The sequence below is a fragment of the Ylistrum balloti genome, unplaced genomic scaffold (genome assembly GCF_031769215.1).
Source record: "Ylistrum balloti isolate Yb309-2 unplaced genomic scaffold, AGI_CSIRO_Ybal_v1 Utg370260, whole genome shotgun sequence".
NCBI lineage: Eukaryota > Metazoa > Mollusca > Bivalvia > Pectinida > Pectinidae > Ylistrum > Ylistrum balloti.
In genome coordinates, this window is record NW_026782205.1 from 931,771 (window position 1) to 1,003,859 (window position 72,089).

The window sequence follows — 72,089 nt, forward strand, 5'->3', positions numbered from 1 at the left end:
CCATTTTCAATCAATACTTATCATTTCAATTTCATGGGAAAGCAATATCAATTTAATAATGGTTGATTTGCAGGAAGAGGTTGATTTGTATCTTCCATTTATCTTTTTACACAGCAATACATACTTAAAACTGCGATAAAGTAGATATCTGAAATTGTTCATTTCTGAAGCAGGACTTTGATGAAAGTTCGAAATCCGTTGCTTTATGTCACGACTCAACGAGGTGTAGTATTATAAAAATGATACTCTGTAAGGAACGAAATTTGATACTTAAAAAAGTGTCAATCATACGAGGTGTATGTTGTTTGATTAAAACTAAATGGCATTGTCCCGAAGTGTATTATTTTCTCGAATGAATGTGTTTTACTCAAAACTTTAGTTTTCGGAAATCGCAGAAACGCATAAGCGGTCTTTTGGAAGGAATCCAGAGTACCCGTTGATAACAGACGTGGCGGTCTTTTGGCTCCGTAAACTTTTCACCTCCGATCAGGGAATCGAACCCCTGCCGCCACGGCGGAAGGCGAGTTTGTTACCACTGCGCTACCAAATATGTTGTAACTATATCGTCTATATAGTTTACACTGACTATTGTCTTCCCGTGTACACGTAAACTGTGTATAACGTTATAGTTATTTATCAATAATAAGACTGTCCATGTTGGCATACTGAATCATCATTATGTCGTATTACAACAAGATCTGCGGCCAAGAATTTGAGGATCTTTTTCCGAAATTCTAAATGAGTTGTGTCAAAACAGTTTACAAAGCCGTAGACTGATGCAAGGAACCATGCTGGCATTTAACCTCAAAACAATTGTTCTAAGACAATTACAAGAGGGATGTGTCTGACATTTAAGCGCAAGTCTCCATCATTTTGACAATAGAAACATGCTGTCTTTGACATTTAAGTTTAAGACCGATTGATGAACTCAAAGATACATAAGAGAACCTCGCAATCTTTGTAAACAATAATGCAATCGACAGCGATGACGAATACGCTGAACTTTGACATTTACAACACTGCTACGTTTTCAAGTCTCTTCTCGATGTGGCCAGTACAGTGCGACACACAGCACCAGGAACGTTTGATACCGAGGTGATTTCATGGAATTTTGAGATGAAGAACCCCTGAACTATGGATTAACAGCGAGACAACACATTTTCAGAAAATGTATATGACGATGTTTGAAGTCAGGAGAAAACCATATTTCTATGTAGAGTTGTCGTTCCTTACACATGTAACTTAATATTATGAACGCCTCTGCGTTCATGTTCTTTCTCCTAATACCTTTATTGGGAAATCTTGTCGATAAAGGCAAATGAATTATTTAGGAAAATGTGAACCTTTGCATCACAATTGAAAGGTTGATTTTTTATTTGCTGTAATTGTATCGACGTGTAGTTATGTTGGGTTAACTACAACTGAACATAAGTAAAATACGTAGTTATCCCAGTATGAATATACTTCTGTGCAGTTCCATCCATAAAGCGTTTAAAAGCTAATAACCTTATATATATCGTTATTACAGAGTCAAGTTCTATTGAACAGCCATATTATACAGAGAACAGTAGGTGGCGCCATTTAGGCGTCATTGACACTGCGACAGCAACAAAGTAGTCTGGGGGTTGACTGCGTAAACATCGATAGATATAAATATTAGTGTTAATATTCAACTATTTAGGATAAAATCTATCAATAATGTTCGAAATCACGCTACATCAGTCCATGAAATAACATTTAATAAATTAACTCTTATAGGATTTAGAGCTACTAAGCGATCCTGTTTTCTATGGACCTAATTACTTTCATAAACAAATGAATAGATCCATCCACACTTTGTGGAAACCTGACAAAATTCGCTAGGATCTACCACACCACATCGGCACTATTAATACTGAATCTAGGGGTGTCTCGCGAGGTCAATGGCACGCCACCTGGGAAAGTGTATATTCTATACATATATGAGAATGAATTGTCTTAATTTCCTTGTCAATTGACCTTAAGCCTACCTATTTAAAATCTTTGAAAAATGGTAACTGCACTCTTATAAATCAACAGCAAATTATCTGCCATGATTATTCTTGATATAAGCCAAATGAAATTCTCGATGGGAATTATCATCTTCCTGGTAATGATAAATTGATTTTACTTGTTATACACAGTACGTAGATCCATTTTCGCACAAAACTGGAGATAAGAAATGGACGACTGCACCTGGGTAGTCCGCTAATTACCCCTTCTGTTGCTATTTAGTGGTACAGGGCTATCTGACGACAGTAAACATCCCAGTAACGGTCTGGAACATTAACCACACCTACAAGGAAAGATTGGAAAAGACTGCCCAGTCTAAGTCGGTCCAGTCAACGAAAGTAATTATGAAGGTCCAGTCAATACAGCTGATTATGATAGTCCGGTCAACACAACTTATTATGATGGTCCGGTCAACACAACTAATATGATGGTCCGGTCAACACAACTAATTATGATGGTCCGGTCAACACAACTAATTTTGATGGTCCGGTCAACATAACTAATTATGATGGTCCGGTCAACACAACTAATTTTGATGGTCCGGTCAACACAAGTAATTATGATGGTCCAGTCAACACAGCTGATTATGATGGTCCGGTCAACACAACTAATTATGATGGTCCGGTCAACACAATTAATTATGATGGTCCGGTCAACACACCTGATTGTGATGGTCCGGTCAACACAACTGATTATGCTGGTCCGGTCAACACAACTAATTATGATGGTCCGGTCAACACACCTGATTATGATGGTCCGGTCAACACAGCTGATTATGATGGTCCAGTCAACACAGCATATTATGATGGTCCGGTCAACACAAGTGATTATGATGGTCATAAAGTCATGTCTGACGAAAACCCCTTGAGGAATTTGATACCCAACAAAAGAAGTACACAACATATTTTACTGAAACAATAAGAATTACTAGATTAACGTTGATAAAATTTATGTGAGTTTCTTAACGATTTCTTCGTGTTTTTAAGGATTTCGCCAAAAGATAGTGAAACTTACGCAACATGTTTCAGTTACAAGTGTGGGTTAGCTCTAGTGTCCTAAAGTGTGATGTAACTGTGCGGATTGCAAATTAAAGGAAGAAGTAAAGTATTCTATCAAACTGTAATCCAAACATTGTTGACATGTGTCTTTTCTGAAAAAAGAAAGCGGACTACAAAATATCGTGTCATTCCGGATATTGTGCACCTACCGTCTACAGACCGGTTTTGAACATTACCGCAATATTTACGTAGATATTCAATCACTAGGATGTCTTTACTTTTGTTTTCAGAACATGTAGTTGTTTTTAAGAACATTTGAGATGCTTTCCAGTTTACTTAAGCCAAAATACATCGATTGTAATTATTTCCAGAGCTTTAAAGAGTCCAGTCCAGATTTTCTATACTTGGTACCCCGCTATATCTGTCCACGGCCATTACAAGGTCGTAATGATTGGTGCATATCTGACCAATTAACGTGAACATGACAGCATGGTTATCCCAGTGAGGTCTGGAGCCAATCACTGTAGGGCTATTATGATGTCAATATGTACATGAATTACTTCTTGTGTGTGTAGTTTATTTTTCCAGTAAAACTTATTTCAAAATTCACTCAAACAATGTTAAGTAAAACCAATTAAAATACCATTTATTTCTTTATTTTTTCTAAAACATATTGTGCAATTTGTGAGTCTGTCATTGTCAGTTCCTTGAAATTGTTTTGATTAAAAAAACATATGATGCATAGAATAGTATAAATTATCTTTCAGAAAACAATTTTCAGAGTTTCGTGTAAAACAAGTTTAAATTGAAGATTTATATTTTTGCCAAGTAATTAAAATTTATCTAAAAAAAACCTGATAAAATTGTGCGATTTGGTTGTGCACGCAACCAGTAAGTAAATTCATTTCACTGCAATCGTGAATACAGAAAGTAACGGAGTAAAGAGGGCAGTGAGATGGTTGTTGGTCAAAAGTAAACAATGTTGAAAAAACAAATCGACTGTCCCAAGACATACAGGTACAAAATACTGAGAGATCTGTTATCACGTTGATGGAGCTCGGGGTATTTTCTCTCTCTTATCTGTTTTGCCTATGAAACCCAAACAATGTGTGGACGACTGAGTTATTGATAAGAGGCTGATAACAACTCGTCTTGTAATGTGAAGTTAAATGACCGTTGTATGAATTTCCATCTTGTATCGACATCAGTGTGGCGAAAATGAACAAGTATTAATAAAACATCCACTTGAAATCAAGGGATTGAAATTTCCTTACTGTTGATCACTCTCATCTTAAGTATATTTAACGTGGTGAGTGTCAAGCGAATACAATACACGCAAGTCCATACATTACAACATATGTTTATTTTCACGTTTTACAGTATGACATTTTAAAATCAGTGTTAAATATGTACTGTTATCACAGGGTTGTAAAACATGACAATGATATGACGTCATGTCGGCAGCATTACATAACCTCTAAAATAACACGTACTACAGTTTTACATTAATCATATTACATAAATATGGGTTTTTTTAAGTAAACAAAGATAAATAAAAAATGGTAAACTTTATGAAAAAGACATATCTGAAACTATATGATTTATGCAAACACACATCTAACTATTGGACGGTTGTGAGATTTTCAATATAAAGCAATCTCGATGGCGACATTAATAACCATGATGTCCGTTATACGTCATTGTATCTATCTGTCACTCGGACTGCTCTTCAAATTAACAATAAATATAATCTGTTAACTGCTGAAACTCCATTGTAATGTCATCACTTGTCTTGTCATTACCATCTGAAGACAATATATCTTAATGTAAGCTTAAACCATTCCTAAATACCGCGAGAATAAATCACATTAAAATTTATCTACAACTAGCACGGATATAGATATCAGGTACAATACACTATATAGATAAGATGTATAACACCTAACTTATAAACAACATGTCAGGTTTATTTATATATATAACAGACATTCGTTAATAGAGAAATCGAATTATTTTCCGAATACACTTTCATTAATACAATACAGTATATAGATAAGATGTATAACACCTAACTTATAAACAACATGTCAGGTTTATTTATATATATAACAGACATTCGTTAATAGAGAAATCGAATTATTTTCCGAATACACTTTCATTAATACAATACAGTATATAGATAAGATGTATAACACCTAACTTATAAACAACATGTCAGGTTTATTTATATATATAACAGACATTCGTTAATAGAGAAATCGAATTATTTTCCGAATACACTTTCATTAATACAATACAGTATATAGTACTATAGTACAGCACTGTATAACATTATAGGTACAGTTCTAAAGTATAGGTACGTTACAGGTACAGGTGTAATACATTACAGGTACAGGTACAGTTCTAAAGTATAGGAACATTACAGGTACAGGTATAGTACAGTACAGGTACAGGTCTAAGATATAGGTACATTACAGGTACGTGTATAGTACAGTACCGTACAGGTATAGTACAGTACAGGTACATGTATAGTACAGTACAGTACAGGTACAGCTCTAAGATATAGGTACATTACAGGTACATGTATAGTACAGTACCGTACAGGTATAGTACAGTACAGGTACATGTATAGTACAGTACAGTACAGGTACAGCTCTAAGATATAGGTACATTACAGGTACATGTACAGTACCGTACAGGTATAGTACAGTACAGGTACAGGTCTAAGATATAGGTACATTACAGGTACATGTATAGTACAGTACCGTACAGGTATAGTACAGTACAGGTACATGTATAGTACAGTACAGGTACATGTATAGTACAGTACAGTACAGGTACAGCTCTAAGATATAGGTTCATTACAGGTACAGGTAAAGTACAGTACAGTACAGGTACGGCTCTAAAATATAGGTACATTACAGGTAAAGGTATAGTACAGTACAGGTAAAGTACAGGTACAGTTCTAAAGTATAGGTACATTACAAGTACAGGTATAGTACAGTACAGTACAGGTATAGTACAATACAGGTACAGTTCTAAAGTATAGGTACATTACAGGTACAGGTATAGTACAGTACAGTACAGGTACAGGTCTAAAGTATAGGAACATTACAGGTTCATGTATAGTACAGTACAGGTAAAGTACAGGTACAGGTACAGTTCTAAAGTATAGGTACATAACAGGTACAGGTATAGTACAGTACATGTAAAGTACAGTACAGGTAGAGGAATAGTACAGTTGAGGTACAGTTCTAAAGTATAGGTACATTACAGGTACAGGTATAGTACAGTACAGGTAAAGTACATTACAGGTACATGTATAGTACAGTACAGGTTCAGTTCTAAACTATAGGTACATTACAGGTACATGTATAGTACAGTACAGGTACAGTTCTAAAGCATAGGTACATTACAGGTACAGGTATAGTACAGTACAGGTACAGTTCTGAAGTTTAGGTACATTACAGGTACAGGTATATTATAGTACAGGTACAGTACAGGTACAGTTCTAAAGTAAAGGTACATTACAGGTACATGTATAGTACACCACAGATACAGTTCCAAAGTATAGGTACATTACAGGTACATGTATAGTACAATACAGGTACAGTTCTAAAGCATAGGTACATTACAAGTACAGGTATAGTACAGTACAGGTACAGTTCTAAAGTTTAGGTACATTACAGGTACAGGTATAATACAGTTCATGTACAGTTCTCAAGTATAGGTACATTACAGGTACAGGTATAGTATAGTACAGGTACAGTACAGGTACAGTTCTAAAGTAAAGGTACATTACAGGTACAGGTATAGTACAGTACAGGTACCGGTATAGTACAGTACAGGTACAGGTATAGTACAGCACAGGTACAGTTCTAAAGTATAGGTACATTACAGGTACAGGTAAAGTACAGTACAGGTACAGCTCTAAAGTATAGGTACATTACAGGTACAGGTATAGTACAGTACAGTACAGGTATAGTACAGTACAGGTACAGTTCTAAAGTATAGGTACATTACAGGTACAGGTATAGTACAGTACCGTGCAGGTACAGCTCTAAAATATAGGTACATTACAGGTACAGGTAAAGTACAGTACAGTACAGTACAGGTACAGGTACAGCTCTAAAATATAGGTACATTACAGGTACAGATATAGTACGGTACAGGTACAGTTCTTATGTATAGGTTCATTACAGGTACAGGTATAGTACAGTACAGGTACAGTACAGGTACAGTTCTAAAGTATAGGTACATTACAGGTACAGGTATAGTACAGTACAGGTACAGGTATAGTATAGTACAGGTACAGTACAGGTACAGTTCTAAAGTAAAGGTACATTACAGGTTCAGCTACCGGTATAGTACAGTACAGGAACAGGTATAGTACAGTACAGGTACAGTTCTAAAGTATAGGTACATTACAGGTACAGGTAAAGTACAGTACAGGTACAGCTCTAAAGTATAGCTACATTACAGGTTCAGGTATAGTACAGTACAGTACAGATATAGTACAGTACAGGTACAGGTATAGTACGGTACAGGTACAGTTCTAAAGTGTAGGTACATTACAGGTACAGGTATAGTACATTACAGGAATAGTTCTTAAGTAAAGGTACATTACAGGTACATGTATAGTACATTACAGGTACATGTATAGTACATTACAGGTATAGTTCTTAAGTATAGGTACATTACAGGTACATGTATAATACAGTACAGGTACAGGTATAGTACAGTACAGGTACAGTTCTAAAGTATTGGTACATTACAGGTACAGATATAGTACAGTACAGGCACAGTTACAGTACAGTACATGTACAGTTCTAAAGTATAGGTACATTACAGGTACATGTATAGTACAGTACATGTACAGCTCTAAAGTATAGGTATATTACAGGTACGGGTACAGTACAGGTGCAGCTCTAAAGTATAAGTACATTACAGGTACAGGTACAGTACAGTACAGGTGCAGCTCTAAAGTATAGGTACATTACAGGTGCGGGTACAGTACAGTACAGGTGCAGCTCTAAAGTATAGGTACATTACAGGTGCGGGTACAGTACAGTACAGGTGCAGCTCTAAAGTATAGGTACATTACATGTATAGTACAGTACAGGTACAGTTCTAAAGTATAGGTACATTACAGGTATAGTACAGTACAGGCACAGTTCTAAAGTAAAGGTATATTAAAGGTACAGTACAGTACAGGTACAGTTCTAAAGTATAGGTACAATACAGGTACAGGTATAGTACAGTACAGGTACAGGTATAGTACGGTACAGGTACAGTTCTTAAGTATAGGTTCATTACAGGTACATGTTTAGTACAGTACAGGTACGGTTCTTAAGTATAGGTACATTACAGGTACAGGTATAGTACAGTACAGGCACAATTCTAAAGTAAAGGTACATTAAAGGTACAGTACAGGTACAGTTCTTAAGTATAGGTACATTACAGGTACAGGTATAGTACAGTACAGGTACAGGTATAGTACAGTACAGGTACAGTTCTAAAGTATTGGTACATTACAGGTATAGTACAGTACAGGCACAGTACTAAAGTAAAGGTATATTACAGGTACAGTACAGTTCAGGTACAGTTCTAAAGTATAGGTACATTACAGGTACAGGTATAGTACAGTACAGGTACAGGTATAGTACGGTACAGGTACAGTTCTTAAGTATAGGTTCATTACAGGTACATGTATAGTACAGTACAGGTACAGGTATAGTACGGTACAGGTACAGTTCTTAAGTATAGGTACATTACAGGTACATGTATAGGTACATTACAGGTACATGTATAGTACAGTACAGGTACAGTTCTTAAGTATAGGTACATTACAAGTACCTGTATAGCAGAGTACATATACAGTTCTTAAGTATAGGTACATTACAGTTACAGGTAAAGTATAGTACTTGTACAGTTCTAAAGTAAAGGTACATTAAAGGTACAGGTATAGTACAGTACAGGCACAGTTCTTACGTATAGGTACATTAAAGGTACAGGTATAGTACAGTACAGGCACAGTTCTTACGTATAGGTACATTAAAGGTACAGGTATAGTACGGTACAGGTACAGTTCTTACGTATAGGTACCTTAAAGGTACAGGTATAGTACGGTACAGGTACAGTTCTTACGTATAGGTACATTACAGGTACAGGTATAGCAGAGTACAGGTACAGTTCTAATTGATAGGTACATTACAGGTACAGGTATAATAGAGTACAGGTACAGTTCTAATGTATAGGTACATTACAGGTACAGTTCTAAAGTATAGGTACATTACAGGTACAGGTATAGTACGGTACAGGTACAGTTCTTACGTATAGGTACATTACAGGTACAGGTATAGTAGAGTACAGGTAGAGTTCTAATGTATAGGTACATTACAGGTACAGTTCTAAAGTATAGGTACATTACAGGTACAGGTATAGTAGAGTACAGGTACAGTTCTAATGTATAGGTACATTACAGGTACAGTTCTAAAGTATATGTACATTACAGTTACAGGTATAGTACGGTACAGGTACAGTTCTTAAGTATAGGTACATTACAGGTACAGGTATAGTACATTACAGGTATAGTAGAGTACAGGTACAGTGTAGTACATGTAAAGTATATAACATAACACATGTAGTACAGTGCAAATATCGCACATTACAGTACATGTATTATAGTACAGTAATTTTTTACTTTTGTTGATACAGAGTTGGAAGCTGATTTCCGTATTTGCATGATTTATTGGAAATTTCTCCACAAATATAACAAAAATGAATAATGCTTTTAAACTATTGAACAGATTCAGTTTTTAGGATTTTCTTCATAGAAATTCGTTAAATGTCTAATACTATTGTTGTTGTTAATGATATTTATCTTTACTCTGGAATGAAACTGACTCATCCCAAGGGAGGTAACTGTTACTGTGATTAAGTAGAGATCATGGCAGCATGTTATGGATAAGTGATACACAAAGTTTTTATAAGACACTAGGTTTTTCATAAGGCACTGATAACTCAGAAATGGCTTCTGTTCTTCTGATACAATATTAGAACTGTAGAGAAGAAAAACGGAGAGAGAGAGAAAAAACCCATGTTTTTGTGAGTGACCTTACGCAGATATGGAATTCATGATTGCCATGCAGAGAGAAAGAGTTTGAACATGACTCACCGACAGGATTTAACTGAAATGACTACGACCAGGAATCCAAACAATATCCTGATAAAATATATACTTCAGTCAAGCTTTAGAATCGCCTTCCTTTAAAGACTGACCCGCCTCAGAAATCGCTCCTGGCAACAGAAAGAATGACAAGGAAAACGCTGAGTCCAAATTACTTTAGCAATGTCTCCTATCCTTCAGAGCCATCATCATCACGTCAGGGTAAAGTCACCAAGTATTGACGATATTCTGGTACAATCTTTTAAAATATACACCTGTTTATTGGTAGCTAAAGAAAAAAATTGGCATTTAATATATATTCATGGTGTATGCGATCAAAGGGACACAACTCTACCTTCTTTCGAATATTGGGACTGTCAATCGTTAATTCTGTATAAAGTTGATATGGCCGCTAGACATGTATTCTCGGCGGACGATACAATACATCAAGTCTCTCCGGATGGTGTGGGTCTTTATTGCCTCATCCAATAATTTAATTGTACCCGCTTATAATTCACTGTAATTACTGCTCCCCCGGTATTCGGAACAGCCTCGAAAACGCGCATGTAACACAGAACACGTGTAAAAACTCCATAAAACCCACATTCACTTGATTTCATGTTTTATAGTCTAATGAAAGTTTAAGTGCTGTAGGGGAGAATCAAATACCAATTTGTTAGCGATGGATAATCAAGAAACAAATCGGCTGGTCATTGTCGCTATTTTATAGCCCACGGGAATGTCGATTTGATCCCGGCCCCTATTTCAGAGAATTACCAATTACATTGATGACATGTTCAGATCCCCTCCCCCGGGGAACACGTGCGCGAAGTGGTGCGAGATTGTTAAAAGGGATTCCTTTTGGTACGTTTCTATAGTCTGTAAATATCTCCTCGGCTGTTCCTGTCAAATTATCAGTTTTAATCAATGATTATTTCCAACATTATATGTAACAAGCATCTCTTCTGTTCTGTTTATACTATAATTAATTACTAGTCTTTCAAATTCATATCTTTTTGATACTTAACTGTAATTTGTTGTCATGAATGAGATCTATGTAGATTGTTATTTCCGCCCCTAAGTTATTCACATCCAAAAAAACACGCAATGAAGGCGTAGAAAATAAATCCGAGATCCGGAATTTTTATCTAAGATAATTCATCATTATTATATCCCTTTTTGTCACATTGGTTACGTGTTCTGTGGTTAGGAAACATTATCGATATAATGAGACGGGACAGATAATGTTTTAGTCTAACTGTAACAAACAACCAACACATCAACGAAGGTGCAAACGAGAAAAATGCAAACCCGCTAACGTGTTTAACCTTGTCAAGGCACAGATGTCAACGTGACACGTGTTCAACCTTGTCAAGGTACAGATGTCAACTTGACACGTGTTTAACATTGTAAAGGTACAGATGTCATCGTGACACGTGTTTAACATTGTAAAGGTACAGATGTCAACTTGACACGTGTTTAACATTGTAAAGGTACAGATGTCAACATGACACGTGTTCAACATTGTAAAGGTACAGATGTCAACGTGACACGTGTTTAACATTGTAAAGGTACAGACATCAACGTGATACGTGTTTAACATTGTAAAGGTACAGACATCAACGTGATACGTGTTTAACATTGTAAAGGTACAGACATCAACGTGATACGTGTTTAACATTGTAAAGGTACAGACATCAACGTGATACGTGTTTAACATTGTAAAGGTACAGACATCAACGTGATACGTGTTTAACATTGTAAAGGTACAGACATCAACGTGATACCTGTTTAACATTGCAAAGGTACAAATGTCATCGTGATACGTGTTTAACACTGTAAAGGTACAGATATAAACGTGACACGTGTTTAACAGGTACAAATGTCAACGTGTGTAAAATTTCTGTCTTGAGACCTCCTGTACAATATTACACAAATAATCCAAAGAGATAACAAGGGGTACGGTGAATATGTTGAAAGTCCCCTCCCGACTGTGATTTCCTTCAGATTCGATCATTACTTTTATAATAAACAGTGTGTCCTTCTTCGTTAACGAGTATTCTTCATGGCGGTTTATCGAAATCATATTCCATATTGAAATGCTATATTTTTTTAAAATATATATTCTTCAATCATCTTATATTACAGAGCGATATTGAAGGACCTCCATTGCCTCGTTGCCATCCGGGTGTTAACATTAAAGGCGAATTTTGATATGCAGTTGAACTGACAGAGTATTTACTACTGAATAAACCAGATTGAGGTTTCAAATCAGCGAAGTTATTACATTCTCCGGAAGTTTATTACACCGATCTTGCTATGCGGCACATGGGGTTGACCAGTCGTTTTGCTACTAAATTCCGTATTTTATCTATCAGCGCACTCGTAGAGGAAAATTTGAAATATTAAAACGCTCGTTAAAACTGTATCATCCATTTTAAGATTTGAGAAGTTACGAGCTCCCCTCCCGTGGTACGACGGTCTGTAGCCACGACTAGGAAGGCAAACTGTCTCTCTACCGCTGTGATGACGTCACTCTATAAGGTACATATGCACCCATAGTGTGACGTATAGTGCAGGATGTTTCTAATGCCCCAACTCATCACATTCTGTTGTACTCAGGCACGTTAATAAAATATAAACATCGAAATCTCCGTCATCAATCACGCTAAATTATGAAATCGCACATCAACCGAAACAATTCCCAAACTAAGACTATCACAAACCCTTACCCTCATTCTCGAAAAATGGCGCCCAAACATAGAAGCGCCTTTGCGCATGCGTGAAATCATATTGCCATCAACAGATGGTCTGAGTACGGACGATACGACAGAGTTTTAAATATATCAAAACAATGACCGTTATCTTAGGGTTCTCTTAAACAGTCATGAAAAATTACAACAAACCTAATCTTCTAATACAATGGTATCGGATCCCCAGTGATAAAAGCTGAGATAATGTCACTCACTGACAAAATGTTTTCAAAACTTCACACACTAAAATACTTCTATAGATGAACAACCCCTTTAAAATAAACAATATTTGGTTGCGTTATGCAGTTAACAGTTTTCTAGTCGGTAGAGATAGCAAAGGGATGTTATAATAATGATGTTTGGAGAGAAGTGCAGTATGAACAGTCCAATGGCGGATCAATGAAGTGTGTACGTAAAATTCTTTTAGATTTTTAACATGACTAGAGGCATTTTGAGCTCATAAAAGTCTCAAAAACTAACGTTTTAGATATATTCAAAACGTATATGTTTGTTGGAAAAAAAATCGATGGTTAATTTTCAAGACCATTTATCTTTACTGCAAAATAATTTCCAAACGTTGGTGATTCCATTTAGATAAGACACTGCGTAGCCCATGAGAGACAATGCTTAACAATAAACTGATATCTACGTCCGCTGGGGATAATAATATTACTACGATAGCAAGACAGGTCCGCTCTGGGACCACATACGTAGGTAGTTAGCCTTTTCAGTACAAATATTTCTTCTTTTTCTTTTCCATAGCAATATCTCCTTTTTGTTACCACATTCATATCGGTTGTGTTCCTACACACAGCGTGCAAAGAAACCGCCATATCAGCTGAAGATCGCAGGTGTGTGGTTCGATCCCAAACTGGGGCAGGTGTGTGTTTCTCAGGAATTTGAGAGCATGATGTTATAGCTCTGTCCTGCTATTAACCCATCAACAGAGAACGCCTAATACATTCTTGTTTTATAACCAGGACAAAACTTTCATGTCAGAAATAGGTGATAATGACGTGCGACATGGATATTACAACCCGCTAAAGATAATAATACGTAGTTTGAAAAAAGTAGTTCATTGGTTGGGTAGACTTACAATAATATCTCAATGACGTGACGAGCAACTTCAGAAAACTATTAATTTATCATATAATTCAGTTGTTATTTAATGTTAGGGATGACGCCATGTATTAATTTTTATTATCATATATATGATATCCTGTGTAACAGATAATGAATACTAGTGTTGTGTCTATTCATATATAATTATTATTATTGTCAGAAAGTGACAATAGTTGTCATTTGCATCAAGTCATACTTATTGTTCTATACACGTACGGAGTCCTGTATGTGACATTTTATCATAAACAACCACCTTACCTAGAATTAAGTCTGTGGTACAGCTTAGGGAACCTATACATGTATAATATATAATGCATTCCTTGCTTAATAATGTGACGTCAGAAATCAATTTCCATACGTACAAGAAGTTAATATGAATGATGTCAGATATACATCTTATTGATTAGTACACTGCCGTCTCATTACAGACTAGAAAAGATACTAGAATTATTACTACAATGTTATCACAATTGGTGAGTAAAGTATTTCATATATTCCACATGCATTTACTGTGACCTTGTGGTTCGTGGTCTGTTACTGTGGCCTTGTGGTTCGTGGTCTGTTACTGTGGCCTTGTGGTTCGTGGTCTGATACTGTGACCTTGTGGTTCGTGGTCTGTTACTTTGACCTTGTGGTTCGTGGTTTGTTACTGTGACCTTGTGGTTCGTGGTCTGCTACTGTGACCTTGTGGTTTGTGATCTGTTACTATGACCTTGTTTGCCATGATCTGTTACCTAGACCTTGTGGTTCGTGGTCTATTACTTTGTCCTTGTGGTTCGTGGTCTGTTACTGTGACCTTGTGGTTTGTGGTCTGTTACTGTGACATTGTGGTTCGTGGTCTGTTACTGTGACCTTTTGTTTCCAGATCTGATACTGTGACCTTTTGTTTCTTGATCTGATACTGTGACCTTGTGGTTCGTGGTCTGTTACTTTGACCTTGTGGTTCGTGTTTTGTTACCGTGACCTTGTGATTCGTGGTCTGCTACTGTGACCTTGTGGTCTGTGATCTGTTACTATGACCTTGTTTGCCATGATATGTTACTGTGACCTTGTGGTTCGTGGTCTGCTACTGTGACCTTGTGGTTTGTGATTTGTTACTATGACCTTGTTTGCCATGATATGTTACTGTGACCTTGTAGTTCGTGGTCTATTACTTTGTCCTTGTGGTTCGTGGTCTGTTACTGTGACCTTGTGGTTTGTGATCTGTTACTGTGACCTTGTGGGTTTTAGTCTGTTACTGTGACCTTTTTTTTGATGTTTGATACTGTGACCTTGTGGTTCGTGGTCTGGTACTGTGACCTTTTGTTTCCAGATCTGTCACTGTGTTCCTTGTGGGACTTTTTATTTCCTGTTACTGTGACCTTTTTTTTGATGTTTGATACTGTGACCTTGTGGTTCGTGGTCTGGTACTGTGACCTTCCGTTTCCAGATCTGTCACTGTGTTCTTTTGTTTTCTGATGTGATACTGTGACTTTTTATTTCCTAATGTGATACTGTGACCTTTTGTGCCCTGATCTGATACTGTGACCTTTTGTTTCCTGTTGTGATACTGTGACCTTTTGTTTCCTGATCTGATACTGTGACCTTGTGCTTCCTGATCTGATACTGTGACCTTGTGTTTCCTGATCTGATACTGTGACTTTTATTTCCTAATGTGATACTGTGACCTTTTGTGTCCTGATCTGATACTGTGACTTTGTGTTTCCTGATCTGATACTGTGACCTTGTGTTTCCTGATCTGATACTGTGACCTTGTAGTTTGTGGTACATTACTGTGACCTTGTGGTTCGGTATTGTTTTCACTGTGGCCTTGTGGTTCGGTATTGTTTTCACCATGGCCTTGTGGTTCGGTATTGTTTTCACTGTGGCCTTGTGGTTCGGTATTGTTTTCACTGTGGCCTTGTGGTTCGGTATTGTTTTCACCGTGGCCTTGTGGTTCGGTATTGTTTTCACTGTGGCCTTGTGGTTCGGTATTGTTTTCACTGTGACCATGCGGTTCGGTATTGTTTTCACTGTGACCTTGCGATTCAGTATTGTTTTCACTGTGACCTTGCGGTTCGGTATTGTTTTCACTGTGGCCTTGTGGTTCGGTATTGTTTTCACCGTGGCCTTGTGGTTCGGTATTGTTTTCACTGTGGCCTTGTGGTTCGGTATTGTTTTCACTGTGGCCTTGTGGTTCGGTATTGTTTTCACTGTGACCTTGTAGTTCGGTATTGTTTTTACTGTGACCTTGCGGTTCGGTATTGTTTTCACTGTGGCCTTGTGGTTCGGTATTGTTTTCACTGTGGCCTTGTGGTTCGGTATTGTTTTCACTGTGGCCTTGTGGTTCGGTATTGTTTTCACTGTGGCCTTGTAGTTCGGTATTGTTTTTACTGTGACCATGCGGTTCGGTATTGTTTTCACTGTGACCTTGCGGTTCAGTATTGTTTTCACTGTGACCTTGCGGTTCGGTATTGTTTTCACTGTGACCTTGTAGTTCGGTATTGTTTTTACTGTGACCTTGCGGTTCGGTATTGTTTTCACTGTGACCTTGTAGGTCGGTATTGTTTTTACTGTGACCTTGCGGTTCGGTATTGTTTTTACTGTGACCGTGTACTACTATATACCTGAAGTTCGGACGTGTTTGTACAAGTTATTTTGAACACGAAGAGAACTTCGTCATGTCGTTACTGATATATGTAGAAAAAACAAGTATGATTGGACACATAAATTTATTGTACATAAATTATATATTTACAAAAATATGTACATAACAAAAGTCTCGGATAACAAATATATATTATCAATAACAGCATTATAATGCTCTGCAATCACGTACATACACACCTCTCATCCGACCTAACACAAATCATCCATTCATCTTTTTAAACGAATATTACTACCACACTCTGGCCTCATACTACTTAACACTTTCACTAAAACATGTAAGCCCATTGCATACTTATTGTATCTGTCATGGCTTCTTTCTTGCTATCACCATATCTGCCACGCCCACATGTTCGCACTACGCCCACCAATGCCCAATGGGCAACATGTAAAAGGCAGAAATCAGTGACGTCTATCGACAATGTGTATTTTAATCACGATGTCTCCAGAACAACCAAGGGATCCTATCTAATTTTACACAATATGGTTCACGTCACGAAACATAAGGAGAGTATCCACAGGGTCCGAACTGGTGAAATAGGCCCCATGTGAAAACTGCACAGCACGGAACAATTTTCACCTCGTCCGAACATAACACTCAGTTTATCAACTCGTTTTGAAAAATGGAAATATCCAACAGGTCCAAACGACCTTTGTGCATCCAACAAGGCCAAATAGGAGACACTCTCCACATCTCTACATGTGACAAAAGCACCATATCCATGCAATGGACAAACTGCAACTCGGACGCGCATTTGGTTAACGTCCATCTTGTTCGAATCTGACCACTGTCTTATACAACAACATACAATACGTGCAATCAGAGGGCGAGCTACAAATCGTCGGAGCAAAAGTAATACCCAGGATGTAGTTCGGGAGACGACTATGTATTTGAAAACAAAGAGAAGAGTTCTATTAATGTCAAAACGTTAGTAACATCGGGGATATAATAAATATCCAACATATAACTCCTAGCACTAATTATCACATGAATTCATCAAAACAAGATGATCTACAAGAGTGCGAATACGTATTAGGCAATCTTAGATTTCCTTTTAAAACTACTAATGCCATCGACAAGACACTCGGTGCCCCAAACAGGAACTAGAAATAATTACGTCATCTGAGCGGTGAGGAAACGACTTTGTTGTATGACTGCCCATCAAGGTCGCCAGTCCGGGTTTTTCATTTTAAATGAATATCAATAATTTGAGAAATGAAAACGAATTTATGTTTCAACTTTGCATGTGGAAGTCATTTGTTTGCAAAATGATTGTCTTGAAGTCCCACCATCTTACACCCATGAATGATAACTAATGCTGGTCACATGATTACTTTCATGGTTCATAATGTATGCTCCCTATCAGATGACTTCCTGTGTATTTATTTCAGTGTTGATGTCCTTCTTCCTGTCATAGACCGAGAAGAGCTAATGTAAACAATATTAACCAATGGGATTGGAATATACTCGCTGCTCCGTTCTCCCCAGATACGTATTGTTCAGTTTTATCACGAGGTGGCGCTCTTGTCACTTGCGCCGCCATAGTTTTACTCTGAAACAAATAAAAATCAGATTTAGTTATTTCACACTGACTTATTCGAATGTAGTGGTTCTAATGAGAGATGAAGTTTGTCTTGATACCAATATGATGTTAATTTAACACGAAACTGCACTTTAAACACAAGAAGGTTATGATGGACAAAGCGCCCTAAAGAAATAAGCTTCCGTTCGAAAACGAGTTATCGACTTCCGTGGAAGCATTAATACCAACTCTAGACAACATTTGGCGTCATTGAATGAGAATGGATTCTCGAGGGGCCAAAAGTTGTTCTTTAACCTACTGTATACTATAGGCCTGTGGCGGTCATTGCTGTAATGAGGCCACGAGAGAGACCACTTGTGCGAGTCTCTTTACGTAATTTTCTTATCTATCTATTTCATCACGACTCACTCCCTCGTGCAACAACTTTGTGAAGGCTTGGTCTGGACGGCCTGGTCACGCGCAGAATCGCGTGCTCTACACCATGCACTCCCTCTCAACACAAACATGGGTTTTAACTTACGAGTTCCAAATTACCCCACTCCACGACACATAATACTAAATGTACACAAGTGACCGTTTTTAAACAGGATCAAACGCTCTCTAATAATCGATGGATCACTGCAACTATCCGGACAATTTATCACCAGTAAAGCACTCGACTATCGGCAATCACTCATCAGGGAAGGAATAACAGAAAGCAACTCTTTACTGCCTTCAGTGTTCATCACCACTAATGACTAGGATAACGACTTAACTACATGGCGGACACTGAACGTATTGAAATGTAGTCAAGGCACGCGCCATACTGGACGTCTTTTATTGGGTTTACAGTGGTATGTACCTGTATGTATACGAAGCACACAAAATGCAATATGTCTGTATCAAACGCGATCGAGAAAGCAATAAATATGTCGTGTTAGGAGGCTTGCTGATCATGCTTTGGCAAGAAGTACTACAGGGCCTCAGAAGCTGTTGTTTATTATAGTAAGGATACTATTTATTTATCTATATCTCTATCTATTTATTTAACATCCACTATTACGGTCTTTCGACCTTTCAGTGGACGAGAAAATATAGGAAAATGAGTTGAGAGGAAATAGTGCGAAGTGATGGAGTGTGTGATACAGAGATGTGGTAGAGATGGACCGTCTTTGCTAACAGACCTATTTTTTTAAATATAAGTTTGAAGACGACACCCGAGGTCCAGTTATAGCTCTTGCCAAACTCTAAATTGGCACGTCGCAGCGAATAGACCGACACTATATGAATTTCTATATGTTTGTAAGTCCGTCAAAATTACGTAATAAATAGTACCGTGGTGGATGGTCTATAGATTAAATACATTCTTGTGTCATGGTGGAGGGTTGAATAAGGGTATTACCTACCGTGGTGAAGGGTGGAATAAGGGTATAACCTACCGTGGTGGAGGGTTGAATAATGACATTGCCGTACCGTGGTCGAGGGTTGAATAATGACATTACCGTGCCGTGGTCGATGGTTGAATAAGGATATTACTGTACCGTGGTGGGTTGAATATGGGTATACGTGGTGGAGGGTTGAATAAGGGTATAACCTACCGTGGTGGCGTGTGGAATAATGACATTACCGTACCGTGGATGAGGGTTGAATAATGACATTACCGTACCGTGGTCGAGGGTTGAATAATGACATTACCGTACCGTGGTCGAGGGTTGAATAAGAACCTTACCGTACGGTGGTGGAGGGTTGAATAAGGGTATACGTGGTGGAGGGTGGAATAAGGGTATAACCGTACCGCGGTGGAGGGTTGAATAAGGACATTACCGTACCGTGGTCGAGGGTTGAATAATGACATTATCGTACAGTGATGGAGGGATGAATAATGACATTACCGTACGGTGGTGGAGGGTTGAATAAGGACATTACCGTACCGTGGTGGAGGGTGGAATAAGGGTATAACCGTACCGCGGTGGAGGGTTGAATAAGGACATTACCGTACCGTGATGGAGGGTTGAATAAGGACATTACCGTACCGCGGTGGAGGGTTGAATAAGGATATAATTTCTACTGTGGTGAAAAATTAATTAGATTTATACTCGTTCCAAGGCGGAGAGTTAAAAAACAGATATAACCGTACCGTGACGGAGGGTATAAAATGATATAACCGTACCGTGGTGGAGGGTATAAACAGATGTAAGCGTACCGTGGTGGAGGGTATACAATGATGTAACCGTACCGTGGTGGAGGGTATAAAATGATATAACCGTACCGCGGTGGAGGGTATAAAATGATATAACCGTACCGTGGTGGAGGGTATAAAATGATATAACCGTACCGTGGTGGAGGGTATACTGTAGTCACACTGTGTAGATCGTCGCACCATGGGCTTCACTAGGATCTCCACAATTTTGGCAGCTTCCGTGGAACACTTCATCAAGACACCTGTCTTAATGCACTTTATCAATTCTTTAATGTCCCTGAAACAACATAAACAAATATCTAAACAACACATCCACTTTTCTTTATAAAAACTGGAATTTTCAAGAATATCTAAACAGCACATCCACGGTTCTAAAAGAATTAAGCCACGATAGAAAAAGATACGATTTTCAAGAATATCTAAACAGCACATCCACGGTTCTAAAAGAATTAAGCCACGATAGAAAAAGATACGATTTTCAAGAATACATCGATTTCCATTTTTTCCTTTAAAATCGATTGATGATGTTAATATAACAATATACTTTAAAATAAGTTTGCTTTCAAAGAAATAAATCAGAGTGATGTAATCCATATCTTATTGAAACAAGTGTCCCGCATAACATACTTATGACGTACAGTTGTAAATGCTAATGACGTAATTCAATATTTACACATTCTAATGAAAACAAAAGTACGTACTGACAATAAATAAATAAATGACACCGAATTATCTTTTTGACCTTTTTAAATGTAGGTTTGACAGGAAGGCGACCCCGTCACTGATGATAAGTACCGCATATTTGTGTTACCGAGCGCGCGCTATCGACAGCGCATTAGTTGTTGGGCTGACTAGATTAATAAACCATTATCTCCCTTGTTTTGTAATTAGGAGTGACATCTCACCAGGTGTGCGATGTGGGTAAACGGCCAGGACCTCGAGGTACCCGAGCAATGTTTACATTCCTTAGCCCTTGTGTACCACCCGCCTCGGTGTTTAGTACAACCGAACTTTTCCGAATTTCTAAACATGGATTAAGGAATGGATACTTAATCCTTGAATTTGACTAAACGCCCAAATGTAAATGAAGATGAACTTTATGCGAATCTAACGTGTTTGATGTTAATCGCAGAGTGAAAACCATCCGTGAGGGAAATTTCAGCATGACAAGCCTGTCGTCTGGGTGACCGGAAATGGTACTTGAGCATGACAAGGAAGTTAACCAATAGTAGTGTGGACAGAAAGCGTTTTCACAAACATGTCTGTTTACCCAGCGTATCCAGTCGTGAGCTCTAGCAAATATCGCGTCCACTCCAAACGAAGTTCGTGTATTAAGGACAGTCAATAGCGCACTTCTCTATTGTCATTCAAAATAAAGATGATAAGTCTAATTTATCAAACAAATATTCAAATATCATTTGACAACACTAATCCATTACGTTAACGAGGTTTATTTTCATTGTCACAAATTACACATCACTTAGTTGAACTAGATTTGATTTAACCAAATATTTGGAATCGTGAACGATATCAACCAACGACTATCTACACCTGATTCCAGCTTTCAGAGATTAAAATTTGAAAAAAAACAGCAACACCTTTGCCGTCATAAAAAGGCGTTTACGACCAAATGGGGGAACCATGATTTAAATTTTTGAAATGAACATGAGCTTGTAAACTAACGGTGACCTTCAGGTAATTTTATCGTGACCTAAACAACTTGTGATCTTGTACTGTTTTCGTGACCTCGTAAGATTATCGTGACCTCATCACATAATCATAACATCGTAGATTTCTTTTGACCTCGTAATGTTATCGTGACCTCGTAATGTTATCGTGACCTCGAGATGTTATCGTGACTTCGTAATGTTATCATGACCTCGTTATGTCATCTTGATCTCGTACTGTTATCGTGACCTCATAATTGTATCGTGACCTCGTAATGTTATCGTGATCTCGTAATGTTATCGTGACCTCGAGATGTTATCGTGACTTCGTAATGTTATCATGACCTCGTAAGGTTCTCAAGACCTCGAAATGTTATCGTGACCTCGTTATGTTATCGTGACCTCGTAATGTTTTCGTGGCCTCGTAATAGTATCGTGACCTCGTTATGTTATCGTGACCTCGTAATGTGATCGTGGCCTCGTTATGTCATCTTGATCTCGTACTGTTATCGTGACCTCGTAATGTTATCATGCCCTCGTTATGGTATCGTGACCTCGTTATGGTATCGTGACCTCGTTATGGTATCGTGGCCTCGTTATGTAATCTTGATCTCGTAATGTTATCGTGACCTCGTAATTTTAACGTGACCTCGTAATGTTATCGTGGCTTCGTAATGTTATCATGACCTCGTTATGGTATCGTGACCTCGTTATGTTATCGTAACCTCGTTATGTTATCGTGACCTCGTAATGTTTTCTTGGCCATATAATTTGTATGCCATGAGTTAGAATTATCACCGTATGATGTATCACTTCTAACTATTTTTCTGTGACATTCCTCTGATAAAAACTGTACAGACATCTCTAAATATCTATTATGATATTCCCATGATATACAATGCACAATATTTCATTCCTTTATTATTCAATAAAGCATCTTTGTAATGCATTTATAAAAGTGACGTTCGTGTTTAATGTGTTGTAACATAAATGTAACAAGCTTGTATTTGGTGCAATATACATGTACATTGCTATGTAATATAACTGCAATACAAATTTATGTTTTATTACCTCATCACTTAACGTTTGTGTACTACCAAAATATATCCTGTTTTATATAGGTTCACACTTTTCTGTATTACTGTACACTCCCGGAAATACTCACCCACACAACTCCTGGAGAGGGAGAGAGTCTATCCGCTGCATCAATCTAACAGTGGTGTGCATAATATTTTCAAAACATCTCTCAGAATTACCTCCTACGGCTTGTAGACAATTTTGGTTTCTTGCATAAACTGTTGAAACAAACAAACATGTCACTTGTCAACTGATAAAAAATCATAAAAAATGTTTTTATTCACAAGTATTACTTCTGAGGTTTCATATTCAATCTGGAACATATGGAATTAGCAAATGTTGTTGATGTGGTTGATAAAGTTGGTCACGTCTCACGTGAACAAACAAGATCCAGACATAGAGTCTAGTAAAACAGAAGCCATCTTGAAAATTGACAAAAAAACGGGAAGATAAACACTACATTCTGTCAATACCGATTTTATTTTCATCTAACTGTGACACCGTGACCCTTTCAATACAAGCTGATTTCTGGTATCACCGCTGGCTATCTTTGTTTTATGAAAACGAATCGAATTGACGAGTGCAGATTCAAGACATGTTGTCTAAGCGTACATCATTTTACAGAAAATCATGATATCAGCGATATTTACATGGTTGCTAGGCAACCTTTTATGGTAATGCGCAATACATATGACGTGTGTTGGTTTGGACTAACGTTGACTTGTGTAGAATAAGGTACAGGACTCCAGAAGACCAAAGTCACATCAGTCTACCAAGATAGACAGAAATTACCAATAATACATTTACTGCGTTCCTCAATTGTCAAAACGCCACGAACGGAATGCAGGTATAGTCTTAGATCTGACAAGCGCACGCTGTTTATGCCAATAAGAATCCACAAACACAGAAAGTAAACATGTGCGTTTGTGTCCGTCCTGTTTTCCGTGTTAGACGAGTTTGGGGTATACAAAGGTACCATATGTTCTCCCGAGACTTGGGTGTTTAAACACGGGCAGAGGCTACCTCAAGTGTTTCCCCGAAGGTCCTGTCCTGTTCTCCGTCATGTTGAAGTGATGCCTACACGTGCAAACTACTCAAGATTTCAAACGAGTAAACTCTCTACCCCAAACCAGATTTTACAGGTAAACAAGCCTCGTCTGATATGTGCGTCTGTTTTCTTACAGATAACTTTAAGCTGATCATGCATCGTCATTTACACCTTCCTCGACAAAACGAACTGTTTAAGATTAAGCCAGGCTGACCTTAAGTCAATAACGACTAGCAAACGCCATTATGGAAAAAAATGATCTTCCTAGGAGATCCTGAATTCACTCCTTGCTGGGAATTCTCCCATTAGTCATCCAGATATTTGAAAGACTGCAGTGCACTTGGATGCCACTTTGTAATAAATGATAATTTTAATGGACGCCAAAAACGTACGACACTTCACACACAGTAATGCCTTTCTCCCCGTCTGTCGCACGGTAATACGGTAAATGTGATTTATCGTCGACTTTATAAAACACTGTCGCCGGTGTGTGTGTGTGTTTTTTTTTTTTTGTGTCTTTAATTCATGTTCCAAAATCATACACGCAATCAAAGTCACCATTTGGACAATCACATGTAAAATATTCACAAGCCTAACGAGTTTTGACTATAATTCCGTGATTTTGTTTTTATCTTGGTAGCGGTCGATAATCAGTGCTCCTTCCGATACATATAAACACAGGATTTTAGCGACCCGTGTATCGGCCGGCATTCAGGCGAAATTTATCCTTGATCGATGGACAGATAAGACTTACATACATGTCAAAGCAATTAAATGTTGTAAACTAAGTATATCCTCTCATTTTCTAAACAACTTTCCAGCATATCAAGGCCACTACCATACGAAATTTTCCTAATACTTGTCAATGTAAACCTACGTTTCCGCCAATCTCGCGAGAGTTTACTTTCTGGTAGGTTTACAAGGAAGTCTAGAGAGATGCAGTATAGAGGCCAAGGAAGATCGCTTATTTTGCGAATTTCTAAATGCACATTGCTTGGTTTCTACAGTTTTACTATCATTGAAGTAATGTTCCGTTCAAATCTTCCCTCACAACGACTAGATAAATGTTAATTAATAAGTATCCTTAACCTAACGATACAAGTTAATTTCCTGATCCTAACGATACAAGTTAATTACCTGTACCTATGCTGTAGACATGAAGGTAATAAGTACAGTGTGATAATAATCGAACGCGAGACTTAAAAAATGGAACTGAGTCTCTTTCAATAGTGTATTTAAGCAGATAATCTTAAAAATCAACTAAACTTATAATAGAAAACTGCATATATTTGTTGCATGTATGGAATTATGAACATGTAGTTGGTCACGTGATTCTAAAACTGGACAGTTTGAAAGTAATATGCAAAGTCACATAAACAAATAAACAAGTAAGCTAGTTTACATATCTACTTTTAGAGCATATTTGTATTGCGTTGAACGTCTAGAAAATATTACCTTCGTATATCATATCGTCGCGACAAAGCTGTGTCAGTTCTTCGTGGGCACCATAAGCATCCTGGTTTTTAAGCGACTCCGTGATTTGTGCATCCGCTTCCGGTGGGCAGTTGTCAAACAATTGCTGTACACACCTAAGAGCTTCGTTGTAAGTTCTGTAAACATAATGTTACCAATTTAGGGTGGTTCTCGCGGACAGCAAGCGTAAATAACATGTAAATAAGTTTTTAATCGTCAACAACAACTGACTTTTACAACAAACATAATATATGGTCTGCGTTAAGTGATACTTCCCGTGCGATCACTTAGGACGATTCATGGTAACTCGACTACACATATTGTATTTTCTTTACAGCGTCGATGATGCATTGCATATATTGATTGATGTGACGAAAATGTGATCTACTTGCTATATGATATTGATAACAATGTTTGATAACAATGTCTCAGATACCTTTATAAATCATAGCTTCAAGAGATTCAAGTAAAGTCATTCCATGACACGCCGTCGCGTTACAATAACAGTCGTGCAGGAGTTCTACTCTCCAGTTCCGAGTGTGCGTATGTGGAAGTAGGTTACTAAATATTCAGCTGCACGCGTGTACCCCAATTTGACAAAAGTAAACAAGTCTTTGATTATTTCAGCACGCCTCTCTTGTTTAAGTTTCGCATTTCGGAATGATTTTTTGAACGGCGTTCCAACATCCAATGAATAGTTCATTACTGCAAGTGGCCGGTAATGTATGGTTATTAACCAATCAAATTTGTCGTTATATCGTCGATGGATTGACAACAACAGTCATGACGCATTTCGAAAGACAAGAGTGGACATATTTTACCGTAAGCGATTACAATGTATATTTCATAAACGCTCTTTTACAATCTGATTAATCACACACCTTGTAGCAACGTGATATCACCTCATGAAAAACATGTTCACGACTACGAAATACACGTGACACGAGTTTATGTGCACTTTAACAGTTATTAAATTCATGCAGCAATTTCTTCTCTTAAATTCTAACAAAGATGATAATGGAAACAGTTTACTCGATCTGTCATTCTCGTTTCGCTTCACAGCATGTGACAGATCACACGATAAAACAAATTATATTGAATATTCGCTTTTGAATTTCGTTTAATTATACAATGTACTTTAAAAGAGAGTTTTATCGGCAATATTCTGTTGATAAAATGTGTAAAAAATGAACATAGACAAAAAGTCCGAATGAATGACCGGAAATGGACGTCATGATAACACTCTCAAAACGAGGCTCTATGCAACTCTGGCATGACATGCCAATATACAATACAGACATCAGTTCATTGTAATATGCTAGAACAAAGTAGAATTATTTCCATGAAATATGAACACGATAAAAATGTAAAATTTGAGCTCTCGGTACCGTACTGAATGAGTCGATAATACCTGTTTGACAGACACACAAGGTCAGTCATGATGAATTGAGCTATCACTAACAAGTCGCGTGGGTTCAGCGTAACGATGCGGACGAACGGACAGACAACGCAGAGACACGCTGTTGTACTTAAATACTCATCGTTATGACATAGATGGGGTTGAAACCGATTAATTAGCCAGCACCTTCTCAGAGAACATTTACATCTCACGCAATCTCTAGTGTATTCTTCATATTCCTGCTTTCTCTAACGTTAAAACTACATGGTGTAAGACCAAAACATGGCGAACGAAAAATCTCGCGCGATAATTACTAGTACTGGGCTAATGATCCTACACTGATGATGGGGCGTCCAGTAAACCCTCCTTACATACTCGTAATGTTCGCCGCAAACGCTTTGGAGTTGAAAGCTGAAATACACCATTGTTATTCTCTCAAAGCTTTATCAATGCCTGTTAGACCACTGTATGAAAGACGTACTTTTTCCAAAGGGCGAATGTTCTATAAGATTAACTTTTGACTGCGTTTTTGATCAGTTATAGCGGAGCGTTTCATTATTGTTAGTATGGCATGCAGATGTAGTGTATGTTTGATGGTGTAATGGGCGTTATGACGATAACGTTTGATGATACACCAACACTTTTATATAAAAGATAACACAAATCAACGTTTGTGTTACACAGTGTTTCTATGACGTCACGAACGAATGGGAGGATTCCAGAATACTATCAGACCTGGATGGTGAGGAAGTGCGCATTTTTAGATATTCTACTAAAAGGATTAAAAAGGTAGCAACATATCCCATCATAATACTTCAATACACTTTGCAAGTCGGCAGTGTTGATTTGAATGATGAATGATTGTTAATATTCCAGCAAAACAAAACAAAAAAGTTTTTTGTAAATTCCAAGCCGATCAAAGACAAATCCTCACCAATAAAACACATTTAAGATCTTTCTTCAATCCTAACTTCCTGGAAAGTGTTGACTCTCTACACTTACTCTCGTCGCGCAAAAATACCACATTCGTGTAATTAGTATCACATTTTTACAAAACCTCTACGTACCTGTAATGTTGTATTGTTATTTTCCTACAATATTGCCTACATGGACTTCTAACCACAAATTTTTACGATAAGTTTAGTACTTTAAATTTATTCCATTCTTGCTACAGAGATCGAGCTTGCACACGTTCCGTATAAAAATGTCGCATCTGAATCACAATTATTGCGATATATTTCGACTGCCGACAAATAACACCAGTGATTCCTCTAGGGATACAAATTACAGAACATTACATGTGGACATTTTTACCGTCGCCATAACGATTCGCAAACATTTGATTTCCTTGTGCTAAATGAAGTTCTTCATGTTTAGTACCCCTTAGTGAGCGACGCGGGTTTTTTTTTTTTTTTTATAAATCATTCATCTGGCCGGCACTTAAAAGGCGGATGTCGCCAAAAAGGATTTTAAAGGCCTCGGTTCTTATCCCTTCTGCCATATTTTCACCAATTTGGAGTAAGATGATTTTGTCAGTTCGAAAATATCGTTGACATTGTATTCACTGGAAGTAGAAACGTATACATGTAGTGGGATATGGTCGTAGCAGCGGGATGGTACCTTAACAGGTCTATGGCGAAACTAAACCACGTACACTTAACACTGTAACTTTGAAAAGTCCGTTTGGTATGACCCCTATTTTTGTAAGCTGTCTACAGTGTCTGTAACATCCGGGCACTGACTACTGTGATGACAACCTCTCCCCTGGGCCATTCATTAACTAGATTGGTAGGTAGTTAGCTGTGACAGAGGTGACGTGGGGTCACCAGTGTGGCAAGTAGGACACGTCGTGTTACACAGCCGTACAGCTGATTCATAAATTAAATATACCTAAGAAAATTAAGATATGACATAGTGTTCCGGATATGACGCCGCGCCATCTGTTGACAAAACTCTCACTAATTCTTACTACCGCTTGGAATTAAGTGCTGGTGGGGAGGGACGCGCCAGAAGTGACGCTCCAGGTGCTAATCTCACAAATTTAAATGACGTTGTTAAACACAACTCGTAAGTTATTGGTAAAAGGTGAAAGATGTTGCTGATGATCAGATAGGAAGACAAAATAACTGTACCCTCAGTGGAGCGTACAGCGCCTGAACCACCAAGCGTGCAGGTGTTCTCAGATACAAATTATGATATAAGGTAGCGCATCAGCCTTCTATTCATTAAAACGGGAAATATCATTTTAAACAGGAATTCAGTATTCATGATGGAGTATTCGTGTAATTTCCTACGTGGTATGTCTACATAAAAGCACCAGGGATCTAGTTTCAATCGAATTCACTGTAAGACGTTTTCCCATTAATCTCCAGTGTGCACTCCATGACGTAATGTACTGTTTTATAGTATTATCAATGCAAATGAAAGTTATCTCCGTTCACACATTAATTTCTTAATTCTTCTTAAATTAACAGGAAATTATGACATTATAGCATTTCAGAATTTGGAGGCAAGGCATATGTTGCCACACTGTCCAATTTGATATATTAGACCACATGCGATGCATATTATAACGGAATGTTTGAATAATATTTTCTTTGGTTATAGAAAGTAAATCAGATAAGATATCGGCAATTTGAAAAGATTCTAAATCACGTTTTGTTGAATTGTCTCTATACTGTATTTTCGAAGTGAAATATACGATTTACATTGAAGTTTTGATATTTGCAATAACCTTTGACCAGTCAGATCACAATATTTGCCTTCCAAGTATCAATTTCTCCCATAGTGCATTGCGGTACTCATTAGGAACGACAACTCTGTTCGGGCAAAATAGCCTATAAAATTGAAGTGAAGTTTACTTTTTTTTATTGATCCTGACCAATCTTAATTTAATTACTTTTAATTTTCTTTTGAATTATGTGAAAACATGCGTCTTAGATTGAAATCAACATATATATTCTCGTTGAGAAATATAAGATTCTACAATGAAAATATGTAAGTGATATTTTAACGGAGTAGAAATAACAAATTTTGAAGGTGAATGAAGTATATACCTTAATACAGGAATACATGTGTACAGAAATACAGACGATCAAACGATAACATCATATAATTATAGTTTTTTCATACCTGCCAATTAGTTTCCGACATAGCGTCAAAAAAGACACGAGTTTAAAGCTCAAACGAAGTCGACTTCGGTTACCACAACATTTACATACAAGACCACTCTCATAACGATTGACATTCACTTAAACAAGCAACTCTGGCTTCGAATCAAACTCTTACATGACCCAGTGTGTTGTCTGAACACACCAGTGTTTCGTAGATATCGCTTTCTCGCAGATCGACAGAAATAACATAAATGAACCGATTTAATTTTGAAAGCGAGACTAAACATTAGAATTTACTACTTACGTGCAGAATGAGCGAAGTAGCTCAACGTTAACCCCGGAGAATAGGGCATGGTCACTCTCCTGTAGGCTATGAAGCTGAGTTCGATAATCACTAAAGCAGTTTGAGGCAGCGGTTTTTACATACTGTGGACACGTCGTCCCGCCAACTTGTGACGTCACTACAAGAAAGGAGAAAATGTGGTCAGTATGATGCTTCACATAAACACTTCATTTTTCATTATTCATTCAAACTTTCAAATGATTCTGGACGTGCAGTTTTTGTCTACGTTAAACGGACTAATAAAATGATGACAAGTGCTAACGGTTGTTCTTGTGAAACAGATTTTGTTTCCAGTATAATTTCCAATCGATTTTTTCATAGACGTTCCGTAACTATTTTTCAAAAACGCCCGTTGTGGGCAATGTCATATAAAGATAGGAGAAATGCGGCTATATAAAAAAAGTGAATGTCTATTTAATTAAATTGACTAATATTTAGAAAACGCTTTTGATACTATATATCAACTTTAGTAAATGAAGAGTCTCGCAAGACAATGAAAGTCAAGGGAAAAAGCGTTTGATTATACGGTTTTGACCCAACAAACATAAGTGTAACACTAGAAGTGATGAACATTGACAAGTTGAGAGTTTAGGCATGTGGATAGTGGATCACCTGTTTCGCTTACATAAAGACGGAGCAGATGCATGATCTGCATACATACTCAACATACAAAGTATGTGTTATACAACCCATTCCCTCTCTCAACTTGTTTACAATTGTTTCATTGTTATTATATCCTACTGCCACCTTGTAAATATAATGTGTGTGTATTAACATGTTTGGAAAGGGCTTTATGTAAGTTGTAAATCTTTGTCCAATCCTATTGCTACTTATGTGCAATAACGTATGCTTAAATCAAAGTATAACACGTATATGTTTACCAACGATATATAAATGAGTAATTGTTTAATTGACTCAACAGTTCTATAATATGTAGAGTTTTCGTACAGATAAGTCAACGTCATATCCGGTGCGGTCTTTACAGCAGGAACAGCTAGCAATGTTTTTGCTCTTGCGGGCCGTTACTATGCACAGACCAATTATAACAGCAATATATTAATGTTCGATATACCAGCCATCCTCGTGTCCCCGTTGGGAATCTTCATATCTACAAGTATAAATTGCTTCAATTGAAGAGAAGCGAAGCAACGAATGAAACGGCATCGCTAGAAGTGTTTTTTAAGTACGGACGAAAGAAGGCAAAGACACAGACAGGCATGTGTGTAAAACAGCTTGTGATAAGTAGATTAGAAAATTTTCAAATATTTCAAGAAGGCGATGTCATTTCCAGAAGATGACAGACAATATATGGCTCGACCTGGCGGTGAGCTTGACAGACACTTTCATCTCTCCTCGCAGACTCGTGTAGGTGTATGCCATTTTCTGAGATTATCGACTTGCCTCTAGTAATGATATAACCATATCTGATACAAAGTCAATACGTCAGATTAGGAAGGCCAATGAAGAGTAAACAACATTTAAATCAAGATTCGTAAATTACAACAAACAAACAAAAACAGCAATCAACAATAGATGTATTTATATGGTCTAGGACCAAACAGAGCGTCGCCATGACTCGCCCAAGAGCTGTGATTGTTAAAGTCATTCCACGATCAATGTCAATAAACATTTTCAAGGCAATAACAACTAAAAGCAGGGCTAAGTAAAAAGGGAGAAATGTCTAGATCAGACTTCGAAAATGTTTGAAAAGTAATAAAATAAAGAATTTATCCTCAGCCAATTGATTTTGTTGGACTCGTATAATGAGAAAGTAGAGAATGAGCCCCATTTGGTACAAGCGCCACCTGCCGGGCAGGACTGTCAGCCAGTCGTAAAATCCCCTTTTCTCACTCTTTTACAGGCACGCGTTTGCTCTTAGTGAATGGCTATAACCCGCTCGATTAAATATCGACCTGGCTATAAACGGGACAGAAAACACCAAACTAATTTCTTTTCAAATCAGCTCTAGGTCTAGACATTAGCCAATAAGTAATAAATATAGGTAATGGTTTGTGTATGTACAAGAAATATCCAAGGATTCCAGCAATCTAAACTACGTGTACATTGTAGTTATGTATATTAAATAACGCCTTAAAGAATTAAATTTGATGTTTTAATTTGCATTTTTGGTGGAATGCAGTACAGTTCCATTCATATATCAAAGTTCATTTAAATACTGGTGCTTACTAAAAATAACAAAGATAACTCTGTTTTTTATCTTTTGTGTGTAGGTTTCCGTATGATGCACTTTCTAGCAACTGCTATTCTATTTTTTGTGCAAGTTATTATAAAGTTTGCGTTTTTTTTAATTTACGCACAACGGTGGAATGGCACGTGAAATGATCTCAGTAGGGTAAGGGATGTATGTAAATGTTTATCATCCTCACTGACAGGTAACATGCCAGGATTTTAAGTGGAAATATACATACGATATGTGTATGTGTACTATCATCTCCAATGTTTCAGTTCGTAGCATTTATGACACTTCAGCAAAATATCAAAGTTATGTTGAACACTTTAAGTAAATCGTACTCAGCTAGATAGTTGCTAGGAAAAGAACACACGCGTTATCATTCATTCAGGAGTCCTGGATTCGAACCCCGATCCAGCTTGTTACATTTCCCACAATGTTTATCTGCATTCACATGGTACGTCTTGTGCCTAGAACTACCATCAAAGTATAACGAATCAAACAAACCCAGTTTATTAATAATCGGAACATGCTTTATGGATTCCTGAAAATAGCACAACTCTCCAAATAAAACACAGGAAAATCGATTCGATTTCTAAATAAAACATACACATCAGTATTCCTCACGACCACGTGTCGGTACATTTAGATATTTATCTCGAGAAACTGCTATTTATTCGATGATATCCGTCGATCCATATACTGCAATACCTCGAGTGTAGATCGTAAACCAGGCGGATGTGGCACCGTTATTGTCCTAATCTTGTATTGTACAATTTCCCCTCGTAAAGTGGGTTCGCTTGATACAGACCAGCGACCTCAGGGCGATATGTCAAACCCAAGTAATTCTTCTCTGCGCTGGAGCTTGCTTTGCCAATCTCTAACGTCCCCCATAAAGTTAAGAGATATAGTTTTCTGGTAGATACTTCCTTGTGTAACAGCGCCAGTGAATTATGGGACATTTAGATAGATACATATACTTCCTTACGTAGCTCTACACCGCCCCAGAAAAACCGACAAAACCGATACAGCAATGCTTTGTTAAATACCTCGTCACAAATATGCTTGAGTTTAAAGACCCCTCATCCCGATTCAAAGCAAGATCTCAACGAGGTTTACGGATGGTATACTTCATTCTGTTCTTCCGACAACTTACTCGTTCTGTATCATTATGGATCACACATATACTATAGCGGGTCATTTCAATTAGTTTATTCTATCGTAGGTGATTATACAATGTACGGAGTTGTCATAGTCCTAGGGAACTCTTGAAACATAATCCCTCCACACAGGCGCTTGTGCGACATGCCTTAGTTGCAGGTTAATGAATTGGTACGTTCAATTTAGACAATATTAGTTATTTTTGTTTCCGTGACGACAATATGACTTTACGACGTGTAAACACGGAGGAGGGGCACGACGCGTTGACAGAAGGATCCATCTATAACCTGATCCCTAGCGGCGCTGTCTACAACTACTCGCCCACCGCTTCTCTTAGTTCCCGTAATGCCCGTACGTCACGCAAGGCTTTAGTGAAACAAACACTTCTGTCGGCATAAAACATTCCACGGTAGAATCCCTGGGGAGTCAGAATCTCCAAAACTGGGCTTTTGGACGTGTCAGAGTCCTTTTTAATACACTATTTCAGCGAAGTTGCGACGTAACATTTAGCCACCTTCCCGTTACAGAACGACACTAAAAGGCCCACGGTCACAAGTCGCCTGATTTACGGAGCGTCAAGAGGCTCCGTCATACATTTAACCCCGCCGGCTACGCGGTAGGGTGATGCTGATTTACCTCCTAACATGTTTTAGTCTAATTTCTTCAAAGCATGTTCTATTAGAAATCGAGTTTGTCGATAATTGTGGATGAAGAGTTGTTCTAAGAAAGTACCGAGTGCCAGTAAGCGTCCCGACGAACAGGTGTGAGATTACACGAGCTAATGCGCCGTTATAACAGTCCATTTCCCCAAGAGAGCCATTCAGCGTGATGAACGACTAGACAACGGCGACGAAAGACATCAACATGTCCTCCTCGCGATCGTAACATGCTCGGTACGTTGTCTGGCACTATGTCGGTGTGTGGTCATCCGCCATTCCCTGTACCGAATGTTTTGTATGAAAAAAAAATCTGTGTAGGATTTTTTCTTATTCTTTCGTTGTCATCAGTGACAACGTGTCATAGAGTTCCGCGAAGACTATCAGCTACAATTTGTAAAATTGCTAAATGGACCGAATGTTCTTCGTTGAAACTGATTACAGTGAGCATCACTAGACAGTATATATATATATATATATATATATGCATGTATCATATTCTTTTATAATGAAATTCTAGTCACATTTTTGCTAACGCGTCTTGATGATGGTCTGGCGACTTTGTCAGTTTGCTGTAGGCGTAGGCGTTTCGGGCATCTAGCCGATTTGAACACAAAGGTTTCAAAGTGGTTCCTTACCGAGATATGGTAGACTGCTTTCCTCGCCTTAAGGATCTTCAATGTGTAGGTTTCAAAATATCGTTATAATCAAAAGTTCTGTGTAAATGACCATTGATTGACAGAAAATAATACCAAGACTTTATCTTCACATTATCTTTAATTACAGATGTATTGTCAGCTCCAAGCGATCCTTCTAGGTTTAAAGTGAACGTATGGAGCCCGTTCCCGAATGTTTAGTTGTATGGTAAACAGATACGTGTATCGCCAATACAATTATCTCACCTTCGGCCTGGTAAATACCGCCAGTTGGAACAGGAGACTATTAACCTGTCAGCTTCACACCTATTGTGACGTTTTAGTACTGTAGATGAAAGCAAGCTATGTCAGCCCTATACTTTAGCCGTTTTAAGTTCTGAAGGAATGCTGTTACATAAGCTTGGTAGACAGTAAAATTACACGAGAGAACAATGTAATAAATACACATTGCATCAATCCCCAACCTAAGTACTGGTAAATATATCTCGTAGACTTTACTACAAAATAAATGTGATCTTTTATTTGGCTGCAGGCAACACCGACACTCTGAAGTACACGCGACCAGAACTCCCCTCGTGACTCTCCTCGGAATTTGCAGACACACAGGTGTCAAATGACAGGTGTATGAAATACCAGGCTGTGAAACAAAACCTCCATTTCAATTACCATTGTGATCTTATCGAAACCTCTTTCATTCTCTCTAATGACGTCATTATCTCGGAAAAAGATTCCGTCAAGTCGGCAGACATATTTAATTTCCATTTCTGAGGTTCCCAAGTCCTGGCAGAATCAGATCTTTCTGAGCTCCATATATAGACATCAAAGTATGGCATCACTTGACTAAATATTGATATAACCCTCTAAAGCATAGAATGCAAACCAGGATGGTATATTACATTGCAAATCTGAGTCAGTGATAAATTACCAAGCCCCTGTGCTGTATACATACAATTGTCCAGTTATATGGTATTCAGTCAGTGATAAATTATCAAGCCCCTGTGCTGTATACATACGATTGTCCAGCTATATGGTATCCAGTCAGTGATAAATTATCAAGCCCCTGTGCTGTATACATACAATTGTCCAGTTATATGGTATTCAGTCAGTGATAAATTATCAAGCCCCTGTGCTGTATACATACAATTGTCCAGTTACATGGTATTCAGTGTGATAAATTATCAAGCCCCTGTGCTGTATACATACAATTGTCCAGTTACATGGTATTCAGTGTGATAAATTATCAAGCCCCTGTGCTGTATACATACAATTGTCCAGTTACATGGTATTCAGTGTGATAAATTATCAAGCCCCTGTGCTGTATACATCCAATTGTTTAGTTATATGATATTCAGTCAGTGATAAATTATCAAGCCCCTGTGCTGTATACATACAATTGTCCAGTTACATGGTATTCAGTGTGATAAATTATCAAGCCCCTGTGCTGTATACATCCAATTGTTTAGTTATATGATATTCAGTCAGTGATAGATTATCAAGCCCCTGTGCTGTAAAAAACATGTATTTCGCAATTTACAGCGATGCCATGTGGAGCTAAATTCAGGGTGTAAACAATTGCTCCCTTGGGGAGCGTTTTGTTTATCTAAGTGAGCTTGCATCGCGTGTATGAGTCCATTACCGGGCACTGTTATACACAGAGGACACGCTCCGGGGGTGACGGTCCCATAATTACCTGCTCGCTTTAGTTCAGAGGACACTCTTATGTGGACGGGTAATGAAAGGTATCAAACACATAGTCTCCGTATCCTCTCAGCTGTTTGATGAGGAACACCGGTTATAGGGTAGAGCTAAAGGCGTAATAAAACATTATTACTTTTATCTGATGGCCTTGATGGTCCAAAACTCTTATGCAAAAAATGTCAATCGGACTGAGGAATGCAGACTTGCAGAAAGCATAAGAGAAGAAATCATGCATTTGTGCATCCGATCTTTATGCCAATAAACGTTTTGTTTATTATTTGATGAAAATCTCAGTAAGATTGAATTCAATCTCTCTCTCTACAAGCGCTACCCCCTCTTTCGCTAAAAACGTAAAGAGATTTTATGACATTCAGAGATATGTAAAACTTCAGAGCAGTGGGCAACACCATTTCTAGACCTCAAACATCTACTTGTACATAATTATCTGCACATACAAGAAACCTTCGAATTGCTAAACAGTGACCTTCGAAGACGGAACGAACTAAGAAAGGCACCTCGCCCTGCGTTTTTAATAACTTTAGAGTGACACCGCATAGTGACTGTTGACAATATCTATAATTCTTATCAGTCATTTCCCACCACACAGATATAGGTAACTATATACTTACAAAGATAACACACACACCAGGACTAATTAACGTGACAATAACAAGCATTCGGTACATTGTTGGCCAGATCGTAAAGAGATAAGTTTACTTTAAAACTCATTAAAGCAATTTTATGACTTGACAAAAAATAGAATAGGAGAGTACTTCAATTGCTTGAAAAATTATACGTATATAACCAGTGTTTGTATTTATCTAGGTTAATAATCATCTCAACGTCAGGCAATTGACTTTACCTGAAATACCACCATCACCATAGCAACCACTACAAACTGATGATGTATCGTGAACCTTTATGAAATATTGATCAGGAATGGCTTGGCTTGTTTGTCCAGTGCCAGATGTCCGTAATCCCAACTGACCACGTATATAGGGGATAACTTTCATACAGGTGAGTTATGCTTACATTGATAAAATATTGACCAGGATAAGGATTAGTTTGGTATCTTGTTGGGATGAACGGCTTATTGTCCAAGTCAAATGAAATACTGCCAATGGTCAACGGTACCTCAATGGTCACAGTTGGCAAGTTTCCTATATCATATATCAGTATTACAATTCTGATTTTATAACTGTCATATTGACTTATAACACTATTTATTATACAGTGAAATTTGTACCTGAAGCTGACCGCACTCTAACCAAGATAGTTTTGGTCAGAATTCCACCAACCTACACTGCAATTCTATACTGACTAAGGCTTTCTAGATGACGCTGTGTTATAAACAGTTTCAGTTTTCCGAAAACGGTCAAAATTCGCCAATTCTTCAAAAGTCATCGGTGCCGGTTTGTGTTTTGGAAGCCAAGATAAGCATGGGGAAAACTGTTTACCTTATTTACTCTAAAAGCACGCCACTGGTCTTCAGTACGACGTTCAATAAGAAAATTGGAAGCTTCTACAATGAAGACTCAAAATGGCCATGGGGTTTACGCTGTCATAAATGAAACTACAGCTTCAGACCGTCTCTTGGAACGGCTCCCTTGCGGAATTTTTCTGACAAGTGTAGTAGGTATCATAGTTTTCGGTGATGTGCAGTATGGCACACACTGTCAAAAATCGTATCCGTCCAGTAGAACATCGAAATTACTTTAATGCCCTGTGGTTGTTCTGGGATCGGAAGTACATGCCGTGGTGTCGTGTCGAACATACCTTTACCTATTCAGTGCAACGTTGATTGACATGCGTGACAAATCATCCTTACACAAATCACCGCTCACAAACCCTATCATCAACAAATCTCTTACGTATTTCAATTACAACAGCCTGTGTTTTTGTTTCGACATTTTTATCAATGGCTGCTACTGTTGGAACGCTGAATGTTTCGTCCAACATTACCTGTCAACCTGTCCCCCTGAGCCAGGTATACATGTCGCTCTGAACCGCTCGTAAACAGTCCTCGTCAAATTGAGGTATATTTAAGATGTGTTTTAAAATGTTAACTTTATAATGCGAGCATTCGTGAGCCGACTGTTAACGGCGCGTGATCTGTGTGTGGTAAAATAGACACGACCCATAGTTTCGTGTACCAAGCATCTACAATATTCATGGGCAGTCATAAACATCACTGTAGTTATTGATGTAACGAAATGATTCTTTCAAGTTTAAAGATAAAATGTCCTAACGTGTTGTCAATCAATCTTTCTATTAACTTCAACTTTAAAGTCAAAGCTCTATTTAATTTTAATTTATGGATGAGAAATATGGACAGATGTTTTCTAACCGAGTCCCATTGTTTGCCAACAGGGGGCGTGTTTCTCATCAGCGTTGTGTATTTTTTAATGCGAGTAATGCAGGGAAATGGGTATCGCAGGGTTCCATGACGGCCTCACAAATAGAGCTGGCCCTACATGAACCACAGACATAATATACTCATTTTTGAAAAGAATATTAAATATGAATTACAGCCATTTCCCGTTTGAAATTTGTTAATCATATCAAGCAATTACTATGACTGACTGCAATACACAGGCATATCATGTTCTCGTTTGATGGAAAAGATCCTACATATTTGATGGAATATAAACTAATTAAGTATAACATGCTTCCATTCGAGACAGGAGGTACATGTAACTGCCCTGACAGTCCGTGACGGAGGCTTTTGGACTATGACGCTAACAGCTGTGTGTGATGGACACATTCTGTCTTATTCAGCAAAGTCGGAATATGTAACGAGTTATGTCTGATTGTGACATATACCTATTCCTGGTGAACTGATCCTCAAGTAGGTCGTAAATTACCATCGATCATAATATATAGGGGCTGGACGAAGCACCTCTACATATACAGATTGGTTTAAACACAATTTGTCTGACCAAACATTTAAATTAGGGTGAAATATTAAAAATCAGTCGCACCAAACGTTCAAATTTTAGGATGAAATATTCACAATTTTGTCTCAGCAAACATTCTAATTTTAGGGTGAAATATTCACAATCTGTCTCACCAAACATTCAAATTTTAGAGTGAAATATTCACAATTTTGTCTCAGCAAACATTCTGATTTTAGGGTGAAATATTCACAATTTTGTCTCAGCCAATATTCAAATTTTAGAGTGAAATATTCACTATTTTGTCTCAGCAAACATTCTAATTTTAGAGTTAAATATTCACAATTTGTCTCACCATACATTCAAATTCTAGAGTGAAATATTCACAATATGTCTCACCATACATTCAAATTTTAGACTAAATATTCACAATATGTTTTACCATACATTCAAATTTTAGTCGCTCCAAATGCACACATTGAACTGTGAAATATTCGAAACTTGACTCGCCAAACATTTAATTTAATGATGGAAGGAAGTAATTATATGAGTAGTGACAATGAGTGATCGTATGATCAGGTGTGTTTACTACTGGATTGTAGTTGTATTTCTCATCGTACGTGTATCAACAGATGAAATGTACTGATAGTCTTCTGCACTGATATCAATCTTGTTCTTCCTTAAAAATTCGTCCGTTTGAAGACAGACATGGGTAAAACTTTATGATTTCTAAAAACCATGGAGCTGCACTGTTTTTGTGAGGACTTAAGGAAATGTATATTTCCCTTCAGCACTTTCTAAATTTATATAATGATTCATTGAAGACTTGAGAATTTTAATTTAAAACTGTCGATTTTAATTTTCAATTTGATGTAGAAATACTCAGGCAACTTGAAGTCTACAAGTAAAGCACGTTTAAGACATGATGAATTGGGAAGACATACAGGCGGAAATGGGCCTTCCATTCTACTCCTCATTCACCCCCTCAGTGCTTCACGGTAATTTCCCCCACAGAAAACCTAACGAATACAATTATTTAATTATTATTTAATTCGTAAAATGGTCGCTCGGGTTGTAGGTACGATTTTGGTTGGAGTCTTCCGTGTTTCCCTAATCAATGCCGTGATCGTGCATAATTGGTACACATGTGCTGACTTCCTGTGTCTTTCTCTCAGTACATATGCCCTCTACTTCCATGTCTACTAACCCCTCCCCACCTTCTCCTCCGTAACTCCCCGATGTAGCTGGAGTCTGCTACCTCATAAACATTGCGTGTTTTCAGGGAGCTAGTCGACGCAATTTAAAATGTGTAACGTTAACTACGGCTAGTATAAAAATTACATTCTATATGTTATTTAAACTAGCGATTTTATTCCTTAATTGATGTGTGGTTTATTTCGTTCTTCTTTTTAATATTTATATAAGTAACACTTTACAGAGATACAACATATTAAGATTACATAACTCTGCTGTATATCAGGAACTATCGTATAATACAACCAGTTTTACTAGTGCAAATCTTTATTGAAGAGACATTGCGAATCTCTTAATAAATAATAAATATTTTGCTTATAATATTTATCAAAATTTCAACATTTTTCGCATGAGTAAGTTTGATAACTCCATAGAATCTAGCATTGTATACTAGTTTTAATGGAAAAATAATGTTCTTTCACTATCAAAGCCAAAAATGGACACCGTAACATATCTGTACGTTTTGTATAACGGATATAGTGACAAATCTGATAATGTGATGTTCATTAACACTCCGTTTGCAAATTTACAGAACAAAATACAAATGTAGATGAAAAATTCGGGATTATTTCCCTACATGTATGGCGACTGGCTAGTAATCAGTTAAACTTTCAAAATATATACTAACGGTCAGTTTTATAAACTATTATATAACGAACAAGCTTCCAAAAATCAGAAATATCTCTTATCACTGTTCTACAAAACCTGATAAGTAATTAATTCAAATGAGTGAGTTTACCTATATCCCACATTTCATTTAATGCTTTTTTTCAACAAATTAGACCATAAACAACTAAAACCAGGACAAACTATTCTAAACAAAATCCAAATTGTTTCTAGTCTGTAAGTAGAGTGGCAGACATTTCACTTAAGACACGTAATTCTGGATCACCGTTTGTAATTTTAACACCTTGTTAAAACTCGTTAGAACCACTTTAGCTCTCAAAATCTAAGTCTGAGTGCTTTTATATGGCCTTTTTTGATAAATGCTAACAAGGTTCTGAGAGAGGTATAATGGACAGTCCCTTTGTTGAATGACCCTAAGCTGACCACGAGTTAATCAATGGCCGCCATAACTGTCATAATCCCGGATATAGGTTTTAAAGATAGATGTGTTTCGGAGATGTGTATTTCAGATAGACGAATTTCTGAGATAAGAATCTAGGATAAATGCATTTTCGCGACCTGTTTCACCCCGACAGTATTGCAGTGGTATCACGTTAGCCATTAATATCAAGTTCGGCCGGACCGTAATGGTCTCGTTACACAAATAAGATGTAAATGTCCTCAAACTTTGAAGGTGAATTATTTCCTTGTTATATGAACGAAAATGAAATTATTCCATATTTATTACCGCTAAAATAATTTATTATTCAATTTTAAAAAAAGTTGACCTTACTCGGTCAAACGACGAGCCAACTAAAACAGGAAAACTTTTATCACACGTCAAATCGCGTCACACTTACGCTTTCAGACTACCTTTGCGCGGAATGTACTACTTAAATCAAATCTTGGCCGCTGGTCATCCGCGTTTTTTCTCTCTAACAAGGCTGGCCAGTTATCTATCGGTTCCATCTTACTGACCTTAATGTGTTTACCTGAAGAAGTCGGATTACTGAGAAATCGGGTATATTTTATCAGATCCAAATGACCGATACATATTATAGGCGATAAAGTCACGTGTTGTTCTTGTTAAACCGTATGTAGTTTAGGTCCAGTTTGGAATGTGCCTTCCACGGCAACCGTTTCTCATTACCTGTAGTGACCACAGTCGATTTACAGGAACATGTATGTGTACAAACCTGTAAGTGACCATCAGACTACATGGGTAGGTGAAACATGGTTTAGAGTGGGTTACGATCTACTCGTGTAACAGCTCTCGGTGTCCATTAGTCTTTTGTAACAGAGAGGTGATCGTATTTATTATCACTGAACACTGGATGAAGCAGTTGCCCTTACAGGACCGTACTGCTTCTTTTTCTCTCGAGAATAATCAAAATTATATTGCAAAGGGGACCTTGAAATCATGGTATCTGTTATTGTTAACATCTCTGTAAATTTAGGATGTAGTAAATTTCTGTTTGTAATTTCTAACGATAATACACTAAATATGACACGGACTATTCTATAGAGGTGGAGACAAAACAACTTCTACTATAAACACAGCGGTTATATGATTTTTATTATGTAAATAATCATCTCCGTCTTTGTGACAGGAACCATTTATTGTGGTGAGCATGTTTGACGAGAAATGTCTCCTGTAAGGCATTATTTAGCTTTTATTGTGAATAAGTCATCGGATGACTTTACATGGCAAGGTGAACATGCAGAGTGTTTTCACAATTACGGGACACTCGGGCACTCTGGAGTTGCCGGTGGAAGTTTTTACAAAATTATCTTTAAATCAAGAGAGATTTAAAAACATATCAATTTAAGTCCAACAACAACACCTTGATAAAGATTATTTTACTAATAGGTTGGTTACAAGAAATGAAGGACAAGACAAAAAGGTAGATCTCGCGTGAAGTCCTCGTGATTTCCTTGTTATATAAAACCTAGTTGGAATATTGCTGTGAACTATTAACTCTAGATTTGAGATAACTATTGAGTTACCTGCCACCCTTGACGAGGTGTCCCAGTACTGACGGAACAGGGGGTATCGATGTCAACACTTGTATTCCACTTTAGTCAAAAGCCAAGTCAAGAGGGATTACACGCCTCATGTTAAACGCATTACGTAGCGTTAAGTACCAGTATTTAACTTGGGAGGCTTACAAGATTTTTCATTTAATTTACCATGTAGAAGTAGATGTCTACCAATGTTATACAAATCAGTGTCTTGGTGTCCAAGTTATATTTACATGGTCGCTTTGCATACCTGACCATATGGCCAATGTGTTTTAAAGATGAAATTCATGTCGTATTCACAAAAACCTCTAAAATCAACAAGGTTCCACAAATCACGATACAATCTGTCTGATCGTCCAATTTATTAGTTAACTGCAATAAGGACGAAGCGGCAATACATCTGTAAAAACATTGCTACAGACCACAGTAGCAAGACCAGTTTCGGCCAACATTGACAAAAAACATGCCCCCTTTCCTCAACATTCATCCTGGATCTCAACCCGAACATCAACACTCGTTCCCAAACATGGCCGACTAAAATATCAATCCTTCTTCCCGAACACCAATCCTTGCTCCAAGACATCCCAATCATCAAAAAATCAACAATTCAATCAGATCTCCCATCTAATACCGACCAAAAACCAATCCCCGCTCTACAACATCACAGACCAAAACATCAGCGACCCCAGCACTAACCCTCGCTTCAAATCCATTCAGTTAATAAACTGTTGTTATATAGATATATGGACACGGACTTATATGTCTTGGCGAATAACTTTGTAAAGTACATCACAACAGTCCCGACAGACGGCGCATACCTTTATAGGGCTTTCTAACACGAAACAGACGTCTACACAAACGATTTAGGGTTAAATCAGTTCATTATTTCAATCCATGACAGCACATTTCATCTCACAACTGTGTGGGAAGGCGTCACTTGCTGTAATCCGATTACGTACGACTTAGATTTCATAGTTTCGGCAAAGTTTTACCACCACGCCATAAACTGCTAGCCGCCCATATATAAAGTCGCGCCAGGTCTATACCATTCACGGGAAATATCCCCTACTGTCACTACTGATTTGTTTACAGCAATTTTAAAATATCTTCACAGACCGTGGACTGTACACAACTTGACTAACTTCCGGTCACGTTGTATACACAAGACCTTTGACTGGTAAATATTAAACATAGTCTCTCGTGCATCATTCGGAATCAAGTTCATCTTTGTAGTCTCGGATGTATCCGTGATGACCAATCAACACACAAAAGGATGTGACGTCAAGATGCCTCACCGGAAGCAGTACCCCAATCTTAATGTTTGACCAAAACATTGTGATGTTACGTATATGATCTTCCCAGATCACGGCTCCAACAGGAGCGATGCTAATTTCGCAAGAAACGTCATCGTCTTCCGGTATTTCAGTTAAAATTCCTTAACATGACTTATTGGTCCTATAAACATCAGTTCTAGTTAACAATGATGGGGCGAAGTGATGCTTACTTCACAACGTTACGTCCGCGGCTGACATTTTCGACGCCTTGTGTAAGCATGGCCATGAAATTGGTTTAGTTAAAGAACGACAATAACTCTCGGCCATAAAGAAAATGTTACAGTTCTAACAAATGTGACGCCCAACAAAATTTACAAAGACTCGACGGCAATTCCACAAAACCGAATGATTTCAGCTTTAATTTGAGTTGTTCTATTTATGAATCAACGATGGAACATTTTAATCCAGTTTCAATATGCAGTTTAAATTTGGCTGCAGCCAGAACGATCTGTAAACACCGGTTTCACGCGAGATCTAGACCAGTGATGATTGTTGGTCCAGACTGTTGGTGGCTCACGTCGTACTAACGTAATGGGGACTTGAGATAATGTCTGGTCATTGTCTCGCTGGATCATCAGTCATTTCGGTGTTGCTGCGCCAGCAGAAAACACCAGTGAGACAGGCCGGTCTCACCAACAGAAAATGTATCATTTGGACAATTGGCCTTCTCATTGTTCATGCATGAACATGTACAGGCTTTGACGACACGGTATATTAATCAGAATATATTCACAGCCCCGGGACTGTGTCCCTAGTCTGGCTAAAAAAAAATCTAAAACACACATACCAGTGAGCATGTTATCATAAAGACTTTGTTTCTTATAAAATCCATCATTGTAAAGTAAATTGTAATTTTGTACAGAATGTACATGGATACTTTCAACAAAACGTTAATATGATTAGAAATTCTATAACTAGGCAGACACATATAATTTTAGTGATCGTCGAGCCGGTATCAATCACATCACTAGTGGCCGTCCAGCCAGTATCAATCACATCACTAGTATATAGTATAGAAGTATTGATATGTCTACACCAGACATATTCTGTCTGTGTTGATGTATTACTGCAGTATAAGATCGGTTCCGCTAGTTTGATTTTCTCCTTTTATACACGACAGGGTAGGATTTATGTACACGACCATTTGTCACTATTATAACTTGTAATTGGGCATGCATCCGCAATAAGACCCTCGGTGGAAAGTAATAAAGTAAAAACCCAAACACTAAATAAAATTCACACTGCGAAAAAATGAATCGTCAAAATCTCTTGCAAGTTATCGTGACGCTTACACCGGAAGTCGAGAAATTCGTATTCCACACATTATTTGTTATGTGAAGAATTTTAAATGTTTCAAATTCATGGATTTATAACTATAACTTTAAACTCCTTATTCATATTTACCGACCTGTAGAATTACAAAATAATCCATTACATGTTTAGTCACACGGATTTCTTCGTGCATATCTTTGTCAAAATATGCATAATCGTGCATACCTACTGCAATATAGAATGTTCTCACAGCAGGTTTGTACATACATGCAAGAAATATGTTGTGGAAATTGTCAGCTTGGGGCATTAACGTTAATATATCTCAAGTCTAAGGTATAAACAGACATTAAAATTACAGCTATTAAACTAGCATTGCGCATGCGCTTTCTTTAACAATCTACATGCTAAGCGTTTGAAATTAGTTAAGAACTAATTAAATCACATATGAAAATTCATGTGATTGACGAGGCAGCATCTTTCATTTGTCAGATGCCTATCCGTCAACTCTAAACCAGGAGAACCCCTATTGGACACGTGATGAGTAACATTACTCACAAGTTCTGTCATTTATTAATGGAATTTGTCAGATAGGTATCAGCGACAGTTAGTGTTGATGGACATACACCGGTATGACAGTTTGTACGGAATCACCACACCGTCTTCTTCTATCACGCTAAACATCTTTATGTGACCAACAAAAAACCTTGCACAAATATAGACCAAACTGTTTAAGGAATTCATGGTTTTATATCTCTATGCAAATGATCAGAATTGTACCTTATATCAAACAAGGAAATAACCGTAAAAAACATAATAATAAGTGGTTGATGTATCGTAAGTGGGCCAATATCTTATGATCTTTATGTTGTAGACGGCACAAACACCGACAAATAAAGCAGCGTTGTTATGTAACTGGTACAAAGATGAGCTCATTTACAAGAACCAAGTTCCATACAACACAAAACAGCTAGTTAGCGATCCGAGGTGAGTTGGTGTAGTTTTGCACTGCACAGAGATCTCGGATAAGTTTTATTCATTCAGCGTTACCGATTCCAATCGGTCTGTGTATTTTAGTTTTCGTTGTAAAAGGTTGGGTAATGCTATATCTTTGGCCACGTGACTAACAATTACCGATACATCCGAGATTATGATCGAGACTTGCGAGCCTTATTATGACAACTGATGACGTCATTACACGAATGCGAACCTCTCTCGCGGGAGATCGTGTGACAAGATCGACAATTAAGGAATGTTTTGGACGGTTTGAAACTTGTTGTTCATGTTGTATGTAAGACTTCATATCTCATTAGCAAAATATGTTTTAAAGTATGAAATCAACTGTAGAATATTCTTTCTTAAAGATAATAACATGGGGTAGAAAGTGACCAGACATTTACTTATATCATCTATCTACACTCTTACGTAATTAGTGCTCCTTGCGTACCACGTGACGTGCACGACCGATGTTCCGTGTGATAGGCATACCCACACAATACTGTCAACACGTGATGTACGCGACCCCATTAGGACATTGTTCCGGTACTATTACATAGGCGGCCCATGCTTGATCAGATGGTCTACCAGACCCCTATTCTGATTAGGGATTTTATTGCCGGGAAAACAGATCGAGGCCAGACGCTCATCAGTTACTACAAGAGAAGCAGAGTTCCACATTCCCGGTAGTTACACAATTATGCGAAGATTGCAGATGATTCTGATGGGCCCGATAATCCGAAGAGATCGCTTCGCATTAAGTCAAGGGCCCCGGTAGATACATGAATGCCTTTCCTCTTGACTTTCATGTGAAATGGAGGATTTTAAATACCCCTACATAGATGTTTCTTATCTTGCACAATTTTTCTTCCCATTTCGCAAACCACCGATTTTTCCATTCGTGTGTTCAAGTTAAACATGCTTTCCCAAAATCACGTGTTTTTGGTATGTAGCTACTAGATCTCATTTGTGTGTTCGAGTCAAAATGTTTCTGACCTTAGTGTAACTAATATTTAAATGTACCTCTATGGTCACTACTGTCCACTCGTGTGAATACAACAGGTGTACTGTGGTCACGCTGAGATGTAAGCCTTTAACCATCGGTCGATCCGAGTAAATAAACCTGTTGAGATTAGTGGTCTAAATTGAGTCTAACATTTTGCGGTATCTCAGCTATCTACGTAATCACCTACACCTTAATTCCTTTAGGTGACATAAGTATAATCTTATATATTGCTAAATTGTCATCATTAAAAATTGCGAAATAATGACCTCGCTTGTTAGAGATGTCATTTTCTGACCCGTCAATGCGAAGACAGCACGCAGTTTGTACTCGACGCATGATCCATCGTACTTGTAAGGAGTAGGTCAGAAACCGGTTCTCTAGAAAATGCATAACTTCTACACGTATTACGTGTGTAACCTTACTGCGTACCTGGACTCCAGCAGAGGTCGGTGTTGACACACACCGAAAAATACATCGGTTTATATATATATATATATGTATAATGGCATGTTTGATGGCATTATACACCAATCTGATAAATGGCATCTGATAAACACCAGTTAGCTAGGGAGGTGCAACTAACAGCCCACCTAGATCCCACTCCGATACCACGGCTATATCTGATGAAAGTCAAATTACGTTTTAAAAGTCAATATTTTGGGCGAGCTTGTCACCTTAACACTCCATGACCTGACAGATAAAATTCACGACGGGTAACAGGTTCACTCTAAAAGAGTTAAAATAACACGAGTCACCTTACTGGAGTCCAAGAATGTTTAACGGAACAGCACCAAGTACTCCCTAACAATTGAACAAACTCCCGAAAGTCCAAAGACTAGCGCCAGAGCCAAAACCTGTCTCGAAAATCCACAAACATTAATTTAGTAAAAGTCCAAATAGGTCCTTAAAGTCAACTACTAAAATTAAATATTTACGTGATATTTAACATGAGATAGCGAGTTTTATATTATTGTGAATTATTGGATATAAAAAGATAATTTTAAAATGGTTCAGTCTCCAAGATATTGGCATTTTTTTAGGATATAACTAAAAATGAAATTCTTAAGAAAACTTTCAGCTCCAAGAAAAAATTCCGAGGATTTGAAATTGGCATATTTAGACACTTTTTTAAGTTGTCCTAATAGGAATTTTTTTGTGCTTGTTAGAAATAGAAAGTCGGTTTGACATATTGGTGAAATCTGCATTAAACGTGTAACTTTGTTTCCATGTGAATATTTTAATGAACCGTTATGATACAGCTGATTTTACCAACATGTCGATTAGATAAGGCTGATGTTCGTAATCGCTTTTGAACATAATTCCCAAGAAACAGGTAGCTTTGTGTTTACAGGTCACTATTATTCTAGAAAGGAAATATTTTCCCTGTATCGTTCAGAAGTAATATTCGTGGGAGTTGTTAACCCCCTTTAACATGTGAAACAGAGGTCTTTATATATAGTGACAACGTATTCCGTTGATGTGCTAATAAACCTGGACTGCTCGTGTCAACTGTCATTAGAGAAAACGAAAGTAATATACTCACCCAAAAGTGAAACTACGACGATAAGTATGTGGTAAAATCCGGATCGTAACCGACCACCGGTCCGGAATGTACCTCCTTCAGTAGCCATAACACTCAATAATCCGAACAATATTGATTACTCCAAAATCACTTAGGTGTCATCGTCCGAATTCATGTCCCGTGTCACACAATCTCTAGGACAGAGCCAGCACCATGGCGTACTGTCCTCGTGCCGTGAAGACCCTCTTGTGTTGAGTTTGTCTAACGCTACGCTATACCACCGCCTATATTACAGCCAGCAATCAGCCGACCAGCCAATCAGAGTGCCTGTTATTACTACCGCTGTCAGGCAGTGTGTTGATATATAGTAACTGACCCGAAACTTTTCAGGTTAGCAACTTAACAAGCATTCATCATAGATTGTTTATGATTTAGTATACTGTCGGGCAATGTGTGCCACTTAGGATCCGAGTACCTGTGGCCTCGGTGCCACAACCATGCCACTATGGTATTAATGCTTCATTGAAGTTTCTGTAAAGTATCATCATATACCGTTTGATGATAAAAACGATTTGTATTAAAGGAAATAGGAAAAATTGTTCCTCTGCCTCTACGCCTGGTGTCGAGGGAAAAATCAACTCTGAGTGTGTTATGTTTTATTTCTTCGTGAAATATGATGAAGTGTGTTGGGGAGTCTGTGATCCCTCTTCTGGTGTCAGAAAAAAACGAAAAACAACCTGACACATATATCGTACATGATTCCAATGAGAATAGGAAACTCATTAATAGAAAGATTTTGTCACATTCGGTATTAAATCATGCAACACAAACGTACTGGGGATTGTGTGAGGAATGTCTTTTATATGCTATACGAACCGTTTGACAGATTCTCGTGACATTTGATGAGGGAGCGCGCGTGCGAGCGGTTCCGATACAGCCAGTAAAGGGAAGTTTTATTGGTGGAAATTTGAAACAAATGTACCAGATAGCTTAGGGGAGATTTTCTGTAAACCATTACGCAAATCGTGTGCACATAGATTATGAGAGAACGATTTAAACCCGTGTTAGGAAACATGAAGCAAATGTACTGTAAAACGTTCTGAGATAGCTGAACTTGTTGCTGGAGATACACACCAGTTAAGCTCGAACTGAAACCTCGATACTCATTTACTATCGCCTCCAATATTAATGTTTTATAACTCTACCGAGTACCACAACAACTTATATCAATGTACATTATACAAGATTTTAGAAAATCCATTCCTGTCATTTAGTGTACCTTTGAAGAGGAAGATATTATAGGAGGTAAGCTGGCTAGACTTTTCCGGAGTGATTGCTTGCCACTATCGTCCTTACGATGATATGTACCTTATGCTATCGCCTCCATCTCTATACCTGCCCACTTTCATGCCCCCTGTATTCCTCCTTACGAGCTCGCCATTTTTCCGCGCCATTTAATCTTTAAGTGTAGGGTATAATAGAAAGATGAGTGGTGCAACCGCAGGCAGATAAAACTCTAATTAATAGCTGTTCCTGTACGATTTGGTGAGAATGTAAAAGAAACCGGGCCCTTTTCTAACAGTTGTACCTCCCCCCGCCTCCCGGGTCGAATACTGTATCTTCAAAGACCAGCCTACAGAGGAAGGCGAAACTTGTAGCTAGTATCATTGTTACAGTCTAGTGGTTTTCTGTACTTTAAAGTGCCAAACAATGTAAGTTTCACAGTGACATGACCATTTTGGGTATCGATGTCTGAACTTTGACCCGATAAGCCTCGTAACGAGGATGATCTCGTGTCTTTATTCGCTGATCACATGACTCTGATCAATGGCCACCGATACGATCTCGCGAGAGTGTCGTCAACAGTCGTGGTTACGTAATAACAAGGTAGTACACCTTCAATTGCGGAAATCCGAGACAAACATAAGGAAATAGAAGAAATGAAGATAATATATTAATTGCCGAGATGCGTTTAGTAACTGATTTAAAACAGAAGAGTGGATCATCTTTAGATCCACGTCCCCAGATACTGATCTCTGTCGGCGATTGATGTCGGCGCGCCCACCCATGTATACAAGATCATTGAGGATATAGGATTCGTGAGAACAAATTCTAAAAGCACCATTACAGCAATTAAGTACAAATATCCATGTATTCACCCTGATTTTCCGTACAAACGTTTCAAAAAGAAATATCCTCACCCCCCTTTTTTTTGTTAATTAAAAAACTTGTGTTTGATTTACAAAAGTTTCTAACAAACTATGTCCTGTATTTTTTTCGTATGCGTCACAGGCAGGACAGCTTGAACTGTTGATAAAGTGGCCATCACGTTGGTATGTATATGAACAATGTGTTGCTACATTACGAATGACTTATAATGTCACTTACCGCTGATTTACTATTGCCCACGCATTACTATGAGGTACTAAAACAAACATTTCATTCGCCACAGATAATTATATTTCACTCTAAAATCACAAGTCCGTATGAACGGTTTTTAACGCCCTAATACACCTTTCGTACTTTATGGTAAGATTTGCATAAGGAATTTTCTAATTTGGCAAAACGCGTTTATAAGACTTGCACTTTTTTATTCGTAAGAACGCGGAGAACATTAAAAAGTGGTAAGTTAGCATAAAAACAGTAAGGAACTGTTCACACGCGCTCACGAGAGTGAGCCAGCAGGTAGACCGGCAATAACTCATCTACTAACCAATTGAGTTAGCTGTCAGCAGCGGTAGCTTCAAGCCGTTACAAAGGCATTCCGAATAATGCGGGATCTTGCACGCGCATACGTCTTGTTTTAGAAGAAAGGTCTGCCCCTTGAAGTTTTTGCGGCTTGCCATTTCATTTGGTTTGGAATCCACAGCACGTGCATTTAAATCAAGACAACCATTCATCACGGGTCTACATAATGCGCATATATCTCGCGCATTAGAATGCTATACAGTGTGTATGATATGACTGATACCTGTACATTTCAATTACGCTCAAGGTATCGAGGACAGGGTACATTGTAGGTGTTACAATAAATATTGTTTATGTACAACATGGGGGTACATTGTAGGTGTTACAATAAATATTGTTTATGTACAACATGGTTTACATTGTAGGTGTTCCAATAAATATTGCTTATGTACAACATGGGAGTACATTGTAGGTGTTACAATAAATATTGTTTATGTACAACATGGTTTACATTGTAGTGTTACAATAAATATTGGTTTTGTACAATATGGGGGTACATTGTAGGTGTTACAATAAATATTGTTTATGTACAACATTGGGGTACATTGTGGTGTTACAATAAATATTTTTTATGTACAACATGGGGGTACATTGTGGTGTTACAATAAATATTGTTTATATACAACATTTGGGTACATTGTAGGTGTTACAATAAATATTGTTTATGTACAACATGGGGGTACATTGTGGTGTTACAATAAATATTTTTTATGTACAACATGGGGGTACATTGTGGTGTTACAATAAATATTGTTTATGTACAACATTGGGGTACATTGTAGGTGTTACAATAAATATTGTTTATGTACAACATGGGGGTACATGGTAGGTGTTACAATAAATATTGTTTATGTACAAAATGGCTTACATTGTAGGTGTTACAATAAATATTGTTTATGTACAACATGGGCGTACATTGTAGGTGTTACAATAAATATTGTTTATGTACAACATGGTTTACATTGTAGTGTTACAATAAATATTGGTTTTGTACAATATGGGGGTACATTGTAGGTGTTACAATAAATATTGTTTATGTACAACATTGGGGTACATTGTGGTGTTACAATAAATATTTTTTATGTACAACATGGGGGTACATTGTGGTGTTACAATAAATATTGTTTATATACAACATTTGGGTACATTGTAGGTGTTACAATAAATATTGTTTATGTACAACATGGGGGTACATTGTGGTGTTACAATAAATATTTTTTATGTACAACATGGGGGTACATTGTGGTGTTACAATAAATATTGTTTATGTACAACATTGGGGTACATTGTAGGTGTTACAATAAATATTGTTTATGTACAACATGGGGGTACATGGTAGGTGTTACAATAAATATTGTTTATGTACAAAATGGCTTACATTGTAGGTGTTACAATAAATATTGTTTATGTACAACATGGTTTACATTGTAGTTTTACAATAAATATTGTTTATGTACAATATGGGGGTACGTTGTAAGTGTTACAAAAAATATTGTTTATGTACAACATGGGGATACATTGTAGGTGTTACAATAAATATTGTTTAGGTACAATATGGTAGTAAATTGTGGTGTTACAATAAATATTGTTTATGTACAACATGGGGGTACATTGTAGGTGTTACAATAAATATTGTTTATGTACAAATGGGGTACATTGTGGTGTTACAATAAATATTTTTTTATGTACAACATGGGGGTACATTGTGGTGTTACAATAAATATTGTTTATGTACAATATGTTTACATTGTAGGTGTTACAATAAATATTGTTTATGTAGAACATGGTTACATTGTAGGTGTTACAATAGATATTGTTTATGTACAACATGGGGGTACATTATAGGTGTTATAATAAATATCGTTTATGTACAACATGGGGGTACATTGTAGGTGTTACAATAAATATTGTTTATGTACAATATGGGAGTACATTGTAGGTGTTCCAATAAATATTGTTTATGTAGAACATGGGGGGAACATTATAGGTGTTACAATAAATATTGTTTATGTACAACATTGTTTACATTGTAGGTGTTACAATAAATATTATTTATGTACAATATGGGGGTACATTGTGGTGTTATAATAAATATTGTTTATGTACAACATGGGGGTACATTGTAGGTGTTACAATAAATATTGTTTATGTACAACATGGTTTACATTGTAGGTGTTACAATAAATATTGTTTATGTACAACATGGGGGTACATTGTAGGTGTTACAATGAATATTGTTTATGTACAATATGGGGGTACATTGTGGTGTTATAATAAATATTGTTTATGTACAACATGGGGGTACATTGTAGGTGTTACAATAAATATTGTTTATGTACAACATGGTTTACATTGTAGGTGTTACAATGAATATTGTTTATGTACAACATGTGGGTACATTGTAGGTGGTACAATAAATATTGTTTATGTACAACATGGGGGTACATTGTAGTGTTACAATAAATATTGTTTATGTACAACATGGGGGTACATTGTAGGTGTTACAATGAATATTGTTTATGTACAACATGTGGGTACATTGTAGGTGGTACAATAAATATTGTTTATGTACGACATGGGGCGGGGGGTACATTGTACGTGTTACAATAAATATTGTTTATGTACAACATGGGGGTACATTGTAGGTGTTAAAATAAATATTGTTTATGTACAATTGTTTATGTACAACATGGGGGTACATTGTAGGTGGTACAATAAATATTGTTGATGTACAACATCGGGGCACATTGTAGGTGTTACAATATATATCGTTTATGTACAACATGTGGGGGGGGGGGTACATTGTAGGTGTTACAATAAATATTGTTTATGTACAACATGGGGGTACATTGTGGTGTTACAATAAATATTGTTTATGTACAACATGGGGGTACATTGTAGGTGTTACAATAAATATTGTTTATGTACAACATGGTGTTTCCTGTTCCCGTTTCATGTCCATTCAATGAATAAATGTCAAAGCCATTACATTCACAATTTATTTTCTTTCGAATATCACATTGTTATTCTTTGGTGCCATATCATAATGACGCCATGCCTGACAACAAAATTGCACCACTCTGATTGGACCACTCAACGTAATGTCATTTCGAAGCGTATCATATTGGGTTGTGATGGATAGTTTGTAAAAACAACTTCTGATTCTATATCTTCGCTGCAGTTTTGAATGCAGTAAACAAAAAGGACCGTTCTGATTGGTCGATATTTTCGTGATATCAGCAGTATCGATTCTAAGTAATCCTATACAGCAAGAACGTTATTTCTATATTACATACAGATGTAAAACTGTCTGTGTGATTTCGTGTATTTTATTAACATTTATTCTTATTTTAAAAATAGACAAAATCAAAATGATTAAAATTGGGCATACGCCGCTCATATTCAACTGTTATGCCGTTCAATATCAATTTAAAAACGATGTTTCTCAGGTGAGAAAAATCAAGGACTGAAATTCAATGTCTCGTCAGATTTGCCTGATAGTGTTTTAACGTGGATGTGGAGTCAGACGAAACTCATATTACTTCCATGATCAGACCTTTCATTCCTTCTAATAATAATGTTTTTAAAGACTATTCTTTCAGTGACCTACTGCAAAAAGTACACAATGAGGCGATATCCCATTAATTCGCACGGGTTGGAGCCCATATTTCGGGTTATCGGCGGATACAGAGGTACAGTTGACATTTCTCCTGTACACACGATGACACTATCACACCTGTCAGATCTCGTCAAGTCGATGATGATTCCCATAATTGTCAATATTACCGTATCATGTGACGCCGCCGTCACTCAAACTGGCCCAACGACAGATAGCGGTGGTGTAGTCTTGCACCAAGTGACACATGGTGCCATTATCCTGTTTTACCTCGCCGGAAGTCGAACACGTACTCATCATCATTCACAGTTCCGTTGCAGTACCGTTGGTTTCTCTGTAACTGCTACAACAGCAATGCTATTTCTTTTTTCCTGAAGTGTTTGATGCTTACGTCATCACCAATGACGATTTGTTTATAATCACATTGATGCCATTGTCCCTCCTCCCACACGTAATTGCCGGTTGGACTGCCTCGTGAATCCTTAAAAGTCGGCTGATACGTTCTCTCTTGTTATACTCCTTTCACACTTCATCAAAATAATGAAGGCTGTTCTGTTCATTCTCCTCACACCATCAGAATAATTTTTGTCTACCAAAAAGTAAACTCTCGCAAGATTGTCGTAATCTGTGAATGACGACAGAGTGACCGTTCCTGCCATAATCCCTTATGGATGAAGATGTATCCGCTCATGTCGTAATTTCTAAATGACGACAGAGTGACCGTTCCTGCCATAATACCTAAATGATAAAGGTGTGACCGCTCATGTAGTAATCTGTAAATGACGACAAAGCGACCGTTCCAGCCATAATCCCTAAATGACGAAGAAATGACCGCTCACGTCATCATCTCTAAATGACGACAGAGTGACCGTTCCTGTCGTAATATCTCAGTGACTACAGTGTGATTTTCACTATAATATCTATTTAATGTCAGTGAGACTGATCCTGCCGTAATCGCAATAGACTATATTGTGACAATTCCTATTATAATATCTCAATAACGACAGTGTGACAGTGCCTTCCTCAATCTGTTAATTAGGACTTTGTAACCGTCCCGTCCTTAATCTCGAAATGACGACAGTAAGGCAGTGCCTTCAATCAATCTCTAAACGACGACCGTGGTTGAATGTTAATGAGGACATTGGGACACCGTTCCTCCCCTATTTGTATTAAATATGTAAATGACCTTTCCTTTCTCAATATGTAAATTTCGACAGTGTGACTGTTCCTTTATCTTTATTAATATGTTAATAATGACGATGTGACCGTTCCATCCCCAATCTGCAAATGCCAACAATGTGACGATGTCTTTCGCATTCTTTAAATGACGACAGTGGGACGTTCTATACCCAATATGTTACTGTCGACAGCGTGACCATTCCATACCCAATCTGTTACTGTCGACAGTGTGACCGTTCCATACCCAATCTGTTACTGTCGACAGTGTGACCGTTCCATACCCAATCTGTTACTATCGACAGTGTGACCGTTCCATACCCAATCTGTTACTGTCGACAGTGTGACCGTTCCATACCCAATATGTTACTGTGGACAGTGTGACCGTTCCATACCCAATATGTTACCGTCGACAGTGTGACCGTTCCAAACCCAATATGTTACTGTCGACAGTGTGACCGTTTCATACCCAATCTGTTACTGTCGACAGTGTGACCGTTCCAAACCCAATCTGTTAAAGTCGACAGTGTGACCGTTCCATACCCAGTCCGTTACTGTCGACAGTGTGACCTTTCCATACCCAATCTGTTACTGTCGACAGTGTGACCGTTCCATACCCAATCTGTTACTGTCGACAGTGTGACCGTTCCGTACCCAATCTGTTACTGTGTACAGCATGACCGTTCCATACCTAATCTGTTACTGTCGACAGTGTTACCGTTCCATACCCAATCTGTTACTGTCGACAGTGTGACCGTTTCATACCCAATCTGTTACTGTCGACAGCTTGACCGTTCCATACCCAATATGTTACTGTCGACAGCGTGACCGTTCCATACCCAATATGTTACTGTCGACAGCGTGACCGTTCCATACCCAATCTGTTACTGTCGACAACGTGACCGTTCCATACCCAATCTGTTACTGTCGATAGTGTGACCGTTCCATACCCAATCTGTTACTGTCGACAGTGTGACCGTTCCATACCCAATCTGTTACCGTCGACAGTGTGACCGTTCCATACCCAATCTGTTACTGTCGACAGTGTGACCGTTCCATACCCAATCTGTTACTGTCGACAGCGTCACCGTTCCATACCCAATCTGTTACTGTCGACAGCGTGACCGTTCCATACCCAATCTGTTACTGTCGACAGCGTGACCGTTCCATACCCAATCTGTTACTGTCGACAGTTTGACCGTTCCATATCAATCTGTTACTGTCGACAGTGTTACCGTTCCATACCCAATCTGTTACTGTCGACAGTGTGACCGTTCCTTTCCCATCTGTTAAAGACAACAATGTGACAGTTCCTTTCTCAGCCTGTATGGGCGAAAGTGTGACCGTTTTCTTCAATATGTGAATGATGGCATTGTGACAGTTTCTTCATCAATATGTAAACGACGACAGTGTGATATTCTCCATCCTCAACCTCTTATCTTTTTCTTTTATTTTACGAAAACAGCAGATGGGTATCAGAAACTGTTCCTTGTGTATCGGTATATCATTCGGTCATCTGACATGGGCTTATTTATGATTGACGTTCAGTAACTCTGAATTGACAGAATGAACTGTTGACCTAACCGGCGGGGTGTCACGCTACCTGTCCATGTTATGTCATTTCAGTGCAATGGCACTATAATCGCCACTGAATTTCTTCATAGTACAACATCATATTTTTTACCCAACGTAAAGCAACAAATAAACGGAAATCATGTAACTATTCTCAGTACTTGAAATCCTTCCAACCTACTTCATCCCCACCATCAAATACCAAATGCTTTGAAAGCGTCCCGCTACTTAGTATGGTTTTAAATATAATTTATATATCTTGATAAATATGATAAATCCTGGGGTTGTTGAGCGATGTATACTACAGGTGAGGATATAGTGCGCTGTTTTCCTCTTGGTCCGTAATCCGCCTCCCGCGGACTGGATCGAGTGATGACGCCAGGAACGGACAGAGGGTATTGACGATCCCGGGGTGTGACGGGGGATTTCTGTGGGAAACGGGAAGTCCCGAGTGATTGGGATGACGGAGACTCTGTATGGATTAAGTATTCAATCACGTGGTTTTGAGGAGTTAAATCAGTAGGATATCCCCGGCTAAGGAAACTCAACGCAAACTGCCAAACCGACTTACAAACGGTATTAGAAAGATCTCTTCAACGTATATCAAAACTCTCAACCAGTTCTTCTTTATAAGATTGCTCATTTAGCCTACAGCTCCCGGTATTCTTGAGAATATTTACAGAAAATTCAACATAACCAGATAATATTACAGATGATTTTTTGTAGACGTTATAACAGATTATCATATTAATATCGTGAGCTGTCGATACGGTAAATAGGGTAGACAGATTGATATCTATTGTTAAATAAACCGATTAATTTTTTTTCTCTATTTTCCCCGTGTTTAATATTTTACATGTATCTATTTAAGTTTACCGTTACTGTATCATTGGTTTCCTCCGAGTTACGATGTTGTCACTCGACTAAGATTCAGTCATTAAATTACACCATTCAATGTTAGCGAGCATAAGCTTATGACTCTAGTTATAATTTCCTGTTTTAATAAAAAGTATGTTTTGGGGTTAAAATCAGAAGATAATCACGTTAATTTCAAATTAGATATTGAAAAGTGATTAAAATATGAAAATAAAATATATTTTAATGTCTGTGAAGACAATCCATGTATTTGCACAGAATCATTGCCGAAGTTTTCCTTATATGGACGAATGGACATTTTATCTTTTTTATTTTATTTTTTCTGGACTTTTGTGTCCTGAGCAGGGCAGTGGCGGTTATAACTCTACAACATACACAAAGTGTAAATACACGTATATCTCGATGACTATTTTTAATCTTTGCCTTAAAGCAATATGGTGGAGCTGTATTTAACTCGTTACTGTTTACCAGATAAACTGCTACTTGTTAAATCGTCTAAAACTGTTTAAAGAAATAAATAAAAGAAACATTGTCTGCTGGCCATTGAGGCGTAAACTGGACATTATAGTTTGTTTGGGACAGTGTCCACCGACTTGGGGTCAGCACAGTCAATATAGGGGCTCGATTATGTTCTGTCATCACACATGTGTTGAAATAAATCGTTAACGGTCAATTTAACATAAATTTAGTTGTGATCGACTCCGGATCGCTAATAGAATGATTAATACCGCTGATTAGTAGTGACGACATTCAGTATTAACACAAGGACGCGGGGTCTGGCGACAAGAAACTAGTATTGTAATATATACCCGGATATCAACACAGGGACATGAGGTCTGGTGAGAAGAAACTAGTATTGTAATATATACTCCGATATCAACACAGGGACATGAGGGCTGGTGACAAGAAACCAGTGTTGTAATATATACAGCGATATCAACACAGGGAAACGAGGTGTGGTGACAAGAAACCAGTATTGTAATATATACCCGGATATCAACACAGGGACATGAGGTCTGGTGAGAAGAAACCAGTATTGTAATATATACTCCGATATCAACACAGGGACACGAGGTCTGGTGACAAGAAACCAGTATTGTAATATATACTCCGATATCAACACAGGGAAACGAGGTGTGGTGACAAGAAACCAGTATTGTAATATATACAGCGATATCAACACAGGGACACGAGGTCTGGTGACAAGAAACCAGTATTGTAATATATACCCCGATATCAACACAGGGACACGAGGTCTGGTGACAAGAAACCAGTATTGTAATATATACCCGGATATCAACACAGGGACATGAGGTCTGGTGAGAAGAAACCAGTATTGTAATATATACTCCGATATCAACACAGGGACACGAGGTCTGGTGACAAGAAACCAGTATTGTAATATATACTCCGATATCAACACAGGGAAACGAGGTGTGGTGACAAGAAACCAGTATTGTAATATATACCCCGATATCAACACAGGGACACGAGGGCTGGTGACAAGAAACCAGTATTGTAATATATACCCCGATATCAACACAGGGACATGAGGTCTGGTGACAAGAAACCAGTATTGTAATTATTTACCCCGATATCAACACAGGGACATGAGGTCTGGTGACAAGAAAGCAGTGTTGTAATATATACAGCGATATCAACACAGGGACAGGAGGTCTGGTGACAAGAAACCAGTATTGTAATATATACAGCGATATCAACACAGGGGCACGAGGTTTGGTGAGAAGAAACCAGTATTGTAATATATACCCCGATATCAACACAGGGACTCGGGGTCTGGTAACAAGAAACCAGTATTGTAATATATACAGCGATATCAACACAGGGGCATGAGGTCTGGTGAGAAGAAACCAGTATTGTAATATATACTCCGATATCAACACAGGGACACGAGGTCTGGTGACAAGAAACCAGTATTGTAATATATACTCCGATATCAACACAGGGAAACGAGGTGTGGTGACAAGAAACCAGTATTGTAATATATACCCCGATATCAACACAGGGACACGAGGGCTGGTGACAAGAAACCAGTATTGTAATATATACCCCGATATCAACACAGGGACATGAGGTCTGGTGACAAGAAACCAGTATTGTAATTATTTACCCCGATATCAACACAGGGACATGAGGTCTGGTGACAAGAAAGCAGTGTTGTAATATATACAGCGATATCAACACAGGGACAGGAGGTCTGGTGACAAGAAACCAGTATTGTAATATATACAGCGATATCAACACAGGGGCACGAGGTTTGGTGAGAAGAAACCAGTATTGTAATATATACCCCGATATCAACACAGGGACTCGGGGTCTGGTAACAAGAAACCAGTATTGTAATATATACAGCGATATCAACACAGGGGCATGAGGTCTGGTGAGAAGAAACCAGTATTGTAATATATAAACGATATCAACACAGGGACACGAGGTCTGGTGATAAGAAACCAGTATTGTAATATATAAACGATATCAACACAGGGACACGAGGTCTGGTGACAAGAAACCAGTATTGTGATATATACCCTGATATCAACACAGGGACTCGGGGTCTGGTAACAAGAAACCAGTATTGTAATATATACAGCGATATCAACACAGGGGCATGAGGTCTGGTGAGAAGAAACCAGTATTGCGATATATACCCTGATATCAACACAGGGGCATGAGGTCTGGTGACAAGAAACCAGTATTACGATATATACCCTGATATCAACACAGGGACTCGGGGTCTGGTAACAAGAAACCAGTATTGTAATATATACAGCGATATCAACACAGGGGCATGAGGTCTGGTGAGAAGAAACCAGTATTGCGATATATACCCTGATATCAACACAGGGGCATGAGGTCTGGTGACAAGAAACCAGTATTGTAATATATAATCGATATCAACACAGGGACACGAGGTCTGGTGACAAGAAACCAGTATTGTAATATATAAACGATATCAACACAGGGACACGAGGGCTCGTGAGAAGAAACCAGTATTGTAATATATACAGCGATATCAACACAGGGACACGAGGTCTGGTGACAAGAAACCAGTATTGTAATATATACAGCGATATCAACACAGGGACAGGAGGTCTGGTGATAAGAAACCAGTATTGTAATATATAAACGATATCAACACAGGGACACGAGGGCTGGTGAGAAGAAACCAGTATTGTAATATATACAGCGATATCAACACAGGGACACGAGGTCTGGTGACAAGAAACCAGTATTGTAATATATACAGCGATATCAACACAGGGACACGAGGTCTGGTGACAAGAAACCAGTATTGTAATATATACTCCGATATCAACACAGGGACACGAGGTCTGGTGACATGAAACTAGTATTGTAATATATACTCCGATATCAACACAGGGACAGGAGGTCTGGTGATAAGAAACCAGTATTGTAATATATACTCCGATATCAACACAGGGACACGAGGTCTGGTGACATGAAACCAGTATTGTAATATATACTCCGATATCAACACAGGGACACGAGGTCTGGTGACAAGAAACCAGTGTTGTAATATATACCCCGATATCAACACAGGGACACGAGGTCTGGTGACAAGAAACCAGTGTTGTAATATATACCCCGATATCAACACAGGGACACGAGGTCTGGTGACAAGAAACCAGTATTGTAATATATACAGCGATATCAACACAGGGGCATGAGGTCTGGTGAGAAGAAACCAGTATTGCGATATATACCCTGATATCAACACAGGGGCATGAGGTCTGGTGACAAGAAACCAGTATTGCGATATATACCCTGATATCAACACAGGGACTCGGGGTCTGGTAACAAGAAACCAGTATTGTAATATATACAGCGATATCAACACAGGGGCATGAGGTCTGGTGAGAAGAAACCAGTATTGCGATATATACCCTGATATCAACACAGGGGCATGAGGTCTGGTGACAAGAAACCAGTATTGTAATATATAATCGATATCAACACAGGGACACGAGGTTTGGTGAGAAGGAACCAGTATTGTAATATATACAGCGATATCAACACAGAGACACGAGGTCTGGTGACAAGAAACCAGTATTGTAAAAAATATATCCCGATATCAACACAGGGACACGAGGTCTGGTGAGAAGGAACCAGTATTGTAAAAAATATATCCCGATATCAACACAGGGACACGAGGTCTGGTGACAAGAAACCAGTGTTGTAATATATACCCCGATATCAACACAGGGACACGAGGTCTGGTGACAAGAAACCAGTATTGTAAAAAATATATCCCGATATCAACACAGGGACACGAGGTCTGGTGACAAGAAACCAGTGTTGTAATATATACTCCGATATCAACACAGGGACACGAGGTCTGGTGACAAGAAACCAGTATTGTAATATATACTCCGATATCAACACAGGGACACGAGGTCTGGTGACAAGAAACCAGTGTTGTAATATATACCCCGATATCAACACAGGGACACGAGGTCTGGTGACAAGAAACCAGTATTGTAAAAAATATATCCCGATATCAACACAGGGACACGAGGTCTGGTGACAAGAAACCAGTGTTGTAATATATACCCCGATATCAACACAGGGACACGAGGTCTGGTGATAAGAAACCAGTATTGTAATATATACCCCGATATCAACACAGGGACACGAGGTCTGGTGACAAGAAACCAGTATTGTAATATATACTCCGATATCAACACAGGGACACGAGGTCTGGTGACAAGAAACCAGTGTTGTAATATATACCCCGATATAAACACAGGGACACGAGGTCTGGTGATAAGAAACCAGTATTGTAATATATACCCCGATATCAACACAGGGACACGAGGTCTGGTGACAAGAAACCAGTATTGTAATATATACTCCGATATCAACACAGGGACACGAGGTCTGGTGACAAGAAACCAGTATTGTAATATATACAGCGATATAAACACAGGGACACGAGGTCTGGTGATAAGAAACCAGTATTGTATTAACCCCGATATCAACACAGGGACACGAGGTGTGTTTTCGATGCAAAGACTGGACACTTAGAAAGAAGAAAACTGTTATATAAGAATATTGTTACACATGATGGTAACACAGGAGTCCTAGTACCGATATACCGGGGCTGTGCTTCCTTGTACCCTAAGTTGTTAGTCCTCTTTATATCATTAGGTTTGACGATGTACATACCCGGGCTTGGATTTTCCGTGTGTATGTAAACATTAGACCATATGTAGCATATAGATCCAGCTGAAAAGGATCATAAATTGGATATGTGCAGAGCATGCGTAGGAAATGTACAGGTCACGTGCAGGTGATATACATGTACGGTGTAGGTAATATACATGTCATTTGGAGAGTATGTACTGGTCACGTGTTGGAGATAAACATGTACAAACTATGTGTTAGACTTACAGATTATATGCAGGTGATGTACATAGGTGCATGTCACATGCAAAGTTGTAAATTTGTACATACTACCTGTATGTAATATACATGTTACGTGTAGGTGATGTACTGGTCACGTGTAGTTGATGTACGGGTCACGCGTAGATGAATTACTGTAAGGTGTGGTAATGTAAAATCACGTGTAGTTCATTTTCAGCCATTAAACAAAGGATGTGAGGAAAGTATATGATGTTGTAATTAAAATGACACCCCGTTGGTGTTTCGTACAGACCCATAATGTGTTGTACTGTAGGAGTAAATTGTCGGAGATAATATCCGTCTTAAGTCATTTTATGACTTTGCACAAATTTTATTTTACGACAAAGTCATTAAAATCAATACATTATTAACGAAATGAAATGATGTAGCTGAGATTTGCTCCGGTGGAAGTTCCGCAAGGTGCCTGCGCCCTCTACCGGCCGATATGACGGATGTACATCCCGACCCCTCATATCGTCGCTGGTGATTAGAGACGCACAGTCAAAGTATGCAGGCGATATATTAACTTGGGAAAGCTGAAGATCGATACAAAAGCACTGCTGAACCTTAAACCAATATAATTCTTCTGCCACGCGGTAGTTTTAGGCGGCAGGTCAAAGGTCAGGGGGACCATCATCGTACGCTGTGAGAAAAGTTGGAATCAAATAAAGATAGATATATTCTGTCAAACTTATCCGTCCGTGGTGTGATGGGTTTCAGGGAGCACAGTGAGACCATATGGCCATGTTGTCCGGTTGGGGGTCCCTTCTCACTCCCTCGAGTTTTACTCCATCTCTTAATACGTTGGGATTTTACCACCTCAACATCCGTCTCGAATATTTTTTTCTGTACCCCTACACCAAGTCGTCATCTCATTTCGTTGTGTCTCTAGATCGCCCCTATATGCATACCTCGTCATTTTAGTAAATAATACAAAACATCAGTTGTAGGATCTTCAAAAGATTGGTTTCTATGCCTAGCTGTCTCTGTGGACTCCCACTCCACGGGACTCATTTTGCCTATTTATTTAGAGATAAACTTCACGCTGTGACGTATATAGAAGACAAGGTGTAGTATCTAGCTCCATTGCCCCATCTCCAGGTTGTAGTGTACTTTTCGCCGACTTTACAATTAAGGTATTTGATCTATACACCGCCTCATAAGAAGAGTGAATTCACAAGAGCTACATGTATAGTTGTACCCAATTTCAAAATTTATGTCCTAACCAATGAGGAATATGGAGTTATAGATAGAATGACAGCGTGGAAACTAAAATACTAGTCACAGATATTATAATCTTGACTTACTCTGTGCGTGTGTATAGTTAGTGTACTCCACTATCATATGTACATTTTCAACTTTATACAGCAATATAATCAAGATCTATAGTTTATTTAACCCTTCTTCATCTGTTCACCGTACGAATAACGTCTCTTATACATGTATAATAACAACTGAACCTTTAAAATTGTACCCATGAATCCCTTATCTAATGCCCCAGAATCCCTTGTTACCCGTATATCATACTTATGGGGTCTTTATCTATTACTTAATACTGCCTATTCTTGTTGTGTTCAGTATTATCGCTGTATCCAGCTCTGAATCGTTCACTGACGGTAATTATCGCCTAGTGAATTCGAAATATCGGGGTCATTTTGAGACGGGGTCCCCTGTACTTCTCGGTGGCAACATCACTGAACAATGTGCGGAAGGCCAGCTGCATGCTATCCACAGTAGTTTTGGTATAGTGAAGGACACGACCACAAAAGCACAGGATGAATAAAACACACACGTGATGTGTTTCACTGTCTGAGTTCTCGCGGCCCTCTCGAGTAATCTATTTGTACAATTATTAACAAAAACAAGTATATAACACTAATCTTTTTCATATTCCAGCTAATTGGTGATTACTCAACTCTTTATTTCAGCTGTGTAGCTACAACGTCCTTTTTCAATTCTACCAGAACATTCCTTTTCATATCCGGCTGATCTGTATTGCCAACTGTTTCACTATCGGGAAAGGAATTTTCGTGGATAACAACCTGGGTATTGATGGGACCAGCACTGTACGTCTGAATGTCTTGACATTAATATCGTGTACACAATGTGAATATATCACGACCACATCCCGAGCCCCAGAACCTCGCTCCTTATCACTAACACTTGACAGACCAAAGATTGCTTTGCGAAATATTTTTTTACAGTTATATAAAATGACTGCATTTTGTGCTGTCTGTATCTTTCCCCTGATTATCTAAGACAGAACTTGAACAGATGCTGCACGGGACCAGTAAAATTTCCCATCGGTCCATACTTTTTAATGGAGTCCTGGTGATGTAATCCGTCTCTGGATAGTTTGATTTTTACTGGAAAATCATAAATTTAATCTTTATAGTTTTAAATCTAAAATGATGCATCATAAATAAGAATTCTCTATATGGTGTTTACGAGACGAGATCACAGACAAGTGGGATTGATGACGTCACGGAGGGATAACGAATCACGTACCTCGTATCAGCATTTACACGAATCACTAGCACGGCCCACGATCTGATTTTTTTCCTGATGTTGAGATACATTGTTCAGAATTATGTCGAGGTTATCGCAACAAAACCGCCTCCATTTATAATTCGACGAGGAAAAGTTTGCTGCTGGTTGTCTGTCATCGTCATCATACATATACATGTTTTGTATGCTTTACAATGGAACAAAGTCTAGTCCTTGCACTTGTCGGGAGTAAAGGGTTATAAACGCTGTCTTATCACTACTGTATTGACGCTTTGCGTACTATAATTCTAAGTACACTAAGGTCGAAAATAATGTGACGAGATGGTAAAACAGATTATAGACCAAAAAATACACAACCTGGTAACAATGTACTGAGGTTAAGCATTGTTTAACATTTGGTCATAGATGTAAGAGAGTTCGTGGCACCCTCGTCACACTTTTTTCGACCTTAGTGTTCATAGGACTACAGCCGAAAAAGTTGGTCGATTCCTTACCATCTCGTACAATACATACTTCAGAGCTAGTAGGCTCCAAACTAGCCATTTGTCTGATGAAGGTGGCTGTGTGATCATAACATCACACTTTAATTTTCTACTGGTTGTGTTATAGGAACTTCTGACCTATTGACATTACCAACCCGATGAAAATATTCCGAAATACCGGTCTATTTGTCCTGTATTCCGATAGTCATGTTTTCAAAATGTAAATATGTTGAATTTAAAGTCACCGCGAAGTGCATTCTTCTTCAAACATTTGTTTTTCTATGTCAGCCATTCCTGTGTTGTACCTTTGCGTAAACGTTTGGACAGGACAGATTTCTTCATGTCAATTCCAAATTAAGGAAATAATATATTAATATTGTCCATGTTATTAGAGTAAATAGCTTCTAAATATCACAAAAGAGAAAAAGAAATTCTGACGTCATGGTAGTATCTATACGTGTGGGGACATCTAGGGAACCTAATTTCGGACATCATGAAATAAACCTTCTCTCACCCTGGATATATGTATCCACAGTTTTACTGAGGTAGGCTTTCATTGTCATACCCCAGTGTAGACATACATGTTGCCTTGACATGACAGTGGTATGACGTCACAGCAATGGTTAATTGACGTTACGTCAATAAATTAATAGTGTTGCGTAAACAATGTCCGCAATATAAAACCAGTGCGCTGACGTCACGGCATCATTTGCCTTTATATTAACGCAGGAACTATTACTGGTCTCTGATGTAAGGGTGCCGCGGCTGTGCTGTCACTGGCCGTGTTAGTTTGGCTGTGCGTCATCTAATTGATATTTCAGTAGATCCCACATTCCCGTTTTCGTCTTTTGATGATCTTTTTATGCTGATAAAAGCATGACAAGAAGACATAAACAAATGTAAGCATTTGAACAAGCGATTAAAGACATGTTTATAACGAGTCTGTGGTTTACAAGAGATAGCAAATACAGGGCAAACGGTTAAAACATTAGCACTGCATGTTTTTCCATTGTCAATATCTTTAAACTAGAGTTTTCTTTAGTTTACCAGACAAAAATCAATCACAGTTGTTATGGAAGGACAGACCCATCACAAGAACCTATAGCACAATACGAACCCGAATGACCTCTGCTACTATCTGATGACCTTGACAACTAATTACCTGAAACAATGTCAGGCACCGATCGGGAATGGTCTGCTGTCTCCGAGAATCAACTTACTACACTGATAGATAGTATAGATTTGCCTGCAGACATCCGTGTAATCTCCCTGCCCCAACAATAAAGCTAATTTGTACATGGCATCAACTCAATAAGTGTGTCGGTTAGGCGAGTCGGCCTGACATACGCATTTTAACAGTCAGGACATGCGGTTCGACAGTCAAATTTAAGACACTCAGAAGTCAAATGTAACACAATCGACCCTAGATATGAAAACCATATATACATACAATACACAGCGTCAATGGCGTATGTTACATTCACTAGTCGACACAAGGTCTGATAGTCAGGTGACACTCACAAGGTCTGATAGCTACACAACACTCACCTCACCATGTCCGACAAGTAACACTCACGACACCATGTCCGACACGTTACACTCACGACACCATGTCCGACACGTTACACTCACGACACCATGTCCGATACGTAACACTCACGACACCATGTCCGACACGTTACACTCACGACACCATGTCCGATACGTCACACTCACAACACCATGTCCGACACGTAATATTTACGGCACCAGGTCGGACAGTCACAGACAACAGTCACGGTACCAGGTCGGACAGTCACAGACAACAGTCACGGTACCAGGTCGGACAGTCACAGACAACGGTCACGGCACCAGGTCGGACTGTCACAAACAACAGTCACGGCACCAGGTCGGATTGTCACAGACAACAGTCACGGCACCAGGTCGGACAGTCACAGACAACAGTCACGGCACCAGGTCGGACACTCACAGACAACAGTCACGGCACCAGGTCGGACAGTCACAGACAACAGTCACGGCACCAGGTCGGACTGTCACAAACAACAGTCACGGCACCAGGTTGGACAGTCACAGACAACAGTCACGGCACCAGGTCGGACAGTCACAGACAACAGTCATTGCACCAGGTCGGACAGTCACTGACAACAGTAACGTCACCATGTCGGACTGTCACAGACAACAGTCATGGCACCAGGTCGGACATTCACAGGTAACTGTCATGAAACTAGGTAGGACTGTCACAGACAACAGTCATGGCACCAGGTCGGACTGTCACAGACAACAGTCATGGCACCAGGTCGGACAGTCACAGACAAAAGTCACGGCACCAGGTCGGACTGTCACAAACAACAGTCACGGCACCAGGTCGGATTGTCACAGACAACAGTCACGGCACCAGGTCGGACAGTCACAGACAACAGTCACGGCACCAGGTCGGACACTCACAGACAACAGTCACGGCACCAGGTCGGACAGTCACAGACAACAGTCACGGCACCAGGTCGGACTGTCACAGACAACAGTCACGGCACCAGGTCGGACAGTCACAGACAACAGTCACGGCACCAGGTCGGACAGTTACAGACAACAGTCATTGCACCAGGTCGGACAGTCACTGACAACAGTCACGGCACCAGGTCGGACTGTCACAGACAACAATCACGGCACCAGGTCGGACTGTCACAGACAACAGTCACGGCACCAGGTCGAACCGTCACAGACAACAGTCATGGCACCAGGTCGGACATTCACAGGTAACAGTCATGAAACTAGGTAGGACTGTCACAGACAACAGTCATGGCACCAGGTCGGACTGTCACAGACAACAGTCATGGCACCAGGTCGGACAGTCACAGACAAAAGTCACGGCACCAGGTCGGACAGTCACAGACAACAATCATGAAACTAAGTAGGAGAGTCACTAGCAACATTTACAACCAATGGTGTTACAGCCACAAATGACACACTTGTAAAAGGACCATCCGAACGTGTCAGTATAAGAGTTATCAAAGATTGTGCAAGTGAATAGCATCTTTACATGATTTAGACACAGTCGAGCCAAACAATGAATTAAACTGCATCACACAGCTCTTTCGTCCTTCTGTGACTCGTCAGTGATGCTAAGGACCTAAATTTCGAAGCCTAAGAAAAATTCTAAGTGATCAACAGAAAAGTCAAATTCTAGACGGGGAGGTACAGCAGTCCCAAAATTAGGTCAATTGCATGATTTTTCTACATCAGATACTTTTAGAATAGCGTCAAGTACATGTGTATTTTCGGAACGTGCCATTAACTGGCAAGCAGGTAACGGCAAAGTAAACCAGCAGTGCCGACCAAAGATTACTTACTTGATATTTGAATCTATGACTGACTCCGAATTCTTTTTGAATTTTGACTTTCAAAAGTCAATTTATATGATACCAGTTTTGAATCCGAACCATGATTTTCGGTCGCAAACATTTTGCAAATGTACCACAGCGTCTGCAGGTACCAGCGACGGCGGCAAACAAGACACAGTCAAGTGCTTGTTTAAGCAAGGGTAAATAATTCAGTTCTAATGAGAGGAAGTAAATTAGGCCAGGTCACTATTCCTGAATGAGAGGGCACTGTTCTACAAATGCTTGAGCATTAATGTCCATCCCGCTGAGAGAACGTGAGACGGAATCAAGAAAAATATCTTTTCAGATTAAGATGATATCTACACAAATTACCACAGTGTCTTTTGCCTCCATCATTTTATAAAGGACTTCGGGACTGGCAATGTACGCGCTGTCGTGCACTTACTGTCTAGTCAGGTAGAGCGTAACAATTTGTATTTAGACTATAAATTACAGTAAAAAG

The 72,089-nt window shown here is 38.4% G+C and overlaps 1 protein-coding gene across 1 annotated transcript; it reads right to left on the reverse strand.

Annotated features, from left to right (window-relative positions):
* Window positions 1-16,766: 16,766 nt before the first annotated feature.
* LOC132552598 (uncharacterized) lies at window positions 16,767-50,025 on the reverse strand. The gene is made up of 6 exons (XM_060216784.1): window positions 49,848-50,025; window positions 30,523-30,679; window positions 25,689-25,843; window positions 23,274-23,403; window positions 20,577-20,718; window positions 16,767-18,271 (listed from the first exon to the last, which is right to left on the reverse strand). Exons 1-6 carry the CDS (start codon window positions 49,933-49,935, stop codon window positions 18,131-18,133), a joined length of 813 nt encoding a protein of 270 aa, XP_060072767.1. The 5' UTR covers window positions 49,936-50,025; the 3' UTR covers window positions 16,767-18,130.
* Window positions 50,026-72,089: the final 22,064 nt, after the last annotated feature.

Coding starts and splice junctions, on each gene's coding strand:
- LOC132552598 (XM_060216784.1), bottom strand. CDS start 49,935: ATGGCTACTGAAGGAGGTACATTCCGGACCGGTGGTCGGTTACGATCC. Junction 25,844..30,522: donor CTACTTCGCTCATTCTGCAC/GTAAGTAGTAAA, acceptor TTATGTTTACAG/AACTTACAACGAAGCTCTTA. Junction 20,719..23,273: donor CCTCTCCAGGAGTTGTGTGG/GTGAGTATTTCC, acceptor ATGTTGTTTCAG/GGACATTAAAGAATTGATAA.